The sequence below is a fragment of the Phycodurus eques genome, chromosome 20 (genome assembly GCF_024500275.1).
Source record: "Phycodurus eques isolate BA_2022a chromosome 20, UOR_Pequ_1.1, whole genome shotgun sequence".
Taxonomy (NCBI): Eukaryota; Metazoa; Chordata; class Actinopteri; order Syngnathiformes; family Syngnathidae; genus Phycodurus; species Phycodurus eques.
The window spans coordinates 6,356,196-6,428,284 of NC_084544.1; the positions used below are offsets into that span (position 1 = coordinate 6,356,196).

Genomic DNA, 72,089 nt, shown 5'->3' on the forward strand with positions numbered 1-72,089 from the left:
TGTACGTGTTCAAAAAAGTTAATTGAACTCTTAATTGTCCATTTGTATTAATGGGAGTGTGAATTGTTGTTTGTCTATGAGCCCTGCAATTGATTGGTGTCCAGTCGCGGGTATACCTCGCCTGTCGACCAAAGCATAGCGTGCATGTGTGTGTGTGTGCGTGTATGGTACTGTATAATTAAAGCCAAGTGACGGTCTGATGGCAGGCTGAGACTGTGATGTAACATCACTGCTGGTCTGTTTAGCCTCATTTGAAAAAGCGCTTTAAAAGCGTCTCACACCTACGTGGCCACGCGAATTAGCGTCAGTCATCTGCTCGTCTCATTGCATAAACACTCGTTGAAAGATCAGCCACAGCAGGCCGTTTAATGACTTTTGAATGCCACTCTCTCTCTCTCTGTGTGCCGCGGGATAATTCATTAGGCTTGAGTGAGGTTTGGCAGCCGTTTGGCTCGGTTAGAAGAGAGAAATGTGTGCGTGTGGCCGAGAAGTCTCCACCAACAACCAATGGCCCTGATACTCTGCTGGGCTACACCAAGTGAAATCAATTCATTAGCATATCGAGGCACCCTTCTATCACGTGGCACAGATTTGTTTTTGGGAGGAAAATCTCCATCTAGGGTGTGATTGGCTGAATTGCAATGACAGCCTGCCAAATCCCACTCGCCTCCGTTGATGGATGCTTTTCAGTGCGGTACGGCAGTCATGAATACATAAGTACAGTGCTCAGCATAAATGAGTAGAGCAGCCCTTGGAAAGGCTTTCGATCATTCATTCTTGTGTAGTGGTTAGACAGATAAACGGGCGGACAGGCGGATGGACGGAAAGACGGATAGATGTGTTGCACTGCGTGGGGCAAATGACACACCAGACAAACACTTAAAACAGTTAAACAGCACATTTTAGAGTAGCCTTTTATTGTGGCCAGCCAAACACACAGCTGTGCAATAAGCATGCCGTCTAGTCAGCATCTTGAAATGCCTTTGAGTGGGTCGAATTATCTCGGCAAAGCAGAAGTGCTCACTAACACCGATTCAGACAGATTTGGGAACAATATTTGACACAAATAGACATTTTGCGTACGTAGAAGTAGTCTTAGATCTTTGGATTCAGCTTTTGAAAAGTGGGAGCAAAAACAAACATTTATATTTTTGTTCAGTGCAGACAGACCAGCAGCCAGATAAAAACGTAGATACTTTATTTAGAATACATTCATATCACTGGCATCTGATGAAAACCTCCCACTTCCAAATGTATATTTGTCCACAAATCGATACTGTTGGTCAGTCACAATGTGGCTCTTATTTTTATAAATTACTGACGAATCTAAAATGTTGAAAATGTCTTTCTCTCTTCGACGATGCCGTGTTAACGGCTCAACAAATTACTTTTTTTTGGGTTTGTTTTCCTGAAGCAGCGGTTTTTAGAGATGCAAGGAATCCGCCCGATGACGGCGAAGAAGACTGTCACAACTGCTCAGTAAGCTCCAGTAATAAGTTAGTTATTGGATGGATGGAAGGTATTTTTCTTTGTCCATGTATTGCTAAGCTAGCAGGTTCACGGAGACTGACCTAAAATGGATTGGACTCTACCGTCGTAATTGAACCGTTCCCCCACCCATTACGACTTTGGATTTATTGTGATTGGCAAAACAAAATGCAACGGGTGCATCCTCTTCGAATGTGCCAATTAGTTTTGGTGCAATCATGCTCATGAATAAATGGACAATCAGAAACCGATCGAATGGACCTCGCCTTCAAACAAGCAAATAGCTTGGTTGGAAAAGTAAACGAGCCTGTCAGGGATGACAGAAAGGTTATCCACGCTGCTGTGACAACCACACACACACTCACACACATTCAGGATGTGCGCTCTGCCTGTGTGTGTGTCAGAATTCTGATGAAAATGTTTTATTTGTGTCTGGCTAAGCAGATGGAGCCTGTGGAGTGTGTGTGTGTGTGTGTGTGTCTCCCGAGCACCTGTTCCCATATTAAAAGTCTTTAAGGACGTCTGGTCTGTCTCGCTCTCAAATTCTAAATCTTCCAAAATGCGGAATGCACAAGTCTGATTAGTTTTGTCCGCGGTGACATCAGCTGTGCAACGGCGTCCCGCTACGGTTATATCTTCTAAATAAGACTCATGCTACAGGATTCAAAGGAATGACGCACTTTGTCCGCTATTTGACGAGCAAATGATGATTATTGCTACTATTTTCTCCAGTCATGCTTTTGCTACTCCAACCTGGTAAGTGGTATGAGAAGGAGAATCAAAACACAGGAGATGACGTCAAGAGGAGAACCAAAAATAGGCAAGAATGCATGGAGACAACACAATTATGTACACATGCACAATCTAATGACATACAAGTGTTGCATCAAAGGCTCTGTTTTTACAAAGATTATTATTAATAATTATTCCTTTTCTAACTTCCAGAATGTGGCAACTTTACCTTTTTTTTGGTTAATATTTATTACCATTGCATGTTATGTACAGCAAGAATGGTGAAAGCTTGATCAATGATAAACTATATTATTTATTACTTTGTTGCTGACACAACTAGCATTGATGTATTTTTAATATACAGTACAGCATTAGACCGCAACTAGGTTTGTTGCTTTAATGAGATTTTTCACACGGCAGCCATTTTGACATATACCGTTTGTAGGATTTATACCCCAAAATATAAAGACATGCTCCACAAAGCTGCGTAGACAGGTGGTCATTAATGTATCCACTTTTTGTGAAATGTTTGTTTGTTGGTGTGCCGTGCGATTTTTCAATTGCAAAATATGTGCCTTCGCTCCATAAAGGTTAGAAATATTTGTATATTATTCTACATTTCCTCTATTTATTACTACCATCCGGGTTTTTATGTTGTTTCTAAACAATGTCCCTCAGAATGGGGGAAAACTGAATAAATTATCTTTATAGTTGCCACCATGCACTTTTTTAAAAAACTGTTCTGTTTATTACTTCTGCCTGGGTTTAAATGAGTATTCACACGTAATGTACTTTAGAATGGGTAGAATGTGTTTATCATTGTGCTGCTGACACCATGGGCAGTCTATATTTAAATGCCAAGTTTATGTTGTGTTGCTGTCATAATGCAATTTATTGGGGCTATATTCTTAATTGCATGTGTATCGGATGAGAGGAAAATGGTCAAATTAGGCCCGATGATCAGTATGTGAGAGTACCACAATCATGTTGTGCACAGAGGTGATGAATTCACGATTAGTTCTGTGAGGGACTTCACGGGGCCCATTTGAAGCTGCGAGTAATCATTCCGCCACACTTGCATTGCTGAGAACTCGCTGTAGAAAAATACACTGTCGAGTATGTTACTCGAATCTGAACCCAACATCAAGCGTGTCGCCTTTGTCTGAAAATTCTTCAAGTAAAATATTCATCATGATCATGATAACGGAGGTCTTGCTGCCACTCACTCTCTATTTACGGCGGCCTCGGGACGTCTCTCTGGTCTTCATTATGCATTTTATTCCCGACGTATTTCAACAGAGGCGCAGATGAAGACGCTGGGAAGAAAGGGAGAGGAAATGAAGGGAAACCAGAGAGACACGTCAGGAATGAGAGCAGATGTTATTACTTCTGCACACTGCGCAGGCCTGATGGTGTTTTCGGAGCGCAGATATTGGATGCGGGAAACACGCACGGCGGGTACACGGAGTGATGTGAAACGTCTTGAACGGGTATCAACGCGCCGCCGTTTGGGATGCCGAAGTAGCCGCCGGAGACATTAATGCTGTTCGAATGAGTTGAGAAGCAACAGCGAACATTAAGTGTCAAGCGCCTTCCGTCTAGCCTCCTTCGAGACCGTCAGTCACCAGAAGGATCAGACGACAGCGGACCACTGTCGGCTTTTGTGCGTTTCGAACGCGGGCCGCCTCAATATTTGATGGCCCCTCACACCAGAACTTGGAGGGGGCTATCACGGAGTCAGTCGTGGACATTTTCCACATTTTCATTGGTGCTGCCACTAGGCATCCGTATACAGTGAACCCACGTTTATCGCGGGGATACGATCCAGACCTGCCCGCAATATAGAGACCATATAATGTACATAGTTTTACCACTCCCAAAAGCTTTAAACACATTTAAACATAATAAAACACACTAAAAGGTATCAAAACATTTTAAAGAGTGGTACCTCGACTTGCGGGTTTTTCGATACAAACTGTTGCACTGACAATTGCTTTTGTTGAGACGCAGGCAACATTTTAAAACAACAACTTTTTTTTCTTAGGAATCTCAGCCATCTTAATGCTAACACACAATACAAAACACAATAGATGTGCTAACAAAACTAACATCAGAGTCATAGTGTTATAAGCCCTTAAGCAACAGATATCTGAACACAACAATGCAGCACCACATAGGGAGACATAATACTCTCAGGCATATATTCGTTATCCTCTGTAAAAAAAATAATTAAAAAAACTATGACTGCACCTTATTGAGCAGTTGTGAACGCCATCTTTGAGTATATACGTATGTATGCATGTAATATACTGCTCCCTAGTGATCAAGACGCCCACACCACAAGGAGCTGCACAATGAAAACTTGATGCAGAAGCTGTTGAAATCTTGACATTTTATTTAATTGCTGCATGTTTTTATAAAAAGGTACAATACTGTAGAGTGCTTTTTATTTTAAAAACAATAATAATAATAATTTTGTTGGCATTTTATGAGTGGCTGGACTGGATTAATGGCATTTCCAATCCTTTCAATTATGAAAGAAACTATGTAATTTCGCTACCTTAATGCCAATATATACAATTAGGAAACACCATAGACAGACTCAAGGAAATAAGTAACACATCATTATTGACATTTTATTAGTTTGTTTGATACTTGATTTTGGTAGATTTGAAGTTCTATACACCTAACCAGACGACAGATGACATTGAATGCATACATATCAAATATGGACATCCATTCATTAAAATGACTGCTGTTTTCTCCACCTGACTGACTAACACATGGGTTTCACTTGGAATGACTAAGCGGCCGCTTGTCACTTAAATCGATGAATGATCTTTAAGGCCAACGGCGCCTGTTTGCTGTATTTAATTGATATTGAAGGAATCATTATCCCAGCGGGACAAGCGGGCTTTATCTCATTATTAGACCGCGTTTTAAATGTTGTGCACACACACGGCTCGACAATCATTGACAGCGGCGCTCCATGCCAGCATGCCAGGAAAACATAATGATGGCTCACAAATTAACAAAAGGATTATTTGTAACGAAAGCAAATGTTAAGGTGATTTATATTCAAAGTAGATTAAAGTGGTTCGGACCTGCTTTTTGAAGGTGGTTATTCCCCTTCGTCTCCTCCTGGGTAGCTAAAATGCATACTCTATTGGTTTTAAGACTGGAGATTGGCTTGACCAGAAAATTTTGCTTCTTGCCCTTGAAGAGCTCCTCCAAGATAGGAGCCATCTTTTTTTTTTTTTTGATGGTTTGTTTTTTTGCTTGAATTTGAAAAAAAAAAAATTTTTTTTACTATGACAGCTAACTCAACTTTTTCACAACAAGCAGAAGTTTGGTAGATACAACAGAAGTTCTGACACTCACAGTGGGAGTTTTCTCTCAAACTAAGCATAAAAAAAAATTCTTGCTGACAGGTATCCAATCATATATTAACCCATTTTCAGTCTGCGGGGGGGGAGAAAGAAGGAATTGGCCTCACTGTCCCAATACTTTTGAAGGGGAATGTGCTGTATGCGTCTTGATAACTTGGACTAATGGATGGGACTCAATGAAGCTGTAGGAACAAGTGAATGTATCTTTGGGGTCTCATTGAGTGACACCTGAGAAATGAGAAAATAGCAGCGTATACTCTGCTGTCGTCACATGTTTGTTCAAACACAAAATTATATCGTGAGTGGGCGGTAAAAGCTGCTAGGAACACAAGAAGTAATCTTTTATTTGTTTGTGCGCTGACCTTTTTCCACATTGCAACCATATGGGAAATATGTTAAGAAGAGTCCGAGTCCCTCTCGCCGTTTCCATTGGAGACGAACAGACATGAGCAAATTATCATATCGACAGCGTGGTGACTTTTTCAACACGGCAACTGAGAGGGAGATGCGGAATGACAAATTGGCTGTATAAATTATAAAAAAAAAGACAACATGCAGAAAAAAAATTATATCTCCGGGGGTTTGCAACTATTGTTGTAAGAAAACAAATAGCACTAAATGTAAATCTAGTCATCAATTTGTTTTATAGCGCTTGTGCTCATTAGGGTCACCGGTGAGCTTGAGACTATCCCCAGCTGACTGTGGGCGGGAGGCGGGGCACACGTTTGACTAGTCGCCAGCCAATCACAGTGCACATGTAGACAAAAAAAAAACACTCCCAGCTATGGACAATTTAGAATCCCCAATTATCTTACTACGGAGGTTTTTGGAATGTTGGAGGAAGCCAGGGAAAACCCACGCAAGCACGGGAAGAACACGTAAACTCAAACACAAAACCTCGAGACTTTTTTTTTTTTTTTTAAAGTAAAAATGTTGAAATTTTTAGTTAGATTAGCTTGATTGTTGTGATTAAATTGTGCCTTCGTTTTAAAATTATTTTATTAATTTAGTTTTGCTTCCGGCGGCCGACTGGTTAGAGCGTCTGCCTCACAGTTCCGAGGACCGGGGTTCAATCCCCGGCCTCGCCTGTGTGGAGTTTTCATGTTCTCCCCATGCCTGCGTGGGTTTTCTCCGGTTTCCTCCCACATCCCAATAACATGCATGGTAGGTTAATTGACAACTCTAAATTGCCCGTAGGTGTGAATGTGAGTGCGAATGGCCGTTTGTTTATGTGTGCCCTGCGATTGGCTGGCAACCAGTTCAGGGTGTACCCCGCCTCCTGCCCGATGATAGCTGGGATAGGCTCCAGCACGCCTGCGACCCTAGTGAGGAGAAGCGGCTCAGAAAATGGATGGATGGATGAATAGTTTTGCTTCCTTGGGATGTTTAAAATTGTACTTGTGTTTGGGCCTCAAAGGTTGTCTTCATAGCCTTTTTTTGTGTTACTAAAAAAGTATGAATTTTGATGCGACTGAAATGACTGAAAAGCTAGTCGAATGAACACTACTAGTATTCGTGGGGATAGGGACCGTACCCTGCCGCGAATAGTGAAAAACTGAGTAATTGACAACCCCTAAAAAGGCTTGTAATGCCCTATCGATGCCACAAGATGGCAGCAGGACTACTTACAATGAAGCTCCTCAATTCACTTCATATAGTTTCCTTGGCACCAAGATGCCACCAGAAGGTGCGAAAAGAGAAGAATAGCCTCCTCCTCAAAGAAAATCACAAAGGGATTTTTGCAAATGCCTAAACGCAAATATGCGGGGGTTCACTGTATTGGAAGTGACAAAAAAAAAAATAATTTCTTCGATTTCACCGCCAAACTTTTTTTCACCCCGTACTTCCTGTTTGTGTCTTTGCCACGCATGAATGCACAAAAGATCCGTTTAGTGAATTTTGTGTAGGTCGTCTTCCACTGCCGGGTGGACGCTCAGAACGCACGGACGGCCAATTTGCGAGAGCAGAGCAGAGGTCAACGAGCACCTACGTAGGTCCCATCCTACCCATCATGCATCTGTCGCTTTTAATCAATCCACTGCCGGGTTACACGGGTTCGCGAGTTGAACTACAGTACGCGTATGCCCATCGAACAGACTGATGCGTCGTGATGAGGTGGAGCTGCCGGTCAGCCGAGACGACGCTGGAGGTTAACGGGCCACTGTGAAGATACGAGAGATGTTATTGGTGAAGCCATCTCCCTCCTACACAGCGCGGTTGCCATGACACCCCCTGAATAGAAGAGCCATCTGAGGATCCAACTCATCTGTGGAGTTATAATGTGATAGCATCTTGACACGCGTCCACCCCTTTGGCCCCCCACACACTTCCGCTATATCGTGCAAACTCTCGTCACAACTTATAGCCATGATGAGGAGCGCCTGTCTCGGTGTAAAAAAGCATGACCCAGCAAGTCTACAGACACATCGTTAGTTGTCAATGTCTGAATCTCGACACTAGTTGTATTTTGCCACTCTCATTTGGTTAAGCCACACCTAGTATGCAACTAGTCTCTCACCCTGCCTCACCACCTAACATCTGGATTTTGGCCTGTTTTGTTGCCACTTCTCCTCTCTTCGAAACTCTTTTGTAATTAAGGGCTATATAAATAAACAAGAATTAGGGGTGGGGGGGGGGGCGGAGGCTGGTGGGGTATAGCTTTTATGTTTAATTGTGCAGGTGTAGCTAACATTGTGGTGGCCAGTGACGCAACAGTAACCAATCAAGAGGCTTTTCTTCAGCCACCAAATAAGCGTTGAAGAAAGAAAAGCACACAGTACACTAGTATTGATGTCACGGATGCAAACTTGGGAGGGTAAATGCGACTCCAAATTAGTCAATGTCTACTTGAAAAGTCTTTAAAGAGTTTGAAATTCAAGACGGAAGCAATCAATGTTCCTCTCCATTTCTGCCTCACCTAAGAGGAATGACTATCCGCCGGCAACAGGGAAGGGATCACGTTCTCCCAACTAAGAGGCCAATATGCCAAAATCACACCCACACACAAAACAAATAAAATAAATCCAGACCAGAGAATTCGGGTATAAGGAAGGCATCTTTACGTGGTGGCATTCACCTCTGAGATCAGAACTTCCTGTTGTGGTCTGAGCAAAACAATTAAGTGGAGGAGGCGTACAAAAATGCAATCCCGCTCCCCTCAGCACCTTTTGCAGCCAGTGTGCGCCTGCTAATTAGTTCCTCTGAGAGCTGTGTACACTTACACACATCCATTTAGTGTACAAACACACACACACACAATCTGCTTGCCACCTCTGCTGGATGGAGTGTTGGACCACACATTTTGCTACGATGGTGTCAAGACATTTAGTTCCATTGTCAATGTGGTAATGCTGACATCCAGCTGTGGTTGCGGGGAAGTACAGTACAATTTTCTTTTTTTCTTTGGGGGGAGGGGGGGGTAATTGAGATAACTGACAGGCAGTGATGTCAAGAACACAAGCAGTCAGAGGTGACCAAAATTACTCATACTCTGAATTTAAGTAGTACAGATACTAATCTAAGACTGGTAAAATTATTGCTTTTTTACAGCACTGTCCTTAAAAGAAAAAAGGCACTCACTCTGAAATGCACCTAAACACAAAAGTAGTTTCTATTACCCATTTTGATCACCTGGGATGATGGACCTACATAGTGCTTATACTGAGAATTATTTAAAAAAAAAAAAAAAAAAAAATTAATGCCACACTGTGTTGTGAACTGAGGCGCAAAAATGGGGAAATTAACATGAACGCACTTGTTGTTTTTTTTGTTTTTTTTAGATTAGACAATCATTCTCGGAGACGACATCATCATAAAATTCTCTTAAGGCCACAGTTAGGGAAGTACAGATATCTGGTTTCAAATGAAGGGAATACAAGTAAAATGTCATCAGCAAAATACTGATACCTGAAAAATCTACTTCAGTACAGTAACAAAGTATTTGTACTCTGTTACTTCTCACAACTGCAAGCAGTTAATACATCACCATCTATATCGAAGTGATTAAAAAAAAATCACAATCGATTAAACCAATTGGGAACATTCATTTATGTTTAATTATGGCATCAATTCGCACGATTATTACGATTATAGGATAACGATAGGCCACTGTTCTGTTGCAGATTCACCATTTGCGCCATAAAACGAAATCATGTACAGCACATACAAGAGCTGTCTTCAACACACACAATCTCAGTGAGTTTCAATTGAATACACTCTGTAGTGTTATCATGTTCTTTCCGTCCTTGTGTGGCTTTTCTCTGGGTACTCTGACTTCCTCCCACACCCCAAAAACCTGCAATGTTAGGTTCAATGAAGACTCGTCATCCTTAGTGCAAATGTGTGTAAATGGTTTTGTGTATGTGCTCTGCGAATGACCGGAAAACAGTACTATGTAAGTCAGTAATCTAGAAAAAGGGACGGAAAGATGGATGTTTATGTAATTAAAGTGAAAAAGGCCAAAATTTAAGTCAGTTATTACAGTAAGTCTGAGTCAATTCTGCTGGCAAACACCATTTACATCATTACACTTCTCCACATGTATTGAGAACATGCAGACAAGTTAATTCACGTAAGCTGATACAATTTATAGAGTTTAATCAAAATGTTCTTATGTTTCAATCTCTATGTTAGGATCACTAATACCCGATCTAATAAAATCGCCCCCCCCCCCCCCCACACACCTATTTGTGGGCCATCCCTTTTGGAGGAGTGCATCTTATTCTTTGCATACTAATTTTTGCTTCGACTTCATAAAATAAATACGCACTTCAATGGAAAATCTACTTTTTTTGTTTCAAAGGCACCTTACGGTGATATTGACAAGAACTTACAGTAAATCTATCAGTGCCACAGATTGTTTTGGAGGTTCCACTGGTCCAGGATGTGAAATAACAGCAATCACGCATGTTGAAGTCAAAGAAACAACTTTATTTAAGAGTAAACAAAAAACCAACAACAAAGAACTGCATAGGAAACGTTTAAAGTCCAAAGAGTACAGCGCGAGCAGCAGGTGCCCAAAAATATTATAGTCTCCTTTGGCTTATTTAGACTGAAGACCTGACATCTGCACTTCCACTCAGCACAATGTGTGTTGAACAGGGACAGGCAAACACACACAAACAAACACACAAAGGCCCTGAGGAGGAAGCGCCAGCAGCACTCATCTAAACTCAGCAGGCCACGTCTACTCGCGCTGCCTCCTGGACTGTGAGGGTTACATTCAGTGGAGGTCTGCTTTGACAACAGATGCACAAACTACAACAGCCACTCCTTCCACGCTGCTGGACCAACACCGATTGGATGAAAGAAGGGCACGCCACCCCAGCCCCATCCGCACAGATGTTGACACTGGCTTACGCCACACGATGCTAGAAATATTGCTGATGTGGGTGCGTGGTGGCGAGAAATGTGGACTTGTGCGGGGGTCCAGCAGCGAGTTGTAGGGAGCGAGCATCGACCGGACGCCATTGAACCCTTTTCTTCACAAAATACATTCTAAAAGGGCTAATGGGCATGGGTGGTGTGTGGTATTTGTATTTTTGTTGTTGTAAAAGAAACAAAAATTAATCAGGGGAAGTTAATCAAAAGCCATTTTTTAGATTGAGATTTTTGTTTTAATATTTAAATGGACACACAAAAGAATCAGACTAGCACTAAGGTCCAAAACAGGGGAAAAGGGAAAAAGAAGGGGCATGGGTTATCTACTTTATTTCTACGGGACACATTTCAATGAGACACCAGCAGGACAGGACTGCTGAGAACTACCTGAGATATATATTTTTTTTTCCTTTCTAAATGTTCACCAACCATATTTTTTGTCTTTATGTTCGAGCATACAATCACTTAAAAAGGAGGTCTATGACCTCGCACACATCACCCGGTGCAGCTTTACTTTTTTTCCTCTCACTTGAAAACCACGAGAGGCCATAAATTAGACGGCGGGACACGCATGCAAGTGTGCAGTCAACCAGTCACATGATCGGCAGCCATCACATCACTTCCTGGATTGTCAAATAGAGGAAGTCGACTGCTGGACAGTGACAGAGGGGACCCCGAAAGGCTGCCCCGGTGTGGGCGAATCAATCAATGCAGTGTGGAAAGTTTTAAGAACTTCCGCAAGTAAAGCGATGGAGGCACGCAAAAGAAGTCCTCGAGAGGCCTCAAGTTGCTATTTGCCTCTAATGTTGGTTAGGAATTGAGGCATGGCTGACTGAACAGGTTGTGCTCTGCGGAGCCTCTCAAGAGAACACCAAATACAATCGCAAAGGTCAATCCTATTCTAGCGCACTCGCACGTCTTTGGGAAAATTTCTTGGTAAACGATCCATCTCCCAAAAAGTCAGCTCCCTGCCTGTTTTTTCCCCAACGCCCATCCAAAAAAAATAAGACTTCAGTATGGTAAGGATTTTTTTAAAGCATGCAACAAAATGAAAAACTAAATAAAAGGTTTAAAATACGTTTTTTTTCCCTCTTAAAGAGTGAAGACCAAAAGATCTTAAAGATAGAACTCGGCAATCTTTGTTTCCAAAAAAAAGGATGCAGACGTGGTGGATGAACATACTAATACTGAAAACGCAAAAACAAACTGACTGTTGGTGTTGTTCCTCCCTGTGCTAATTAAGAAACCTTTCCTTTAATGATGTTAATAATCGTTAGCACCAAAATCAAGACAAGTCCTGACGTGTGCATAAACATTGGTAAGTTGTGCTGAAAGTTGAGGTAATTCTTGTGCGACGAGTGAAGTTTTTAAACGCTTGCTCCCTCCCTCACCCCTTCCTTGCACGCGATAACAAAAGTACAAGCGGAAATCTGCGAGTTCATCGTCGTGAGGTAAAAGAGAATCAGGGCCCAGCCCTCTTAAGTGCATCCCATCAGAGAGCCGCAGGATTTAGCCTCGGCTTCCCCGGGTCAACATTTATATCTCCGATATCGTGGTCCAGTGACGTTTTGTCATCAACAACAGCGTGGTCCTTGGCACAGAACTTAACAGAGATCCTTTTGGCACTATGCTATCGACGGAAATTTTTGGTTTGGTTGGTGATTCTTTATATATTTATATAAAAAAAATAATAATAATAAAAAAAAAAAGGCAACTAATACTACAGCAAAGTCAACCAAGCGAAAAAAACTGCTCGAAGTTGCGCGATGGAGACACATGACCACAACACGAGTTTAACAGTGCCACGATCTTTGGTCCTAGAGCTATGAGACGTGCACTGTACTGCAACACACCAGTCAAAACATGAGGTATATTAGCGATGTATACGCATCTGATGAGGTATGCTAACAAATAAAAACATTAAACGTAAAAATGAGGTATTCAAATGGAAACCATACATTTGAGGTATATGAACGTGAGCAGTAGCTACAAACTGAGTTGAGGTGTTGCGGTCCACGAGGTAAACAAACACTGAGGTTGAAAGAAAATATCCCATAGGGGATGTGGGTCCGGATCATGTGCGGACAGGTCCTCTCCTCAGAGAAGAGAGCCTGTCAGTGAATCTTTCCACGGCTTTCGCTAGAACAAGGAAGCCACTAACAGAACATGAATTGTCGAGTGCGTTCAAGTGGGGCACAGATTGAAATAAGGGCAAGGATCCAACACCCCACGATGTTTTCACCGCAAAGATTTCATGGATTTGCTTACAAGGGTATATTTGGGGCGCTACAGTTTGTTCTACATTGGATAACTGGAGTTAAAAAGGGGAAGGAAGGATTCTCTTTGGTTTTCTATGTGGCTAGATATAGGATTCACACAGGATGTCAAAGTACTCGTGCAGTGTCAGCGGGCAGTGCTACCAAACTCCACGAGTTATGCCAGTAACTTTTGCCAGCAACAATGATTATTGAAGAACGTAACTTTTTAAATCTTTTTAAAATGCCAGTTTTTTAATTGGCCACTGTACAGATATTCTAACTTTGGTTGACTCTATAAGTTGGTCTATAGACCTCCATCTTTAGAGGATTGGTCTACTAGCTCTTAGGTCTGGAGAAGCCTCCTCAGACCGAGCGTTAACAAATCGGAGCAATCTTTTGTGGTCACGCCCTTCTGTTGGATTGGAAGAGGGTGGTTTTTGACCATAGCTCGCATCCAAAGGATTGTACAGTGAACCCCCGCATATTCACGGTCGGCATTCGCAAGGTGCCAAGGAATGCAAATGGTGCGGATGCTGACTGCAAAATATGTTGAAGTGAGTTTAGGAGCTTTAGACAAGACTAGTGCTTTGCCACCATCTTGGCATTTATAGGCAATTACAAACCCTTTTAGGAGGATGTCACACACTTTTGACAATTTTTTGCTATTCGCAGCAGAGCCCCTGTGACTCGTGGGGGTTCACTGTATTAATAAGTCTTCAGTCTATTTGATATTTTCATCGTCTGGACTGTGTCTAGTTATGAGGCTTTTGTCACACACTGCCTCAGGGGAAAAAGGTATCATTCAACTACGTTAAGATCACTAATAGATCCTGATCTTGGAAAATTTCTCCACCCACACATCTTTGTGGGTCCTCCCTTTTGGAGGAGAGCAAGTGATCCTTCCATACTAATCTTTGCATCCTAGTTGGTCATACAGCTGACTGGATCTTTATAGGATACACAAATCCAGTCTAACATGGTATCGTATTTTGGGGCCTCACGGAAAAGGACAAAACACATTTTACAATATCATTACAGGCCCGATCTGTTATACTGAACATGGGTAAGAGTGATGCTAAAAGGAAGCCTGAAAAGTACTGATCATTCCAAATCAGCCGAACTATTACCTGAGCTATGTATTATATTGTGGCATTTTCTCTCCACATTCTAGTTGGGCCATAATGATTAGACAAATTCAAGCATAGTTATGAGGGGTCAATGCCTTAGCAAATAAAATAAAAATAAGATAAAGGAAATTATGAAGACACTACTGTACTCAAAATTCCTTTTCTTGCACTGCATTCTAGTGAGAATGAATCATGCAGCCTCTACAGCGGTCTGAGTATTGTCTCAGCAACAACATTCAGGAGGTTCACTTAACTCATTTTTTTTTTAAAAATGCACAGCACAAATTCTATTACTCCTGTGCAAATAAATCGACTGAAGAGTCTATTCTCTCTTTTTGTTTTGTCTCTTAAATAAAAGTATAGAGGTAGGCGCTTTTCTTCTTTGTAAAACTTCACGGACTAATAAACCTCTGCTCAGTGACAATGAGTACATTCATAAAGAGCTAAATGAGGTAGGTGTGGAGCAGACAGTACGAGGTTTCAAGAAAAGTGAGAAATTCCCTGAGATGGATACTCGAGAAGAGCTTCCAGAAAGAATAGAGCAGCTGACTATGAGGAAGGGAAAAATTTCTCTTTTTTTTTTGCTACTGATTATCTATTTGTAGAGGTCCTTTTTGAAATACATACCGCATTTATTGGATTGAAAATGTGTAAGTGGGAAAAAATATATTTAGGTTTGTGTTCCCTTCTCATCAACGTGCTCCCAATCCTCTGAGCTCTCCTCCCATTGTGTCAGTTTTCTGATTCATTCTCTCGCCTCCATTTCTTTTGTTGGAAAAAACAAACAAACAAAAAAACATAAAATGCCAAATGGAAGGAGAGAATGCTGTTTCTAGAATTTGAGGATACGATTATTCCCGAAGTCGACGACGACAATGACTCCGTCCGGCGTCACGGCCACCCCAGAGGGGCGATCCATCTGTCCAAAGCCACTCCCCTGGGTTCCAAATTTGCATAAGAAGTTTCCGTTGGGCTCAAACACTTGCACGCGGTGGTTGCGGGAGTCTGCCACGATAATGCGGTTCTCCTGGTCCACGGCCACACCTTGGGGCCTCAGGAACTGACCGTTACCGATGCCCTCGGAGCCCAGGAACCGGGCAGACTGGCAGTCGGGCCGGATGACCAGGAGACGGTGGTTGTTGAAGTCGGTCACCACTAGGTGGTCCTCGTGGTTGAAGGCCACACCTCTGGGGGAGTCAAAGTGTTTCCACAGAGCCCCCTCAAAGCCGTACTTGTTGAGGAAGGAGCCGTCAGGGGAAAATAGCTGCACACGGTGGTTCCTGGTGTCAGAAACCAAGATCTTACCCTCAGAGTTGACAGCCACATCCCAGGGATAGTTAAACTGCCCATTCTTGGTCCCCTTTTCCCCAAACTTCAGTAGGAACTGGCCCTCAAAAGTAAACACCTGTCAAGCAAAGTAAATGTGTCAGGGCACGACCTGTTTATTTGGAGAGGAGCGAACAGCATGAGGAGCTTTGTTTTTACATGTGTGAGAGTGAGTTTAGCGACATGCTTCTGAACTTGTGACCACTAATATTTGCACATTCGTCAGCGTGTGTGTTTGGAATGTCGCAGAGGTTCTTTCGAGCAGAATTTGGTACCTGCACACGGTGATTGTCCTTATCGGCCACAATGATTCGCCTCTGACTGTCGCAGGCAACCCCGGCCGGGCGATCAAACTGACCGGGCCGAGACCCCAAAGAGCCAAACTTGCTGTGGAATACGCCACAGGGCTTGAATATCTGGAGATATCAAGGAAAGCGTGTCACAAAATTGAGTGATTACACATTTTTCATCAAGTAGAACTATTTTCAACAGTATACACTTGTTCTACATGGTGAAAGCTCAAATGATCAAGTTCAGTGTTACCACAATAATCAAGAGACTGTCCAAAAATTGTTGGCTGTAATATGTGGGAGGGCACACTTCAACAAAACGTCTATAAGAGAGACTAATTGCTACATACACTCGCTTGAAGCTATTTTTATCCCTCTCAGTGAACACAAGAACAATTTTAATGATTTTGATTAGACATTCATTATTACACTAACATTTGGTTCTTGGGAATTGAAATTCAATTTAACATTTAGCTTTGCTAGATTTTCACTGGTGTGGCCTCATTTTTGCAACAACTTAATTTCCTAAGAAAAATGGATTTTGTGTGTGTACTGACAACTTGCATTTGAAATTAATGGGAGTATTTTGCAGAAAGCCATAGAAAATATTGATTCTGACAGGAAACCACTCATGTACTTGAAAACTGGTGGAAGAACCCTGCACACTCCACGACAGTTCAGTCCTGTTCGCCCGCATTGCTCTGTGTGCGGCTGCTCTAAGTGCGTATTTTCACCTTTTTTCAGGTTCAGGTTATTCGAAAGACCACAGAGAATGATTAAAATAAAGAATGTAGGATTTAAAATATTTCTGTACTCAACCAGGATTCTTTCTCTCGGCTCATCACTTCACTCCTGATGTTTTTTTTGACCAAATGTAGAATGTTAAGATGGAACTGTGCATGTAGGCTATAATGTGTTCACAAATGCAGCAAGTAAAGGCTTTTTACCTGTATGCGGTTGTTGCTGCGGTCCGCCACCACCACAAATCCCTCCTTGTCCACGCTGATCCCCCAGGGGCGACACAGCTGACCATCGCCCTCGCCTTCGCCGCCGAACGACGACACTTGGGAACCCAGGGAGCCGTAGCTGCGGCCTGATTTCACAAACACCTTGAAGGGGCTGCCCTGGATGTGCTGGTTGCACACCAACACTGACACCAGGTGCTCCCCCTCACATTTGGCCACATAGCCGACTGTGTACGAGCCATTCTGGTGGTCGGTCACTTCCGCGGCAGACAGATTGGCGTCAGCGACAGACATGACAATTGCGGTTACCATGTCCCCGCCGGATAGACGGGGCTCGCCGTCATGGTCGTATCCAATCACAGTAAATGCTGCATGCTTGCCACGAAGCGCACTGTTAAGACCATCACCATGCGCTTTGGTGACTGGGGCAAAAGCTCCACTACTGATCAGGCCCATGGACTGGATGGCTATGTATAGAGCCTGTGAGAACAAACCAAAAAATAGATTGTAAATCTAAGCATTTGCATACCCGTCAGGTATGTATAATAATATGGTAAGCTGTTACAAGAAGGAGCCAAAGCACCGGTTAGTGAGAAAGCAGCAATTGGTGTCAAGGGGGTACGGTTTAGTTAATCCGTGCCATGACCAAGCTTGTAACTCATTTTACTCATAAAATAAATTTTCCTCATTAAAATGATTTGAAATGCCCTGAACCCGCTTCCCAAAAAAATAAATAAAAAATTGTCGTTTGGGTTGTCGTTCATGTCACACTACACTACATACACGCCCCCCAAAAAAACAAAGAAATACTAGATGTTTAATTTTTGCGTCATAGGGCCAAATCAATCTTCGTGGATTATGTCACACTATAAATTTCTTCGTTCCAGACAAAATATGGAGGGTCAATATCGGGGCTAAAATCCTGCAGTCTTATCCTGGCATGAGATGTTTGTATGTCAGGGAGGAGCTACTAAGGTTTAACCTGGGTTGTGAGCAGAAGTTACAAGTCTTCACCATGTGTATGTTGTTGCTCTGCTGAGTGGCTAATAAAACAATGCAAGCTAAAAAACAACAGTCAACAGTTATTGCTTGACAATTGCTATTTTTACAGGTTGCAAAGGTGATATACATGCCAGCGTCCTTGCACTTCCATTGTATGTTTCCCCTACTCAAATAATCTGTAAGCCATCTATTTTTATGTGTAATGTTGAAAGAAGAATTTTAAATTATTTTAAGGGTTTTGTCATCCTATTTGATGGTATATTTACAGTTTAAACAATTCATGAAGGCAATTATAAAAACGTTTTGGAGGGTGCGTCAGTTACTCCAGTTTTTTTTGGGACAGGGCTCAAGTCCCTATCCCCACAAATAGCAGGGGCTTACTGTATGCGATCGTACCTGGTCTGGAGGAGTGAACATGAAACGGTCATCCTCCTGTGGTTGCATCAGGCTCCTGAGTGCTTTGAGTTCATGGAGTTGGGTGAACATTCGCTCACGCGCCAGCAGCACATCAATGTGGCGGCCTTCGTCCAGCACCTGGCTGACGGCAGCGATGGTGCTGTCCAACTTGGTCAGACTCTGGTGCAGTTTCTCTACCTGCAGGTACAGCGACTTGGCCTTCACCTGTCGGATCTTCTCCAACTGCAAGGGGTTAAGAGGAGGGGGATTGTTTAAGTGAACAGAGAGTACACTTTGTGAAGAGAAGGTTGGTCATCAAGTAGTATCAAGAGGAGTTTCATAGTTAAAATATATGCTTTGGGCAGTTTGCTTTTATAAAATGTATTCTATGTTAATCATAACCTCATACAGTATACCGGTAATCCTTTGTTTTAGTGCAAGGATAAGAAAGTAGACCTTGTTCCTCTCTGATATTGTATTATCACTTTGTTGTGAGACAAATCAAGATTTCTGTGCAAATTGCATGAGGCAGACGATAACTGCCTGTTAATGTGTATACATGACTCGCCCAAGGAGAAAGAGAGAGACATAGCAGACAGGTTGTATTTGAACGGTCTCCTTGCATGCAAGTGTTTAAATTGTATGTCATTATTCTCAAAGTGCTTGCCCTGTCTCTTGTCTAATAAAGGGTTAACATTTTTCCCTTGGCAGGGATATTTAGATTAAATGTTCATATTTTATCAAACAGCAAAATGTGTGTTCAACTAAAGAGGCCAAAAATTCATACAGATTAAATTATATAATTTTAGTGACATTTCTTTGGTCGTGTCCCATGAGATTTTTCTAATTTACAATATGTGCCTTGGTGTAAAAAAGGTTGGGAAACACCGCTTCATGCATCCACTGGATGGCAGCAATGTGCAGAATTGGTTTTAACAGCATGAATGGTCCAAAAGCCTTTTGGACTTTCATTAAATGTCAACAACTTTCAAGTGAAATTGAGACATTAACATTTTTGTGATTAATTGTGATGCACTTTTTGCATGATGGGGTGCCACAGTGAGCTTGTATGGCAACAAAAAGGTTGCTTGGCTAGCAAGCAGCATTCCTACCGTGCTGTGAATGAAAGATTCAATGTTACAGGGAGACAACAATACCAGTTCTAGTAGTCAGCAAGAAAAAAAATGGGCAAAGTGTTGAAGGTGGTGAGGCAGGGATCGGTCTCTGATTTAGCATCACCCAACAAACAGAGTTGAACACAATAGGATGACCGCCTTGAATAGTAAGTGAGTCTTTCCAGTCCCTACCTACTCAAGCTGCAAAAGAAAGTTCTTTGTTGAATCTTGCCTTGAGTAAAGTGCAATTTACACATGTGAGAGTAGATTTACACTTTATAATCCATGAAGACAAAGCCTCTTGTTGGCCTTGCTGATGGATACCCTGAAGAGCAGCATCCACACATCCACCAAGTCCAGTAGATGCATAGATAAGAAAAGGACCTTGATGATGATTCTTAGTGGGAAAAAAACCTGCATGCAAGCACAACTCCCGGCTGTCACTCTCACATAATATGCATCACCAGTCACATTGGTGATGAGTCTTACAGCTCTGCAGTGAGGAAACACAATGCCAATTAACTATACCATTTTCCTGGATTAGTTTCCCGGACAATGCCGGCCATCATCATACTAGCAGGAAGCCCCCGCTGAGCCAACATGCTCATTTTGAGTGATTCATGCTCATCTTGTGAGCTTTTGTACTGGCAGGGAGACTATGAGGTCAGAAAGCATGCTGATGAAGCAGACAAAAATCAGTATTACTTGGTTAGCCATTTTTATCAATGAATCACTAATAGGTAAATTGACCATAAAAACAAGCTGGCATTGATTAACACAGCCAATTCTTAAACGTCCTATGCCATCATATATATATATATATATATTTTTTTTTTTTTTTTAATTTAATTTTATTTTATTTATTTTTTTTGATGATCTTTGCTCGGGTTTGCAAGATAATTTGGGTTGAAAATGCCCACAAAGTCCTTTTTCGAGCTATTCTAGTCTTTTTATGCCTGGCAGTTGAGATGGCCAGATTTCTCATTCATATGAGAGATGTAAATAAGATTTGCGCTGCTCATCTTCCCCAATTGAAATATAGAAAACAGCCTTGCACTGATTCACATTGATGTCAAACTTAAACCAGGTCACAGACAATTGTTGACCTATGTTATGCATGGAGCAGGAGAAAAAAATTGATTCTGATGGCATGTGACCAATAAAGGGAGGAAAGGAGCTTATGTTGTGTAGGGCTCTTGTTCTGATTTGCAGTTTGAAGTCAAAAATCAAACATCCCATTTTGGTCTTTCTTAGAGTGGACATTCAATAATACAAAAAGCAAAAGCTCTCATCTTGAAAAGATCAGCAGAGTTCTCCTGCAGACTTCTCAGGTTTCAAGCGCATACTACGCTCTATGGCATTCCTCCGAGTCGACACTCCTAGTAGAAAATTTGAGAATTTACCGCAGCACAGCACAGCCTGACATCTTTCTCATGGCAAAAGGATTCAATTGAATTAAAGTGACATTTACAGCCACATTGAAAACCATAAATACATCCATGTGCTCTAACTGGGATCCAAATCTGCACCAGCACTGCGGTAGACAACCTTAATCGGTCTAAATTGACAGAATGCATAAGAATAAGGATTGGATTATTATTTTTATTATGAGCTGGTCTTCTTAGAACAATATTTTCAGGCTAATTTGACACCACCACACATCAATAGATGGACAGATAAAGAGAAATCCAAATCAATTAGTAATTGCATTAAACATTTAAGAATGGCAATATATGTAAGTATGGTATGTTTTACATTACTAAATTGTATTATGAAATGAAGCAACTCAAAACCAGAAATCATATGTTGTATGACACCCATCTATACCCTCCTACTTTCCACGCAGCCTTCGTCTGGCCCGACTGGTATTACGGCCGCTCTCACCGGCATTCCTCAATGTTTCGTAAGCAGACAGAGAAAGGACAGGGCATCACAAATCTTACTGACAACTGCTCTCATAAACAACGGTTACAAGAGGCTATAGAAATCTACGATGCATCTCAAGTAGTCAGTCAGACTGTAGATTCACTATTGTTGAGAAGGAAAAAGAGTGAAAGAAAAGGTGCTACAAGGGTTATTATTGTTCTTGTCTAATGACTTTGTCTGGCAGGCTGTAAGTTGTGTAGGGAAGATTGAATAGGGACTGACCCACAAATGCTGTGGAGTAGGCTGTAAGCAGGTGAGGCACGGGTCATTTTTACAATACTTGCAATATCGAGCCTATGTCCACAAGTATATTGGAGTAAAAGAAGAATTCCCATACCGTATATGCATTTCATATATTTTATTCCTGGTCACTGCAAGGCCTGGACCCTCTTCCACCTGACCAGAACAATTGTGAAGAGAGTTGAACAGATTCCCATGTCAGTTTTTTGAACCACTACACTAGCAATGGCTCAGTTTTCCACAGTAACCAAACTCTCTGCACCAATAGTCTTTCCACAACGTTTCTGTCCACAACAAGCTAAATCCAAAGGTGTCACTTCAAACCCCAACTTTAAAGCCAACCACGAACCTAAAGGAAGTACATACCAGAAAAGGCAACAACAACAAAAGTAAATTGGGGGAATAACCCGTGACCCAAGTGAAGATAAGCGGTTCAGAAAATGAATGGATGGATGTTCTTATTTACTTAAGACCACACAAACACATATGAAGCAAATACTCCCAGTACATTTACACACATGGCAACTCATTGACAAGTTTTGCAAAGAAAAAAATATATTTTTTAAAATACCAGTGTTTATGACGACGTGGACAACTGACAGAACGGTGGCCATAACTTTACCTTGTAGAGCCAGGGATGAAAAATCATATTTATTAAGGTACTGGGGGTGTATAGAATATATTGACTGATAAATAATGATAGTGAGAGTGGGCGCTTCTTTCCATTAACCTTTTTTTCTCACTTCCCTAAAAAATAAATAAATTCAATTAAAATTAAGTTAAAAAAGACAAGAAGCTTGACATGGCTGTAGCTATATTTTTACAATTGAGTATTCTAATAATTATCCCATTGATTAATCGGATAAAAATTAATTTAGCCTTATTGAACAACTATACCAAAACATAATACAATACATGTACATGTGAGGTGCTGGAGTTTTAGTCCATTTGGGGTTGCCATATTCATATTCTACACAGTAGTATCTGTGATTTTGAGAGTGTGTGGCAGGGCCTGGCCTGGTGAGTGACGAGGGAGAAGGCGAGCGAGAGTGGAAAGTTGGCCGTTTTTAGCTTCGGTTAGCAACTCGCTGTTAACTGGCGAACCGTTAGCCACTATGTGTTGAGTGACTGGGCATCAGTTGTGGCCACAAAAACTCGTGTCTGAATGTTACTTCTTTTGTTACCGTTTGTTCAATAAAGCAATTGATACTGTACCGTCAGCTGTGTCTTTCCTTCACCACTTGCGGGGGCATGTTCTTACTAGCAGTGGTATCCTATATTAAATTAGCTAACATTGATTCGGCAATTCAAAAATAATACTAATAATAATAACAGGAAGAGGTTTACCTTCCACAGTAGTTCACACTCTCTCTCCTCCAGCGCTTTCTTGTGTCTGAGGACCAGGGCCTTCACTTCGGTCTGCACCACCTTAGCCTTAATCTCCACCTGCTCCGCCATGGCCTGGACCTTCTCCATGCTCAGCTGGAGGGGAAAACAACACACTGTGATGTGACCGAACTTATATAAGAAGGAATAAAACCTGCATGCCTTGGATGTGCTGAAACAAAAGTAACATTGATAAGTTGTGACTCCACAGCAGGAGGTTTGCCTGGTCTGTGTTATTGCTCACACTGGCTAAAGATGACCCCTGCAAACAGGAGGCAGGGAATAAGGAAGTTTTAAAAGAAAGGACTCTTGGTGAATGAATGTACAAATATCTGCCCGAATACTTTTCACAATTGGCAAACACGGGCCAAAAATAGAAAATTATTGCTAACCCCCGCCCCCACCAAAAAAAAACTTTGATTTCCAATTTTAATTGCTTTTTTCCCCTTCTCTTATAGAATTATGACTTAAAACAGCTTTTGCTATGTTTTTTTTTTCCTTCTGGGATCCGCTTTATTTCTCCTGATTCCAAAAAGCTTGAAAACATTTTGTTGCTCCTAAGCATTAACTTGCATCAACTTCCACCGAATCTAACTGAATATTTTTTTCTTTAAAGATTATGTAAAAATGGGTATTTCTTGCAAAAATAAAATAAAATATCTTGTCAAAACAGGCATCTAAACACAATCCTTAGTAAAATATTTTATTTAATAAATGGAACAAACATTTTAACAATAAAATGAGAGTACAAGATGAAGAGTTACACCGCACCCCCTCAAGCTCTCTCAGGATCCTTTCTCATGTAGAGAGTAAAGGTGAGGCAGGTCAACTCGGCAAACTATTTGCGGCTTGGAAGCACATTCCTCAGATCAAAGGTTTATAACGTTGATAAATCACTGCTTTTTGCCATGTATAAATGGGCACCATGTCTTTGGCAACATTCGGCGCGATTGACTGTGCTTGCCTTCCGCCAAGCTCCTTTCAGGTTATAAAACAACAACGTGAAAATGACTCTGCTCATGGTAAATTTCTTAGCAGGAATTTAAGTTGCTGGACGGGTTTTTGAAAAGTAGTTGTTCGAGGGGTCAAAAAAAGTGCTTAAGATAGCGACAAAGTCACCAGTTTGGCACCACTGACAGCACTTTTGAAAACTAGCACCGCTCTGTTCACAGCCATGTTGTTAGTGCAAGCATTGCATGTCAGTGAGGAAGCGCTTTGAAATACAGAAGATTATAAAAAGATTTTAAAAATGCAGGCTGATAAATGAAGTTGAATTAACTGAAAAACGATTACTCGATTAATTGTTAGCCCTTCAACACAGATTAACGCCCTCTTGCTATGAAGATCGTCGCTTAAATAAGATAATCATTTAAAATAATTAAAATGACTTTCCAGTTAAAAATAAGAGCCGCAATGCCATTATTGCAGCTTTGGAGAAGGCGTAAAGGAGAAAGTGTCCAACTATTAGAAGCATATAAGGAGAAACTTGATAATGCTCATATTTCTTTCAAATTCACAACACACAATTTGGGCCAATATTTATCTGCCTGCTCCTTTGGCGTTTTGTGGGAGGTCAGAGGGTGAGGCAGACCTCACAGGGACAAAGGGGGGGTAGGATAAGGCTGCCTTTGTGATATCGGCCGCAGGGCTCAAAGGTCAGCTAAACCTTACAGGTCATCATCTACCAACCCTGTCTTAGGACACATACCACACTCCCCTTCACACTGCAAGCCCTGCTGGAACAAAGACCAGCAGTGGGGTCTTTTTGTCTTCTTTGCTGGGCCATTTGAGGTGGCCATCTAAAGGGACAACTAAATTAGTCTTCCTGAAGGGGCAACAGAAAGGGAGAAATCCAGCGATAGCCACTATTGTCATTTGTGCCACATTCCCATTTTCCAGTTATGCAGGCGGGGTAAATACAAACATTGACAATCAGGCCAAATTTGATCATATTCCCTGAATGGTCTGTTCAATATTTACTTAGTCAGTCTAGCACAGGGGTGGGCAAACGACAGCCCGCGGGCCACATCCGGCCCGTTGATCATTTCAATCCGGACCGCCAAAGATTGGTACAGAATCGCCCAAATCATATCAAAATCATTCATTTGACTTTGTCCTGTAATGCCGAGTAGTTCCACCAGGTTGTCCTGTAATGCCCTGTGGTTCCACTAAGTAGCGCACTAGGTACAGTGATACATTGAATTGACTTTGGCTGTTCTTTTTTTTTTTTACTCTGCTGTCGCTCTGAATCCTTCTTCAACCATGAGTGGGCCACAGAAAAGTCGACAGCGAGTGTTTAATATAGAATGGACTACTAAATAGCTTTTTGCTGAAGTCCGGTCAAAGGCTATATGTCTAATTTTTTAAGAAACCATTTCGGCTTTTAGGGACACCTGCAAAATGTTATGTACGACTATGAAAATGGAATATATATTATGGGGGAAAAAAAAGGTATAAAATAAAGGACACACATTTTTAGAGACTTATTTTGTGTGTGCAAATGTTTGGTCGCGTATAATAAGACCTCAGTTTATTTTGCTACATTCTCATGGGGACTGTGATTCTGATGAGGACGCCAAAGGCACTTTATAGTGATATTGACCCAAACACTATAAAGAGCAGTGATCAGACGCATGCCAATTCTTTTTCTGCCATGTATGCAGTCAATCACATATTTTTAAAAATGGTTAAGATGTTAAAAAGTGGTATGTCTGTACAACACCTTAAGTATTTTTCTCAAACGCAAAACTATATTTTTTCTATTTTGTCTACTTTTAGGTGCCCTGGCTTCCCATCTTTATGGGCTCTTTTTCACTCCTTTCCACATATCCCCAGCAGAGCACAGCTTGCTATACAAAGAGGGTCAACGTGACCAATCAGAACGCAGAGGGACAGAGCTTAGACGAACTGGGCGAGTCACAAGACCAGGGTCAGGGGTCAGGGAAGATAATGGGGGTGGAGTGGGCGGAAATTTCCTACCTCAGGGGAGAAGTGTGTATGTGTGTGTGTGTGTGTTTACATATTATCTGGCGTCAGCATTTACTCCTGTGGTGACCTTCGACGGAATGGACATGCAAACACTAAGTAACCACACAGCAACATATTGCCAGATGGTCGGCTAGCTTTTCTTGAAACTCAGCTGCTAGCTTGAGACCTTGGGACTCTTAGAGGGGAAAGAAAAAAAAAAAAACCTCCCACTGGTCAAGTGTGGGCTCGGTGAGACCTGGTTTCACTTTCAAAGACTGCTCCACGTGGCGAGCAATCTGACGTTTGACGAACAGACGATCTGCGTTGTGCTGAGGTTTTGGAATTGATTTCGTGAACCCGTAGCCGTGCATGCATGAGCAAGTCACACAGATGTAGGTCACACTGAGATAGGGAGAGGTGGGGCACGGGGTTTGCAGAGGAAATAGTGTGTGCTTGCTTGTAACATGACCTTAGATAGCATTTCATGTTTCCACCATGTCCTACCAAGGTCATAAGTATGTGTTCTAAGAGGACCGACTGATAAGGAAGTTGACTTAAAGAGCACTTTTATCTGTTGGAATGCTGAAATTTTTTACGGATCACCTTTTGCATCCTTTAAAATGACAGACAGAGACAATAAAAATATTTTCGTTTAAAAGATGTCTCCATGTCCTGAACAACATTGTCTAAAGAGGTCAGTTGGAAAACAAAGTATTTAATATGGGTGCATTTCAATAAATAATGTCATGTAAGCTATTTCAGTACTAATTCAATTCAAAAAGTCAAACTCATTATATAGATTTACTAGACAGTGTGAAATATTTTTATTTTTTTTTTTAAATATGTAACTAGTCTACAGCCAACAACAGTCCAAAATTCACCATCTCAGAAAATTGCAATTATAAGACAATCAAAATGGTTTTTAAAACAGAAATTGGTTAAGAATTGATCTCATGGAAAGTCTTTTCCTGTTTAATCAATCTCTATAATACGAGATCCACTTTTTTTAAATGACCTACTGAAATGTACTGAGATGTAACTGTATACAATATAAATATTGAAAGAATGACATCATTTAGTGCTTACTCGCTGGATGTGAATTTTATGATTTTAGGACTTTCCAAAACTTGAATCAACAGAAAGTTGCCTAATCGAGGTTTCAAAACTGAGAAGGTAGCATTTATAAAGTAAGAGAGTAACAGCCTCATAATGCTTTTTATTACCCCTGCCAAGGAGGTTATGTTCTCTCACTGGCGCTTGTTTATTTATTAGGATTTCACGAAATGATTTTTTTCATGACATTGTTATATGGTGGATACATTTTATGACAGCTTTCCTGAATTTCTCAGTAGCAATGAATACACATTAAGAACACAATTAAGACGTTAAAGAGGTGAGTATCAAAGAGGGTCTGATCCAAATTAGGATTGATCAAGAGTTCACAAAGGTCTGTTGTCAGTGAAGTATTATTCTTCTCTCATTTGGAATGTATAATGCATGACACACCTTATATACTGACTGAGAATAGTCGTGGCATCAAAATAGATTAAATCAGCTCATTTGCAACATTTGAATATGTTTCTGCGCCAGTATATTTCTCTAAGAGTAATGTGGAGAAAGGGCAGCCCTACCCCCTCAATTCCATAATTAGCTAAATGAAGAGAGGCACTAAGTGTCTGTGAGGCGTGAGTGTTAAGTATAGGGGTGCACTAGGGGGCATGTGAACAAGAGGTGGGCGAAGTGCTGCACTTCTTTCAAAGAGGACGGGATTTTCCCTCTCTCTCAAATCCTTTAAATACCTCACCTCCCCTCCCCCATTCTCCTCTCTACGCCCCCTCCCCCTTTGACCTTCATCCCTGCCCCCGCCGGACCTCAGCCCGTGTGACCGCCCCCTTTCAGAACCAGCTGGACAGCTCGAACCGGAGCGGAAAAAATCCAGGGAACTGGTCACTATAGGGTTTCCCCACCTTTGAGCCAAGGCATAAACATTTTCTTAAGAATATACTTATAATAATGATGGATACACAGGTTAATTGTACCTTCTTGCCATTTCGTGGAATAGCATTTAACTGCTATGCTTGTCACTATACATCACTGGCACAGATATATGAACAAAGATACATTATTTGAAGCAAATGGTTTTCGGCCCAGTTAATTGAAATTGGACACTCGATCTCTCACGACACACTAATGTCCCAACTGCATAGCAGTTGGGAATCATAGTTCAAATGGATGTTCTACACGCTCTTTGCAAGAGATGAATGAGTTTGGATTTTGGTGGTTTGACAATTTTGTCGAATGTCATTTATGTCGTTTCATTTAGTGCCGGCAGAAGAGGTTAACACAGCGGCTTAAATGAGTTTGAAAAGACAATTCTCCCTTGACGCCTTGTCCGTTATCTCCTTATTGGGCAGAGATCCATATTTGGTAAGATAGGTGTTCAAATTCAAAATAGACCCTGCATGCCTTACTATGGAAGCCCCTTTTAAACTGCCTGTATAAGCGTCCTTTTCTGTGTTACTGGTGTGTGTAAATAGCACCGGCACAGAATAGGGGTGGTGGCCAAAGTTGACCCGGCCATTTTCTGGCTTCTGAACTAGTTTTAGAACTGTAACAGCATGTAAGAGGATTCTGCAACACCTGTGTTGAATTTAACACTCACTTTTCCTTCTCTGTTGTGTTGAAAGCAGCCAGGCAAGTATTGACCACATCACACCAGAAAGTGGAGCAGACATTGTCAACATATAATCATCTGATTGAAGGATATCGTGTCACTGTGTGAAAGCTCATAGTTGAGGCGATATTGATCCATGTATCATTTGATCTTTTGCATTTTAAAATGGCAATTGAAAAACAAAAGTGACACTTTTTTTTGTCATCTAACAAAAACATTTTCATTTTTACATTTTTAGCTTAGACTAAAAACACGCAAGTTTTCTGTGCTTTTATCTATTGAGTGTGACTGCTCAGTAAGCCATCATAGGGCACAAGAAAGTTCTTTGATAAAGACGACGAGAAACACCATAGAATTCAAGCACGAACGTAGCAAGGTATGAAAATGGTAGATTACCCTCCCAAACAATAACCTCTCCTCCTCTCTCTGCCCTACTTGCCGTCTTTCAGACACTATCAAATAACATACTTGGCCAATAAAGCTGATTCTGATTGTGAAGAGTGTTCAATAAAGGTAAGTGACCTTTAAAGTTAATTGTGTTCTATTTTGTTAGTTAAGACAGTTTGGAACGAATTAAGGCTTCTTTATACTCGCGCGGCCGGCGACCACACTGACGTCACTGCGGCTGTCCCACGCGTAGTTTGCCTTTATACTCGAGCGCAACCCACGCGCGCTGTTTTGAAAGTGTGCTGCAGTTCTCCTCCAAGTCGGGGGTGTCGCTATGGCTGGTATGGGATAGGACACCACAGGGTGGAGTTTCCTCTGCATTTTTTTTTTGCCATTTCCGCTAGCCGTTTTTGCTTTCCTTTCAGTAACAAGGAACAATGCAACAACAACGGTGACCGCGACAGAACAAATGGACCTAGATGATACGTTGAATTATGCTGCAAAATCGATCGAGAAGGTGGCGACGTAGATGGTATGTCGAATCAATGGGCATGCTGGTACGTCATCACAGCATGTGACTAAAACGGACCAATCACAAGAGATGATCTCTGCAGTGTTCGACGCGCAGCAACTATTTTTGTCGGGTGCGCGGCAAGCTACGCAGACGTGCTGCGCGGGGCAATTCGTCGGTCACGTGATGCAATGAGGGCATTGTCGACCGCGGGAGTATAAAGACGCCTTTAATCACGGAACACGAGGTTCCACTATATTGTTCATCATGCGGGCACCATTATTTACCGGTGTCCATCTCACCTGTACGGCCTGTCGTCCCTTCTGTGCATCAGCCAGCAGCTGGATGGTGACGGACCTGCAGTCCTGCACTGCATCTTGGAGGTAAACAAAAGTGTGGCCCACATGACGGCTCATGCTGCACTCCCTGCAGATGGGCACAGAGCAGCTCTCGCAGAAGAATAGGAAAACCTGTGAAAACAAGCATGTGTGGATTGTAACATTTTCTTTGTGTGTCCGGAAATGTACAAAGTCAAGTCAACATTGGTGTTATGAAAATAGCTACATCCCAAGGACGCCATGTTTGTTTAAACATCTTTTTTAGCCATTGCTTATTGCTTGCACTCCATTGTATCTTTAATCCAGTTTTTGCTTTTCATGAGTGTGAATGGTTGTTTAACTCCATGTGCCCCTCACAACCAGTTTAGGGTGTACCCAGTCTCTCAACCCAAAGTCAGATAGGATATGCTCCAGCTCACCCACAACCTGAATGGGGGCAAGCACTACAGAAAATGCACGGATGGAGACCGGATGTTATACTCAATGATATTGGAGGATTCTAAACAATTTCCTTTTGGTGGCAGTAAATAAATAACAGCTTGTAGATACTCAATATAATACAATGTGCTTAATTTCCTCATAGAATTCATGCACACAAATACAGCTGCTTGAGTGTAACATCCCCCCCTCCCGCCAAAACACCTGATCAATGAGAAAAGATTAGATGACAAAAAAAGTCATCCATATGCATGAGTGACCTACGAGGCTCAAAAATCATTCCGTAAAACACAAAAACAGATGGACTAAAGGCAATCAAAACTTGAACAATAACCATTCTTAAGATGTAGGTTGCTCATATTGTTTTCCAGCGTAGAAGCCAATGTAGCACAAGTCACGTTTGACAGAAAAGTGTCCAGGTCCCATGAGAGAAGGACGTTTAACCTTTGTTGCCAAAAGCTAAGCTGTGTTTCAAACGTCACCTCTGAGCGCTGATTGGTTGTAATGAAAGACTAATTAAGTATGCGCTGACCATCATATCCCAAAGAGATGCAAGATCAATGGGCTCCAATAGCAGGAGCACCGAGTGGATGGGGAGGGGCCTGGAATCAATCCATCAATAACAACCATTCTCCCCAGGGGGCGGCATAATCTAATGAGACGCACGCTCGCTCATACGCACACACACCTTTATCCGACTTCCTTCTCCTTTCTATCTTTTCTTGGTCGTTTCTTTCTACTGAAGCCCAGTTTATGCCCTGCTCCATCACACAAGAAGCTCCTCTTCCCTAGTCTCTCTTTTCCACACTTCGCCATTGACATCTCCTCAATTCAAAGGGGACATGCATAGAGGAATGCAGGATGTGGTTCAAAACAGAGGCTGCATGATGGCGGACTGTGAGAACTGAGTATTGGTGCTTCAACGGCACAGGCATGTTTGGCAGTACGCTTCTTACGGGGAGAAATAGAAATGCTTACGTTGCAGTGCTTTTTAGGCATTAAAAAAAATAATAATAATTTGAGAAAATATAAAAAATGCTTTTCATGATTACTCTTGTAAACTATTTTATATGTATTCTTCCAATGATGTTTCCATGTAATTTTGGTGACGATGCACACATTAATGACTTCATAAAATATATGCGTTACACAAAATTCCTTATGTTCCATTATGTATAATCCCCGTTACAAGGAATGAGAACAATGCCAATTTAGATGAAACATGGAAAAATCCAATTAAACATGACAAATGCTTATATCTTAGTCCATTTTAGTTATATCTAATTTAATCTGGTTGCAATATCTCATGCTTATATAAGCGGAGAACCTAAGGCCTCTTTGGGGGCACATAAAGCCCACTATTCAAATATAAAAACAGATAAAACCTCAGAACTGTTCTCGAAGCGGCGGCACGGTGGCCGACTGGTTAGAGCATCAGCCTAACAGTTCTGAGGACCCGGGTTCAATCCCCGGCCGCGACTGTGTGGATTTTGCATGTTCTCCCCGTGCCTGTGTGGGTTTTCTCCGGGCACTCCGGTTTCCTCCCACATCCCAAAAACATGCATAAATTGGAGACTCTAAATTGCCCGTAGGTGTGCATGTGAGTGCGAATGGTTGTCTGTTTGTATGTGCCCTGAGATTGGCTGGCAACCAGTTCAGGGTGTACCCCCCCCTCCTGCCCGATGACAGCTGGGATAGGCTCCAGCACGCCCGCGACCCTAGTGAGGTGAAGCGGCTCAGAAAATGGATGGATGGATGGATGTTCTCGAAGCCTACAGACGTTTGTCCGACAAATGCTAAAATAAATAAATTAATTTTTTTTTTTTAAAAAGAAAATTTATTTTTAAGGCTCTTGTTACATTTTTAGTCCCTTCGAGTCAGAGGAATACATATATCTGGATGAAATTCCTCTGTCATCAAAGTAGATCTCTAATCACTTTTACAGTGCTAAATGTTGACAGAGGTCTCAGAACGCTATTGTTTGGATGTCAGTAGATTGGAAACGCTTAACATATGCATATTGGGTGGGAAAAAATACTCTACAAGTTGCGCGCAAAAGCCTAACAAGATTTTTTTCTTCAGTTTTCAGATTACATAACACTCCGGACCTCTTGGAAGTCCGCTCAATATTATTGACACATGGTGCCTATTCCCGCAAGTCGTCACGAGAGTCTTTGTCATTATCTGCTGCTTTTCGAACATTCATTAATAACAACTGGTAAATTTTCTCCTAAGGTTTAATTTAATAATCACAGGATAAATCTGTTGGACCCAACATGCCACCACCACACGCTATTTCCCTCTCGGCACCACCAGGCCTCAGCCACGGGGTTGGGGGGTTCTCGGTCGTGAGTTATAGGATTTCATTAGTCCGGATGTTACGCTCGCTCCCTCTTTACCCATTAATCTCTCACGTTACCAATTTACACTAAGAAACGCCCATCTTGTTGACCGCTGTTTGTCGTAAACCTCTGAAAAAGGGTAGGCGAGAGTTCAATAATGTATTACCTTTTTCTTCATACTGGCTAAGCCTCCATTAAAAAAAAAAAAAAAAAAAAAAAAATTTCCTGATTGTCCAATTTAAAGGTGTTATTAGGTTAGTATCAATACAGTATAAGCTAAATTGGACCATTTGAATGAACAATTTTCCTCTCAATTCGCAAATGTGTGACACCAAATACATTTTTTGTCTTGCAAATATTTTTGTTGCAATCATCAAATCAATTCTTTTAATTCTAAATAACGCTGCTTAATAGCCAGATAGTACTTTTTTTGATTGCTGGTGTAAGGCTGGAAAAACCAGAGCCATTGTCCAAGTGTATACAATGTATAGTCTACATATTTTCCAATGTGATGTATGGTACTATATTGAATCATGGCGCCTCGCTCCCTCCCTCCCTGCAGGCATTGGGAACTAGGGAAGAGGGCATGAATTCAAGCAGCCAGTAAAATCCCTCCAAGACAAATGGGGGAGGGGACGCAGGCCTAGTAATGTCATACTGCGCTGCCAGAAAAAAACTGGGCCTGCGCAACAAGAAATGCACCAAAAGGTTATTTGATGCCTTTCCAAAGCTGGAAATGTGATCTAGAAGTTTGGAGGGATTCTTTTTCGTAGCATGTAAAATGAAAACAATTGAAAATATACTAAAAAAACGAATTGTTACTTTAGAGTTGCAAAAAACTCATTATAAATGACCTATTGTCACTGTCCAATAAATGGATATCAACATTTTGTCAATAAAATCCAAAGCACAAAGAAAACATTTTTAGTTTTTTGGGTACAAATTTGGGAGATTTAATTCAAAGATAAACATTTATTTAGATCAAATTAAACTACACATTTAATCTCAAAAGTCATTCAGAATTATTTAAACCAACACTTCTTGAACTAAAAGAAGTATTTGCATATCCATTTTATCTTTCAACTGGAGTGTTTTACTATTTTATTTTTTTCCACATGCCAGAGGGATTGATGTGTCAAAAGGGACATGACAAGAAAATTTAGGTATGGGCACACAAGTTACATTCCTACAGGCTCATCACATCAAATGCATTTGGCAGCTCGAGACAAACGCAATTAAGAGCTTCCTGTTCTAAACTGAACCTGCAGACACCATGTCTGGCTTTAGCAAGAAAAGGGAAAAAAAACAGGTAACGGTAGATAACTACTTCCTGATTGGTTGACATTAAGTTTTAATTTGTGGATGAATAATTACTTTAAATGTGTACACTGTTTGTGTACCCTTTTTTCTTAATGTATTGCCAAGGTATTGGATTGGGACTCAGTATTGGCAATTTGGCAGACACTCAAAATCAAGTGACTCGGATTTGGGTGCAAGTAAATGTGATCGGGACAGCCACAATATTTGTACATTATTTAGAACACTGAAGGCCAAGAATGAGAACAGGAAAAAAAAAAAAAAAAAATGTAATCTTCAAACTCGACCTACCAAGGTCATTCTGGTGAGGGCGATTTTCGATTAGCAGCTATCAACTTATAATGGTTGTAATCTTTAGTGTCTTTTTTTTTGTGTGTAGGATCAATTTGTTTGTGTCCATTGTGAGGGTACAATATGAAGTCTATGACCTAACATAGTGAAGTATACAATGTACTATCTAATAAAGTTGAAACGAGCTGCGCCCCACTCAGTCCCCCCCAACAGTTTTCCCTTCCTTCTTTCTCTTTCCTATCCCCTTCCCTCCCCGGCTGGGCCCGCCGCCCTCTCGTGGCAACCTCCTGTTGGCCGTCTGCCATCAACGCAACGCACATTCAGACACGCCTGTCGATGTTTTGAAACTCTGCCAGATACGAGACGCGTGAGTATGGCGGTGTTGTGGGCGGTGGTTCCGATTCGGCGATCCGATTGGATGGGCCTCTGAGCAGAGAAGGAAAACAAACCGCCGTCAGCTGGCCTCCTTATCGTGTGAACACGCGACTGAGCGCAATGTACTACAGTATGTACAGTGGAGAGAGAGAAAAAACGTGATAGGAAATGGACAGGGACGTGGGAGAGGATGGTGTTGGCTTTGTGACTATAGAGGAGGGAAAAGAGCCTGTGGTGGATTCGGGGAAAAAGGGATGGAAAGGAGAAAGGTGAAAGGATATGCAGTCAAAGCAGCTACATTATGAACACATGGACATAACAGGTGCAGGTCAGCTTGTCAGACTAAAAAGGTCAAGTGACAGCAGCAGAAAATACCTTTACATCAAGCAGTCATGTATCAGAATCATCTTTATTTGCCAAGTATGTCCAAAAAACACACAAGGAATTTGTCTCCGGTAATTGGAGCCGCTCTAGTACGACTACAGACAGTCAATTGACAGAGAACACTTTTGAGACAAAGACCTTGACAAAAAAAACAATCACTGAGCAATAAAGGGTTGCTAGTTATCTGGTAATGCCGGTACATTGTTTTTATTGGGACAATTGTGCAAAAAGATGCAGTCCTCTAGCACTTAGAGCAGCTGTAAGAACGTAACGTAGCTGAGCATTAGCACTCAACGTTTTTAAGCAATTTTGGAGGTGGACTGATGTCAGATAATTCCTGTGACTACAGTGAACCGCCGTTTATAATAGGGAATACATTCCAGATCCGCCTGCAAGTGGGGGAAAAAAAAAAAAAAAAAAAAGGAATATGAAATAAATATGTAATGTTCACACAACCAACCATATTTTTAACAGAAGCATATAATTTTGTCTAACAAAAGTGTGTTAGCTTAATGCAAACCTATTACGCGAAATGCTATAGATGGGTTAACTGAAATTAGCTAGATGATACCCAATTATAAATCTTCAAACAACTTTTATTGTAAATACACACAGAGGAGCAACATATACAATCAGAGCATGCAACAATATTTACAGGCATATATTCTGTTTGCTTTGTGGGAACAGCGACTAACTGTGACCGGAGCTTAGTAGGGAACCTTCTGTGACTCTTTATGCTCTTAATTACGCTGCAGCTCTACCACTAGATCTCAGTGCTGCCCCGCATGTTGTGACGTAACATGGTACTACACTGAACGGGCGCAATCCTAATTTGCATGTCTGTACTTCGATCCCTCAGGCGGTACTGCATCAAAAACTGACATCAATGTGTAAAGGATATCACCACATGGGCTCAGGAACACTTCAGAAAACCAATGTCAGTAAATATAGTTCAGCGCTACATCCGTTCAGCGCTACATTCTGCATGTTACAACAGTGTGGCTTTGTAGTAAAAGTTTGCGGGTACTAGACTGGCCTGCCTGCAGTCCAGACCTGTCTCCCATTGAAAATGTGTGGCGCATTATGAAGCGTAGAATACAACAACGGAGACCCCGGACTGTTGAACAGCTGAAGCTGTACATCAAGCAAGAATGGGAAGGAATTCCACCTACAAAGCTTCAACAATTAGTGTCCTCAGTTCCCAAACGTTTATTGAATGTTGTTAAAAGAAAGGTGATGTAACACAGTGGTAAACATGACCCTGTCCCAGCTTTTTTGGAATGTGTTGCAGCCATAAAATTCTAAGTTAATGATTATTTGCTAAAAACAATAAAGTTTATCAGTTTGAACATTAAATATCTTGTATTTGTAGTGTATTTTCAATTAAATATAGGTTGAACATGATTTGCAAATCATTGTATTCTTTTTTTTTTTTTTTTATATTTAACACAACGTCCCAACTTCATTGGAATTGGGGTTCTAGTTTACCTTTCGTGTGGGTGAAAATGAAGATATCCAAATTTTGTAAGGATCTCAATCAAAAGTTACCTCCACCTTTGTAAGTGCTCCAACTTATTTTTAATACACTTGGACAAGAATGTGTCATGTCACCTAAACACAATCTCAATCAAATGAGGGCCCGTCATTTACAGTTGTATGTCCAAACTGAGAGAACTGGACGTTCAGCTACCAGGATCGTGATAAAGGCCCCGCCCTGTCTGTCTATTACATTTATAAGGGCCAAAGTGCTCAGGTGGACATCAAAAGCCAGGACACACACGCTCACGTCGCACAGGAAACAGGGCAATGCTGTCTATTACAGGGCACATGTTCCCTGTTAGAAGCCTGGAAGTCAGAACTTCATAATCCAACTCTGCTAACTATTTGTGCACTCCCACCAAAGTCCTATTCACAGGATAACTACGTGCAGATGGCAAAGGTTATTGGAAAAGAAAGAGTCACCGCCACACACCCGCATGGCCACTTCTAGGAGTGATGAAACTAAATAGCGACAGCTGACTAAAGGGGGCTTGCCTGCCTCCATAACTACCATTGTCTCGCAACACAAAAGGCGGGATAGCACTGACAAAATACAAACTACAAGGCCTTCCGTTTGCTTTGACTCAAATGCATTTGTAGGCTCAAGTTTCCTGAAACAATTTCAGTTACACAGGAGCATTTAACCGATTAATTTAACCTGACTTATTACTCAATAGAATACAGTCACAGCTACCTAATAAGACTATTTAGTGAGTTTGTGGGAGGTAATTCACAAGCACAGCCAGGCCCTTTGTCGCGGTGACGACCGTTTAATCTATAGCAAAGACTGACAGAGGATTATCATATCATTAGCCGCTCCTACGACCGAACGCCGCGTGGATTTGGGTGTCGGAGGGCGACGTCGCAGCAAGCCCAGGGCGCTCCTTCGATGTAATCCCATTTTCCATTTCATCTTCCACACACAAGCAAGGACTCGCTTGTGCCGTTGATGCAGTGGATGAGACGTGGCCCATCTTTATTTCAATCTCGCGGTAACACTTGATTAGACAAGACAACCATAGTTAACCCTTCAGTTCTATATTGGTTTTAATCAATAAGTAGAATCACAAAAATACCAGTTTTTTTAGACCGAGTACAAGTACTAATGTGTGTCAATAAACAATTTGAAGCACAATGACTCTTTGAAAAACTGTTCGCTATCTTCCAAACTGCACTTCACATGCTCAGGAAAGAACAGTATAATATATGAACGGTTGGTAAAGGGTGTCGTAGTTACAGAATGCTTTTATGAGTCAGAGTACAGACGTACGGTATTGCCATCAATACAGATATTGGTGTATCCCAAACAAAAATGACAGAACTGTAGACCTTTAGCATTTGAGGCTAGTGAAATATATGGACCCTATATGGTGGAATTATTTGTTGAAAACTTGAAAAGGTGCACATATTCCCAAGCTTACACTCCTCTTATTTGTTGAAAACTTGAAAAGGTGCACATATTCCCAAGCTTACACTCCTCTTGGTACGGGGTCAACCGCACAAATAATCACATAAATGTTGTGTCAACCAAGACTGGTCCTTGAATAAGTAGCTGTACTACAGCCAATTGCACAGTGGACATGCAGATGCAGAGGGTAAGGCTTTTTAGTCTGTTATAGTCCATAAAACAACCAAAACAGCCATAACGAGAAATTATTCTGCTTCGGTATTTCTACGCACACATCAAAGAAGGAGTTTCCCCACAAAGAGACCCGTGTTCATCACCACTTAAATGTGTCGTGGGCTAACTTGCGAAGCAAACCAAAGCAAATTTATTTATATACCACATTTCATACACAAGGTAACTCAATATGCTTTACTTTACTGTTGGCAACTTATTCCATTTGTGTACAGCATAATAGCTGAATGCTGCTTCACCATGTTTGCTTTGGACTCTGTGCTCCACTATTTCACCTGAGTCTGTCGATCTCAGAGCCCTACTGGGTTTGTATCCCATTAGCATTTCTTTCATGTATACAGGACCTAAACCGTTTAGTGATTTATAGACCAGTAGCAGAGCTTAAAAATCTATTCTAAAGCTGACAGGAAACCAGTGTAAAGACTTCAGAATTGGAGTTATATGCTCTGACCTCTTTGTTCTGTTCAGAACCCGAGCTGCAGCATTTTGAATGAGCTGCAGCTGTTTAGTGCTCATTTTGGGGACTCCAGTCAGAAGACCATTACAATAGTCAAGTCTACTTGCGATAAAACCATGGGTGAGCTTCTCCTGGTCTGCTTGACACATGTAAGCCTTCACTCTGAAAATATGTTCTTCAGATTGTAGAAGGCAGTTTTAGTAATTGATTTGATGACTGTTGAAAGTCAGGTCGGAATCTATCAGAACACCAAGGTTTCGGACTTGGTCTTTGGTTTTTAAAAGAGAGTGACTCTAGGTAATTTACTAACAGCAATCCTCTTTTCTTTATTGCCTAAAACAATTATCTCAGTTTGTTGTGGTTTAATTGAAGACATTTTTGGTTCATCCAGTTATTTATCTGTTTTAGACAGTAACACAACACCTCAATTGAACTGTAGTCATCTGGAGACACTGCTAGATATGACCGTGTCTCATCTGCATAGCTATGAAAGTTCTCAAGAATTTGACCCAAGGGTAACATGTACAGGCTGAACAGGAGGAAGCTAGTGAAATGTATGGACGGAATGTATGGTGGAATGATTTGTAGAAAACATGACAAGGTGCACATGTTCCAAAGGTTCCAGAATGGCGTGAACTGTGTTAGATGATGCGGAGCCCTTGATGTGACACACCCACAATGCTACTCGGCTCACAGGTAGAGAAAAGACCGACCTTCTCGTGTCATTCCCTCCCCCAGGGACCACAGCGAGTGAGGGGGGCTTTACTGGGAAAAGAAGCTCTTACTGGAAAACCGAGACAAGCTATTTACTGGCAATGCAGGGGGAGGGTCGCTGCGGATTTAAATTGGTCTCCGTAATGCCCTGAAAACTGCGGATTATGCTAATTGACTTCACCGATTACAATGAAACTGAGCTTGGTTGTTTCCTCACTATTGTCAAGAAAGTCAGATGAAGGACATATACGCATTCTGTTCATATTGCTAGCAAAGGTATGGAAAATTTCCAGTAAATTTCCATGGGAAATGGAAATATTTCAAATAGGAAACTTTCATGGAAATGCATGGGAATTGAGGGTAATTTCATAGGGAGACATCATATTCTATCATAAATATGAACAATGTTTTGTCATGAGCAACCATCCATGCAAAATAGATAGCACTGCTTAATCCCCACCACACACTGCACGATGCACTTTAACCCGATTGGACGGGACCATCGCAAAAAAATGACAGCTGGCGAATCACACCCACACATTGAGATACTGGCTATACAGAGCCCTGAACAGCGAGCCTGTATAGGCATTTCATGCTGCACATACAATATATAGTGCTTTATCACATTTATTAAACCATGAAAAAAATAAAGCTAGCGGTAAAAGTCCACTTCCATCAAATTTATTTTATTTGTATAATCTTTGATGTCCTTTGATCATGTTTGCAAGATAATTTGGATTGGAAACCCCCAAATGTCCTTTTAAACTATTCAAATTGGCCTTTTCCATCTGGCATTTGAGACGACACATGACACGTAAAATAAACTGCTATGATTGGATAGCTAATCCTCCCCAATTTAAATATGGAAAACAACTTGGCTCCGATTGGTCCATATCATGGCGTCTGCTAGCTTCTCAAGGTTTTGGACGGCCAAGCAGTCAATATAGCAACATTGTGTCATTCGATGTCTATCTATTATGGTGAAGCACAATTCATCAAGCGCTGTTTGTTGGCCCACTAATAAGGAACGTGATCTGAAAGGGGACGTGGTTGAACATTAAAAAGGGGGGGGAAACTTGAGTTTATGCTCGTCATCCACTCCCATTCATTTGAATTGAACCAGCCGTGACGATCAACAATGACTGCAAGTTCCACTAGTTCATCCACTGTTACATCATAAATATGGTATTGTTGTAACACTGTTTGATCCGTTATATACTATTTATATGGCTTGGGGGTGGCACGACGGCAATTCTGTATCTCTCACTCGCTTAAAACCCGGAAATATATTTTTAGCGTGAGTGAAAGCTAATGTGCATTTTGATAATTTTGTCATTTTTAGGGAAATTGTATGTTTTTGAGTATATCTGTATGTGCTGAACAATTTTTTTTGTATTATTTTATCGTTATGATAGCCCAGGTCCGTTTTAAACAATAAAAAATACCCGTTGTTGTGCATTTTAATTTTGAAAAAATATATATATTTGGCAGATACTGTACAGCATACATTTGTATGTTTTTGAATCAAGGGATAAATAAAAAAACATTTTTAATCCAATTTATCGATTGACTGAAAAAGTAATCGACAGATAATCTGAATATTTAAATAATCATTAGTTGCAGCCCTACACTCTATGCCCACGTACAAACGCATTGCAGTACTTTAATTTCTCTTTTTTTAACCACTTAATTCGGGTGGTGGCATATCCAAAGCTTACCTGCACCTCAAATTTTGGCTCGCAAAAAAAAAAAAAAAAAAAAAAAAAAAAAAATTAACAAATAAGACTGATCAGGCGACGGCTCGTAACTGGAAAAACCTGTCGGGGCACTCATAAATCAAGGTACTATTGTATTTGCATAAAATCTGGTTCTTTTACTCAAATTTATGCTAAAATATATTTTCCAACTAGATTTAAGTTCCCTATTAAGAGTCAACCTTCAATTTAGTAAATTCCTGGTTTATTCCCAGGGAAAGTTTGAAACTTTGAACAATTTGGAAAATTCCCAACATTTTGCAGCCCTACTAATGGCTAGTCAGAAAACAAGATGGCTGCCTTCTATCTGTAGCACACAGATTACATTCAGGAAGAAATTTCTTCTCCACACAAACCAGAGCTTAGACAAAAATACACCCTCTCCCGTCATACGTTATTCATTCAGACCATATGGCGCAACCAAGATAGTTTACTTTGCAGCCAACTTTATCCAGATCACATGATCAAACAAATAACTTTAGCATGGGTTGTTACTTCGGGGGGCCAGCCCTCTGCCCTGAATGCCTGGTGTGGTACACATTAGGCAGTCACTGCATGTATTTATGCATGTGTGTGTAAATGCAGCCATTTTGTCAGTGAGGAACTAGGCAAAGAGCCACTCAGTTCCCTTTGAATTTATTGCCATATGGTCCTCTGCCATATTGTATTATTTACTACAGTGATTTCCAACCACTGAGCCATGAGAGATCATCAGGTGTATCGCGGGAAATTATCTAATTTCCCTGTACTGGTCCAAAAATCTTTTACTCAAAATAACATATAGTGTACATGTTCATCTATGTCAGCGAAGCAGAGTGACCAGTAAAACTATCAAATGCTCTTCCACTAAATGTCAGAAGATACATAATTGACCTGTGTGGGCACTTTTTATGACATTTGTTTGTTAGTGTAGATTTTTGTAATGTAAAGGATGTGCTTCGAACTGAGGTTGGGAAACACTGCTACTACCAATGCTACAGATGTTGCATATTTTTATAATCTGGCAGTCTCCCATTTATCCCACTGATTGAGTAATACAATAAAAATAGATTTTGTATTATCAATAACACACGAGTTGCATTGACTGAAGTATCTGTGACTATGCATGTGTGTCGCTTTAAAAGGCAATGCCTGGCTTGGTAAGTGACATGGATGTCAGCAAATGAGATTGTAGAGTTGGGTGGCTTTAGACTGGTTAACCCATTAGCCAGTCTACATGTTGAATGACTCAGCGTGAGTTGCGGCCATCGGCAGCTCACGTATGAATGTGCTTATTGCGCGTTTGTTTTCTCACGGTTGTTCACTAAAGTGATTAAGAGTGCATCGACGGGTGTGTCTATACATGACCAAGTCAGAGTGGAAAAATGAACCTGTCGAAGCACCGTGGCAGAGATTTTGCTTCAACCTTTTTTTGTAAGCAAATTATTAAAGTTACTCGATTAATGGTGATTTTTGTTTACCTCATTCTCGTGATGTTGGCAGAAGCTCATGCGGTCCTGGAAGAGGGATAGCAGCGCAAAGTTGTTCTGCAGGGACTGGGCGAGAGACACCGACATGCCTGGTTGGCCCGGGTTGCTGTTGACTCGGCCCAGGTGAAGGTTCTCCCCAAGCCGCTCGATGAAGTGGTCCTTGGTGAGCCTCACCCGTTGATGTGCACGCACGCAGTTGTCACACAGATACTCTTGGCAGTCGAGGCAGTGGGACGTGGCCAGGTTCTCCTCGTCGCAGGAGTTGCACTGAGGCTCTCTCGTGAGATGGGGGTGCAGAATGCCTCCGTGGGCGTTATGGAAACCAGAGGAGCCCAAGCCTCCTCGATGGGGGTGGTGGTGGCCATTCTTGTTCTGGATCTGCTCGTCGGTGCTCACCACCACATCCAACAAGTTGCTAAAGAGGAAGTTGGAGGAAGGAAGGGAGTCCACGCCGGCCTCAGAGATGGACACCTTCTGGTCGCAAGTGGGGCAGCGTAATTTGAGTGGGTCTCCGGGGCTGCGCTGGCCCTCCAGGCACTGCCTGCAGAAGGCATGTAGGCAGGGCAGGACGTGCAGTCTCCTGCTGGTCTGGCTGGAGGATGAAGAGGTGTGAGAGGAGGAGGAGGAGGTGGACGAGCTGGAGGAAATGGGGGCTGAGGAGCCGCACAGCTCCTTGCAGAGCGGGCACGTCTGCAGGTCCGAGTCTGGAAACGAAGCCATCTGTGGCGTCACCACAAACACAAGGCTCAGTTTACAGTTGAGGTATACATTTGCGGACACGTCAAGCTGATGTGTCGAATTGCAAAATTGTAGTTGCTTGAGGTAGATTCATGAGGCATTAAAGTCACTTCACCGGGGAGAAGGGTGTTCATCTGAGAACATATATGTCTCTACTACATAACTTGGATGTGATGGAGAGGGAAAAAAATAAAAATCAAAGAGGTAGTCGTAGTCTAAATTGAGCTATCAGGTGGCAGTAAGGCGTTATCAATCAATCCCTGAAACGTGACAACGTCGAACGTTATTGATTCTGTGTGGAGCCAAGTGGTGATATATTGAGGCTCATAAAAAAAAAAAAAAAAAAAAAAAGAAAGAAAGAAAGAAAAAGAACGAATCTGGAGTGACTCTGGATCGGCGTCTAGGTGGAGAGTGCTCGGGTTCTCCTCCCCCACCGGTTAGGCAACATGACCACGGAGCTTGGCGTTCGGGAGAAAAACAGCTGTTTAGTTCAGTTCTTGTGTTTTCGCCCCCGACGGATCAGCATCGGTGGGGATTCAGTTTGGAGTCGAACCTCGAAACTAACGGTGGTCGACAGTTCAGCAAAGCGACAACCACAAAGCGTACATTGCGTGGCGAGGACGTTAAAAACAACATGTAGTCTCTTACAGATAACCCTTGTAGCAGAAATTGGTCCACCTCCTAGCTACCCTTCCTTCCCCACTCGGTGAGCTGGCTCTCGGCGTGGAGGAATTTCACGCAGGCTTTTCCTCAGACTGCATGGGCAAAGGGGAGGGGGCGAAGACTCGGTCCAAGCCTCCACTCGGTCCTCCTCACTTTTTTTTTTTTGCTTCCTCTCCGGGAAAGAACCAACGACACGGGTTGAAGAGCTCCCACGGGCGCCTGTTGCCCTAACTGTGGCTCCGAGAGCTGCTCCGCTTCGACTGAGGAGGGGGAAAAAAAATGGACCCACTTCCGCTGCAGGGACTGGGAGGAAGGGGAGGGGCGGTCGGAAGGGTGAGGGGGGTACATCGCACTCGTACCCTAGTCAGCGGACGTGTGCGCGCGACCCTCTTTCGCGTTTTGACGAATAAATAAAAAATAAAACAAATTTAAAAAATATTATTGAAAAAATAAAGAAATACACATCTCTTGGCGCTATTACTGCACAGGTAAACCTGAGTAAAACGACACCCGACTATAGCTAGAGTCGTTCATTAGATTTGATTTACAGTCCCCCAGGAAGTAACCGTATCCCGGCGGCGCATCGAGCTAACATGATTGACGCTAATATTGTTGTACCGGCCCATTAAGTTGTTAGTTTTAAGCAGAAATTGTTTCACTGTATTGAATATAAATGTTTACCCTATGAAATAGTACTCACAAATCACAGTGTGGAGCCTACACGTAGGAAGTTAAGTCATACAACGTATAAATCAATCATGAATGTAACGTATTAACCACGCCGATTTCTCTACCTACTCTCTTCGTTCCTGGTTAGGATATTGTTAACCAATACTTTGCTAGACCTAAAATTTGAATTGAAAGATTGAAAAAGTAACTTAATTGTCATTAATTGGGGAAAATATTACTTAAAACAATCTTGGAGCAAATAATTTAAGTTTACTTGCCGAGGTGCTGCATTTTTTAAATTTTATTTTGTATCTGGTATTTTTTAATGTTTATTTTTAGGCTTTTACTCATTTTCACTGTGTGGACTTTATTTCACAGAAAATATATGTAGAGCAAATGATTTAGTGTGCAGTACTTGCTAAAGTGCCACTTTCAAAAAATATATATTTTCTATCTTATATTTTTACCTAATCTCGTTTTTTTTCTTTTAATTGTAGAAAATATGTAAAAAACAAAAACTCTTCAACTGACATATAGGTCGTATACTGTCACACAGCAGCAGCTTAGGCCCAAAGGCCCAGAGGATGACAAAACTCTTACAAAAATGAAAAATAGTTGTCAACTCTTCTTCATCAATAGTTGTGGAGGAAGTAACTTTTTTTCCCCCCCAAAGTATCATCTGACCATTGACAATGTTAACGTGAAATAACATCAGACATGCATGATGAAGGTCTGTGTTGACTTGCCCTGAGGTAATTCCCAAAGATTTAAAAAAAAAAAAAAAAAAAGAAATGTGTGCTTTACATGACACTAAATTTGACTAATCCTCAATCCATAATTGAATGTTATGGGTCCATATAGTTGCTGACTGATGCATGAGTAACATTATCCTTTTACAAATATCTTTAGAGCAAACTGTTGTGGACCCCAAATCACACACACAAAAAAGCCTTTTCTGACAAATCATGATTAGAGGTTATTACACACAGTACTTATGACAAACTTACCATATACAATTTCCTATTTTCTTTCACAAAGATAATTGGCAAAAAGCAAGTCCTTCAGCAAGAATCTATTTTTGTCCATTTGCTGTGTATTCACTTTATGGCTCATAATGGTTGATCCATAAACTAAGTAGGCTAATTGTACATTAGACAGCCACTATAAAGTGGCTGTGTCATGCTTGGGCTCCCCCCTCTTCACAAATAATAGTTCAGAGAATTCTGACAGTGAGAGCATTTGATCAGGACTTGTCATGCAATTCTAAAAACAAAAACTTGAGAAAATGTATTGTTTTAAAAAAAAAAAAAAAAAAAAAAAAAAAAAAAAAGCGCCACATTTGTTTGACTGTTGCAGCATAGTTTTGTTGTTGTGAATTTAACAGGTTCCATGGAGGCCTTAATAAAAAAAGAAAATAAAAAAATGAACTGCACCCCCCCTCCCCCAAAACGTTGCAAGCATTACGAAGTTAAATTAAAAAAAAAAAAAAAAATGTCAATAGAATTTAGCATACGCCACGAAACAGTTATTTTGGTCTCCATGACTCCAAAATGTTATTCGCAAATATTCAATTATTCGTCATATTCAAACATTTTTAGTGGAGTAATTTAAGACTACTAATACACATTGTGTAACAGAACATTTAAAGCAGAACATTTAAAAACACTATAAACAAAAATATACAGGCACAGTATTTAAACTGGCAACTACAATTTGTCATCACTCATACAATAATCAAGTCACATTTTCAAAAATGTAACATTTGCATTTAATTGGATCCACTTTTTTTTTTTTTTTTTTAATACATCTTATTTTATAAATTTATGTATTCCACAACTCGTTCGCCCAGATTAGATTGCTCCGCAGCCAGCATCGGGCCGAGACGATGCTGAGCGTGAAGACTTGTTCCTGTGAGGAGTTCACAGTCGTGTAGTGGACCACCAGTTTGGGCTGAGGGATGAGCGCCGCGGAGAGCAGGCGGCTACCAGCCGAGAGGTACTCCCTCTCGCTCTCCTGACTCCTGTAGGAGGAGGGGAACAGTCACATGCAGGTAACAGTAACAGTGCATTCACATGTAGATGAGGTATTACCTTTTTAGGGTGATGCTGACGGAGGAGGTTGTCGTTTCAGAAAGGGGGAGAATGTGTGACGCATTGACAGTGATTAACATCTCAAATGTGAGCGCTAGTTCCACCTCCCCCAGTCGACTGGGGACAATCAGTGCCATGAACCCAGCGGGGGCCGATACGGCTGGGTAATAGCCGGCAGTTAGAGAGTCTTATGGATACACAAATACGTGGGAGTCAGGGAATGCAGACAGACTGGCAAAAACACTGCAACTGTGTGTACTCATTAAGCAAAGAAAGGGATAGGACCTTTGTCCTCCACTTACGTCTGAAGACTTCTCGTGCACGAAGCCAGTGGTTCTGTTTCCCCAGCCGGTGTAAAAGCGTCTGCAGCACAGCGCCTTCTACTGGCAGCTTTCTAGAGAGCATGAAGTCCACCGTGTTTGAGGCTACAGGAAGCATCATTCTGTCCACGCACACTTGGAGGTGAGCATTAAACAGCGGGATGTACTTAGTGAGGTCAACCTGGTCTGGGGTAATAGAGAAAGACATCTCATCCATCCATTTTCTAGGCTGCTTATAGAGCGAGCCTATCCCAGGTGACTGCGCGCGAGGGCGAAGTACACACCGAACTGGTCGCAAGTCAATTACAGGGCAACACAGAAAGTAGTAGTAGGCTAAACATCCAATTTAGGAAACATTCAACACTTGTAAACTGGAAACCAGATAAGAAATTTTAGGACGGACGCTTTATTTTGCCTCATGACTCGGCCTCATTTGCATATATCAGTATTACTACACTACTGGGTCCTTTGTTGCTTAATGATGCTCTGTACTTTTGTGTTTACATCCTAAATGTATGTTTTGTTATAGTGGCTTATTTGCTGTAGAGCAGCCCCAACCACCTGAGACAAATTCCTTCTTTTTTAACATACTTGGCCAATAGAGATGATTCTGATACTCACCATTTGGGGAAAAAAAATCCAGTATTTAAAAAATTCTCCAATTTTTATTAAATATTTTGTGATATCAATGGAAATAAAAATACATTCTTCTGATTGTGAACAGTTTTTTTTCCTCTTTTGGATATGGATGAAACCTGTCACATACAGTACCAGTGATTGGTCAAAAGATGATTTCGTCATCTGACAAAAGTGAAGCAGTGAAACTCTGACCTGATTGGACAGCGTTTTCACATTGTGTGACAACACATAAGCTGTCTGCTGGGTTAAATACATTTGTGATGTCACAAGAAGCTTCTACACATTTGTACACACACTGACAGAGACAAGTCACAGAGAGATACATTTCTCTATGCTTTTGCTGTTATTTTAACGCTGGCCAATGTCTTTTGGGCTGTGCAGCAGTCACACTTGAGCTAAAGTGAAGCTAATCACATCAGAGCTCACTAGAAAACAGGCCTAGAATACCAATCAAGCGGCTTCATTCTCAAACGTTCGATTTAAAACTTGACAAGTGTGAAAAAAGCCTTAACATTACCTGTAATTGAATAGAAGAAAGGAACTTAAAACTATGCATGTTCTCTCACCATTGGGCTCTTGTATTCCTGGGAGATTACACAGGACCTCCAATGCATCTCTGTGTGAGGCTTTTGCAGCCAGATGCATGAGCACACGGCTTCTACTCTCCAGGTCAGAATGCTGACTCGGCCACGCGCTTGAACTCACGAACCATTTGTTCTCTACAGTCAAAAAGTTTGCCACAAGATCATTATTAAAACAAGTCTCGGGGACGCTCATCAATTCAAAGTGGAGAATACCTTGGAGAGTTTTGAGAGCTCCTTCCAGGCTGCCGCTGAAGAGGAAGTGCTCTGCTGCCACGGTGATCAGGTGGCAGCGTGACCCTCTGTCCTCATTCCCGAACAAACCTTTCAGCATCGAGTAGTTGACCTTCGATTGGGACAGCACCTCAACCACCCTCCGACCCTAACACAGATACAAAGCCAGTTATTAAATGTATGTGATTATATTTAATTTCGTATGCTTTTCCAATAGTTGACAGAAGGTACAATTAACTTGTGGATCCAACTGTTGCCATTCACTCAACTGAATAATAGCTTTGTGTTGAAATAAACTGTTCACACAGAGTACAAGTATATTTATGAGTAAATTAAGACGAGATCACTATTTCAGTACATCTACACACACACACACACACTGATTTTTTTTTTTTGGGTGGTGTGCCATGGCATTATAAAATGTGCCTTGGCTCAGTAAAAGTTGGGAAAGACTCCTGTAAGGTGCAGTGACAGAAACAGATTTATTCCAAAAATCCAATTCCAAATGTTTTTTTAGCTGGATGTGTTTACCTTGGCCCACTGTTGAGTTTTATGGTATCTCAGCATGAGTGAGAGTCCAATTCTCCCAAAGAAACTAATCAACAGCGAGTTTGGGTCCTCATTGTGACAAACTGTAAGGGAGAGCGAAAACCAAAAATGCTGTTGTTAAAATGAACAAAAAGAGTTTCAGAAGAAATGCCGGTAAACACTTTTTTAATTCATTGTGCTTACTTGTCTGAGCGAATGGCGCAAACGGCACAGAAAGCGTATCTTTGCTCTCGGATAGAAGAGCAACAGCAATGTGCCCGCTGAGGCGCTCCAGTTGGCCCGGATGTTGGCTCGGTGTGCAAATAGAGCGAAATGCCTCGCCCATGAGGCGCCAGTCCTCTTGCTTTGCACAAAGCTGGCAAGCACAACAATGTTGGCAAGTCAGAGTAACGCAACACATTCCAAACTGCTCTTTCGTGTGGACGAGTTGATTGGAAAAAAAAAAAAAAAAAGTGACCAACCTCCATCTCCACAATGACATGAGCCAAGTACAAGGAGTCTGAAATGGGCAGACTGGTGGAAACAAATCTTTGATATCAAAAGAGACAGACATTCAAGACAAGAGCATCAACAAAATCAGATCACGAATTGGGAATAGAACAAGATCATATAGTGTTCCCCCTGCTATTCGCAAGGGAGCGGGAATGACCCCCCCACTCCCCAAAAAAAAGTGGTTTATAATTGCCTTTGTGGCCAATATGGCGGCAAAGCACTACTTTTCTGTTCGACAGGGTTATCCCTGCTCTAAGTGAACCTCCTCTCCTTTAACACAGTTCCTTGGCACCCAGATGCTACAGGATGGCACCAAAGCAGTACGTTATTGGACAGGGCTTTGGTTTGAGCACCAAAACAGCGACTCGTTCCAAAAGTAAAAAAAATAGATAAAATTCTGTGGAATTTGTGAATTTTGGAAAACAGGTGAATTTTTGAGTAGCGAACTACAAATTAACTGGGGAACACGAATTAATAAAATCTACTCACCTTTGTTTAGCAGGCATATTTGCATGCATTATCTTCTGGAATTCAGGAGTGTTTTTAACACAGTCAAAGCAACCCACGCTCAGCATTAAATTTTCATTGGCCATCTGTCAGGAAATGAAAACCTAATAACGCACACGCAAACATACACAAAATAGGTGAAATGCAGGTGTTCATTTACCTTGTAAGTGAGCTGAATAAGGCAAGGTACAACACTAATGAAGCCTTTCACTCTTACAAAGGTGAAAAGGGCAAGCATGAACTCATGAGTCGGCTGGTAAGAGGGAGAGAAAAAGCAGTTCTGAGACTGTATTGAGCAGAGGTGTCAAACGTACAGCCCGCAGGCTACAGCCGGCCTTGTAAAGGGTTCAAATCTGGTATGTAGGGTTAGAGAACACATGAACTACTATTTTTCAAAATATCCATCCATTTTCCATACCGCTTTATCCTCACAAGGGTGGCGGGCGTACTGGAGCCTATCCCAGCTATCTTCGGGCGAGAGGCGGGGTACACCCTGAACTGGTCGCCAGCCAATCGCAGGGCACATGTAAACAAACCATTCACACACACATTCACACCTAAAGCCAATTTAATTGTTGCTAATCTTGTCAGCTGGTGGTCCAACTGGCGACCACTTAAATGACATTCTGAAATTGGCTGCTACTCAGGGATTTGACTTCAAGTATTGATGCATTTGTGAATGCTAAAAGATGCCAAGTTTCTGATGTAAGCATATATATATGCATGCTTACATCAAAAATAATATATAAAATGCAGCGCAACCGTTGCACTGTGAAGACAGTTCTTTTATAATGAATATCTACAGTAGACATATTTTGAGATACTGAAAATTGCAAAATGTCAATTAACAGCTTCAGTTCAAAGGTTTGGTGTAATCCTTTAGTTTTTTTATGCAGTCACAACTTGTATTTTCATACATTTACAGTAGGCTGATAACTGCACCCTCTTTCACTTGAGTTTGATGGATGTGGAATTTGATTTAAATGGTTTTATAAACTGTACATATATACTGTTGATCCACAAGTTGTACATGTGTAAATGAAAAAAAAAACCGATTCATAATACTATTGAAATAAAAAATTTTTTTAAGAAATATCAGATTACTCTGATTTGCAACAAGATAAATGGAAATACGGACTTGCAATTATTTGCATCATAACAATTGGAATATTTTGGAAGAGTCTTATTAAGCCACAAATATATTGTTCTGGACCACTTGAGATCAAATTGTAGTGAACGTGGCTTATGAACTAAATGAACTGGCTCTTTGGGCCAGTGTTTTCTACAGTATTATTGCGGCACAGAACTCTCCCAAAAATCAACATTCTGCCACATGCTCGTCTACAAAACACATTACAGAATAGCTCATTGAAACTCAAACTGACCACTATCTTGTGAGCCAAGCTGACTCCGAGTACTGACAAGACATCATACATGATGCCTGCTTTGAGCAGAGCCCAGAGGAGTGACAGAAACACTGGCATGGAGAAAAACGTTCCCGGGGGGTTGTTTTGGTAGTAGCTTGTGAACAAAGCTCCTGAAAAGAACAAGTACAAGACAAAAGTGAAGACAGGGGCATGCAGATTGAGAGATGATTTGATGCATTGGATCACATTAGACGGTTACGGTGTGCTTAATGGAGTTTATACAGCTCATTTTTAGGGTACAGGATAAATTTCTAGTTGTACCTGCTTTCTGGAGGCACATTGGATTTTTGGTGAAGCATGCCACAGTGTTGACACAGAACTGGAAAAAAAATAAAACAATCCAGATTCAGTCAAGCTTTTCATTTGAAATATAGCAGGGGGTGTTGTAGACTATACAATAACTACAGTATCTCGCCACTTGATAGTCACCAGCATGAACACTTCTAATCTCAGTAGAACTACGCTCCTGCAGTTGCACAGAGTGGCGGTGCACTGCTGTTGACCCCCCAATTATTTCCATGGGACAAGGTTTTCAAAATCTGAACAAATAAATCGTGAGTTCGTCCAGGAACACTGTTTTACCTCAGAGGTTCCACTGTATATTCAAAGGTTCTGGTTGCTGCTCATAGCCAAGAGTTTACCTTCTCGTCACCCTCCATCGGCACATGCAGGTAGCGGCACTTCTTGTAGCCACAGGACTGCGATTCACTGAAGAACAGCCTGCAGTACTGAATGTGCAACAGGGTAAGAGGAGTTCTCACACTACTGAAATGGCTCTCGAAAATTGCAAATGCCTCACAAGACAATTAGGATGAGAAATAGTAATCTGCTATATTAAAATGTTTTTGAAGAATATACAAGTCCTTTTATTAAATTTGGTCAGTAGTATTTGCCAAATCCCAGTGACATTTAAATACATCCACACATTTGTTCGACCGGAAGATAGTAACCTTTCCTTATTGATGCAATACTTACAGAATTAAGTTTCTGACACCTAGGTTCAGTGTTGTTTGCAGGGTTTGGCATCGATGGACCTGTATGAAGAGTTGCCAAAGCAACAGTTATAAACAACCATTCAAAAGTACTTTCTACAAAAACCCCAACACTGTTGTGCTGCTTTCATTTCCACTTACCATCTCTCACTGTCCAAGGTGAAGGGACAGAGTTATGCAGTTCATTCACTACCTGAATGTGCACGTGCCTGTTTTAAAAGGACAATCAATGCAAAACTAAGAACCCTTTGCATTGAAATGTTTGAAAACATACCTTTCCAGAAAGCCTCTGCTTGTATTGCTGCTGGCATTATATTTACCCTGTTCAATAACACAACATTAAAACACGCTACTAATGTTCATTAGTAGCAACCCATTACTACTGGTTTGGTTTGGTATTCTACCATAAATATGTTGCTCTGGCTTTTGGGAGAGCTACTGCCTTTCTTAGGTCTCCAGGGCCTGCTTGAGTTCTCCTCTGTAAAATTCGAAAGTGTGTAACTATCATTAGATACCTTGAGATCCTTTCAAAAAAAGACATCACTCATGTATTAGTTTTGGTTAACCATGCTTAGAGATTGCCTGTGGTCTGCCAACTACAAAAGGAAATAAATGTTTTTTGCTGTGTGGCACGTCATAACTTTGAGCAAGATCCTTAAATTGGCCATACCGTCATCTGGACTGGTGCATTGAAGATTTATATTAACTGGGGTCAAACTGAAACACAAGTAATATAGTGCAGTATGTTGTCATAATAGGCACCCGGGAGATGTAGTCAAATATGAAGATTTACCTCGGTTTTAAAGTCTGTGACACTCCATATGTCACCAAAGTCTTTGGGTCTTCATGAACTCTGTTGGGACCCAGTTTCAGCAGACTCTCCTGCGGTAGGTTGCCAAAGAGCTCTGAGTCATCGTGGTTTACATTAACAAGTAGGATATCACGTTGATATGCCGTGAACTCATCCAAAATGCACAACTGAGCGTCTCCACCTGCCCCACTTTCACTTGGACATCCACCATCATCATTATCGTCATCTGCTAGCTCGGATGAACTTGAGCCTGGTTCACTAGCAGAAGATGGCTGACCCTCACAATTGCATGCTTCACCATCATCATCTAAAGTGCTGGGGGAAGAGGTGGCTTTGGAGAGATCTGCCGAACCGTCCAGGCTCGTCGTCTGCTCCAGCTGTTGATCCGATTTAACTTGTACCTCATTGACTTCTTCATCAGTTCCTTCCAAACGCCCACCATCATAGCTATCATTTAGATCACCGCTTCTGCCAAAAGAGGATGAATGTTCAACTGATGCGAGAGGAGCAGATGACATTACATCTGTTTGTGCAAGATCATTTGTGTAGTTTTCCAGGTTTATCAATCCATTCACAATTTGCCACTTGCTGTGCCAGGTTATGTATGTGCGTGCACAGGAATCTTTTTTTTCTTTAAAATGGACCCTGACCCTCTGGCAGGAGAATGACGCTGGGTCATCATCGAACAATCCTGAGGTCTCCTCCGGAGTTTCGCAAGATTCCTCAGGGACACAATTATCTTTCACTTTGACACTGAAAGTGTTGCATGTCCAAACTTTCAGCTCTGCAAGCGACTGACTATGATTGTTCAAAGTCCTGCAACTTTTTTCCTCCTCATTTAAAAATCTGTTGTGTTTCATGGTTTTCAGGTCTGGAGTGAGTTTCAGAGTGTCATTCTTAATATAATCAACGTTATTTATTTTGTCCACATGCATCTCCTTTAATGTGGCGTCACATTCCTTTCGAGGGTCGGACTCAACGCCATGCTCTCCTGTAGGGTTTCCAGTCAACGTGGAAGCCGACCAGGTTGCAGAGACATCATCATTCTTCCACCCCTTGAAGAACGGACGAGTGGTAGGGTTAATTAAGTTAGCTCTGTCTTCGTATAATTGCAATCTTGGACCCGAAATAACATTTTGGTCCTCCTCGCTTCCATTTTTGTGGTGCCCTGAACAACAGGGCCTGAGCTGAAATCCAGCAGCTATCATGTCCTGTTTGAAGCAATGCACAGTCTCAGTCTTGAGAACATTTGGTAGCACAAAGCCACAATCATGGCAACTTGCATCAGCGTTTAAGACAACATCACAGAGGTTGACTTTTGGGTAGAGGTCTTCCTTAAGTGCTTGAGTGGCTTTGTGCTGTTCTGGGCAAGGATCAATGTTTTTTTCCACTTGCTTGGCCAGTGTCCTCCTCTGAGGAGAAATAAACTTACAGTCACTACAGAAACCACAGCCAGAGGTTTGAACAATTCTTCTCAAAGAGCCTTCTGAACCAGTGAGGGATGTAGAGATTGGATTCACATTTCCATCAAAATCTGCAAGTGAAAGAAGAACTGTCAAGCAACACAAACATTCAAGTAAAATAAGCTAAATGAAGCACCACTGAGTGTATTTTTTGGCATTGGTTATTACCCTTGTTTGGGATTGCTTTTTCACAAAGCAAGATCAGTCTCAATATGCTTGTATTGAAAAATAAATTGTAATTGCAGAAGGCCCTCAAATGGTAGTCCATGTTTTAATGGTAGTGTGCTCAAACTATTCTGTGGAACACAGGTCGGCAATTTCAGAGGTACAGTGGGGCAAAAACATATTTAGTCAGCCAACAATTGTGCAAGTTCTCCCACTTAAAAAGCTGAGCTTGGTAAAAAAAAAAAAAAAAACTGTTTGGAGGAGAGAATGCTGAGCTGCATCCAAATAACATCTTACCTACTGTGAAGCACGGGGGTGGAAACATCATGCTTTGGGGCTGTTTTTCTGCAAAGGGACCAGGACGGGTGATCCGTGTAAAGGAAAGAATGAATGGGCCCATGTATCGTGAGATTCTGAATGAAAACCACCTCCTATCAGCAAGGGCGTTGAAGATGAAACGTGGCTGGGTCTTTCAGCATGACAATGATCCCAAACACACTGCCCGGGCAACGAAGGAGTGGCTTCGTAAGAAACATTTCAAGGTCCTGGTGTGGCCTAGCCAGTCTCCAGATCTCAACCCCATAGAAAATCTATGGAGTGAGTTAAACGTCTGTGTTGCCCAGCGACAGCCCCAAAACATCACCGCTCTAGGGGAGATCTACATGGAGGAATGGGCCAAAAAAACAGCAACAGTGTGTGAAAACCTTGTGAAGACTTACAGAAAACATTTGACCTCTGTCATTGGCAACAAACGGTATACAACAAAGTATTGAGGAAATTTTGTTATTGACCAAATACTTATTTTCCACCATAATTTGCTAGTAAATTCTGTAAAAATCAGACTACGATTTTCTGGATTTTTTTTTCTCATTTTGTCTCTCATCAGTGAGTTATATCCATGATAAACATTACAGGCCTCTCATCTTTTTAAGTGTGTGAACTTGCACAATTGGTGGCTGACTAAATACATTTTGGCCCACTGTACATTGTCAGCCAACTTCAAATTTGACATGGGACTTTTTTTTTTTTTTTTTTGACATGATACATAAAATAGTGGTCTCCACAGTGACAGGAGGGTAAAACTAAAATGTCTCATCTGTTCAGTATTGATTCAGTTTGACAGTAACATCTGTTTGCAAATGCCATTTATCACACAAAGAAGTAGTGGAGCAATGCTCATCACAAAGAGGTTTAGTAGTAAAGTTTCTCAATCTATCTATCTATCTGTGATGGTGTGACAGGAAGAGGAGTGGATGTGGATATGTTGACGCTCGGCAGAAAACACATACAGCAAATTTTATCCCACACTAAAATCCTATAGAATACTTGTGGAACACACTAACACAGATTTACAAATTTCGTTTTTATTAAAACAAAACATGATTGCCAGTGTTGAAAAGATAGACTAACATTTTTGTGATGAGGCCTAAATGATTTGTGCTATTCTATGGAGATTTTCAGCAAGGAAGGGACAATATAAAACATTTTACATATCAGTCATATTTAGAATGAGAGCAGTAATAGTTTGAATGCAACCAATACACCAAAAGTCACTGATGCCTCATTTACCATCTAATAATACCAGAATATTTGAAAGTACACATTAAAGAGGCATTAGGGAGGTCCATCCACCCATTTTTCTTTTAAAGGGCTTGTCCTTGTTAGGGTCAGGCGAGAGTGGGGGACACCCTGGACGGGTTGCCAGCCAATCGCAGAACACAGAAACAACCATTCAAAATCACATTCACACCTATGGGGGATTTGCGCCCCCTTGTGGAATTTCTCTCTGTAGCGGAGATGCAGTGTTGGGTGGGGAATCAATCCATCCGTTTTCGGTACCGCTTATCCTGAACATAAAATAAAGCAAGCGTGCTGGGAAACAGTCAAAATTGTTGAAATAAGGTCCCTCTTAGTGTTTTTTTTTCTTCATTTGTGCAATGCAAGATGTGTTTTTTTTATTGTGCGTTTCCTTAATTATAATTATTTCGGTTGGAAATTGCAACAAATGTTAATTGTAATGTATTGTTGAGAAAAGTAAAGTAGTTTTCAGTGTGTATGCGTGCGTTGGCCCCTAGATTATGCCCCCAAAATTATTATTTTTTAGTTTGTTTGTTTGATTTTAACAATTTTAAGGATGCTCACCTTAATGAAATAATTGGGTCGATTTCCTAGTCATAAATATTAAATCATTTAACATTTGGGTCGGGGGTCCAAAGTTAGAGTACAATGGAAAATAATTGTCCAGTTGGCCACAAAAAGTACTACATATTAAACGCTTAGCGTGTTAGCTTAGCATGGCCCCATTTCATGCAATTAGCTTGAAACTAATAAGAGTAAATCTCCACCGTTGTTATTTCATGCCAAACAAGATTTGAGAGACTTTTAAGGTGAATTTAAATCTAAACTCCAGCAAATAACAAAACTAAAAGCACCTTGCGTTTCCCGAGGTCGTGCTGGTTTAGGATCACGGCGAGGCGACTTGGCTCTTCGCGAATTTCGCCGCGTTCCGAAGCTTCTGCGGCCTCACTCGCGTTAAGCTTCACGCAAGACTGAAAATCCCGGGTGTGTCGAGCGTGCTCAGGACATACTCGCCTGTCATAAACACACGCCGCCGCCGCCTGGGGATCAAGGACACCGACATCCCTTGGCAAGCACCGGGGTCACCGCTGCTCCTACCGTTGACCCAAAGGCCTCGGGCACTGCTGGCCGTGGCGTCCGCCTTCTCCCGGCCGGTGCTCGGCTCCATTATCAAGGTCCTGTCGCGTTCATATTCTGACAGGAATTGGGGAAAGTTTTGTTCGGGTTGCACTCTCCGCCGGGGCACAAGGTTGAGGCAGGTGACGTCCTTCACCCTGGTTCGGTTGAGTTTGACCCTGTTCGAGGACATCATTAAGCGGCCTCTCCTTGGTACTCCTCACTTGGGCTAAAACGGTAAGCGCCTGTAAGGGGTGCGTGTTGATTAACGACGGCCGGCCATTAACGGTTGAGTCTATCCAAGGTGTGGTGGCCACGCAGCGCATGCGCAATGGGTTGCCATGCACCATTTAGGTACTCTTTGGTTACCAACCACGCACCAATTAGGTACTTTATGGTTACCAAACATCTTCAAAACACCAGATGCGGCACAATGTGGTCACTTTGTATTTAAAGTAGTACATATAACTGTTTAAAAGAAAATGGTAAATGTCTTAAGTACTGATTCAACTCATGTATTTGAAATCCAAATTACAGAGTCAGACATTTTCACTGTCAGTTACATACGATCCCTTGTTTTGATAACTTGGGACGACAGGGAAAAAAACAGCGCAGCCAACAGTTTCCCTCTTTTATTAATTTCCATAGTTCCTCCTACTGAGAAGAAACAATCATATATCATATATTGCTTGAGGGCAAGTGTTGGCTTGAATTCAATCAAAACTGTTCCCATAGCTTTGCTAACCTTGTGGACTGACAAAGGTGCTTAAATATAATAACTTACATATATAATAACTGAAAAAATACACCTTGTTTTTTTAGGTTGGACAGAGATTTTTTTTTGTTAACACCAAAAGCTGGTGGTGTTTAGGCAACACATTCGACAAGAATCATTGTTATAGGAGACAACATCGAACAATTGTAAATAAGGCCAAGGGGGAGCCATCATCATTAATGCTCTCTGCTTTACATTCCTCCATTTCACTGCTGTACCTGTTTTTGCCCCCACTTCATAAGACCCCAAAATCTCAAATCAATCAAAATCTCAATCTTGTTTTGACACTATTCAGATCTTCATATCATACGTGGAGGTTGGAAAAGGTTGAAAAAAGGAACAAGTAAGAAGTAGAAAGTAAAGCTATGTTTTCAAATGTGTGATGATGTGGGTAATCTGTAATAAACATTTGAAGTTTCAAGTTGTTGCATGCATGAGTTTAGTTTAACATTTTACTAAGGGAAATAATAATAAGCTATAATAATAATAATTTTTTTTTTTAATTTCTGTTTATATTTGCTGATGCCTGATATGTTATCTATCCATTTTCTATAGCGCCTGTTCGCATTAGTGTTCCAGGTGAGGTGGAGTCTATCCCAGCTAACTTTGGGTTAGAGGTGGGTTCACACTAGACTGGTCGCCATAAAGGACATAATTAGACAAACAACCAGAGAAAACCCACGCAAGCATGGGGACAAAATGCAAACTCCACAGAGAAAGTCCGGAGCCAAGATTCAAACCTAGAACCTCAGGACTGTCAGGCACCTTTTGTTTTAGCTCCATTAATTATTTAGTGTTTTATGTGAGTCGCACATTGATCAGTCAAATCATCTCTAATTTTGTTGCATATTCACTTTTACATTGTCAATGAAGTCTTCTCTATCCAATTAGAGGAAACTTATAGCTGCATTGGCAGAATCGCTAGAGTGCAAAAACAGAGCCCTGTTGGATGCCATGTGTAGATTACAAAATTTCTTTGGGAAGGGTAATCAGGGCAGCATGGTCCATACAGATTGTATAAATGCATACAACCATATGAAGTATATATATTTTTTTTTGTGGGGAGTTTTTTTTCACAGGTAATCCTGCATCCTCCAACATTCCAAAACTATGCATGATGGAAGACTGTGGATTGTTCACAGGTGTGAACGGTTGCTTGCCTATATCTGCCCTCTGATTGACAGGTGACCAGTCCAGGGTGGGATAGGCTCCAGCTCATCCATGACTCTAATGAGGACAAGGACCACAGAAAATGAATGGATGGATAATTTAATCACAATGGATGAGATAACATTTATGAGCATCCTCTTATCAAAATCCAGAAACTGTCCATCAATCATCCGTCATGTGTTGGAGCACAGTTGAAGTGAGGCGTGGGAGTGGTATCGGAGAGACCCTGGTGTTGGGAAGTAGCCGTTCCCTGGAATGTGGCGGCCTGATTCACAACACCAGCTGTCCCGCCCCACCGAGCCAGCAGATGGTGCTCAAATGGTGGAGAGATGCTCTTCCCATTAGGGAGAAGAGGGACGGTTACAACTCATTGCTTCTCCTTTGGGGGGCCGCAGTCTACTCTTCCCGCTTTCCCCTGGTTTCCACTCCTCGAATGACAGCTGTGAGAAGAGAACATGCAAATTAGAAGATGAGGTGGAAAAACAGACACTCGAGGGAACTTTCTTTGAGTTGGATTTTTGTCATAAATTGGATGTCTTTGCTCAACTTCTCTGCACCTGACAGGCCACTTGCAAACCTCTCTGCACTTGCAAACATCCTCTATGCAAATTTTATAATCACGCCAATGAGCGGTGTGAGTGTGCGAGTGTGAGAGAGATATAAGCTTTTACTTAGCATATGAAATGAGCTGGGATTAGAATGGGATAAAGAGCAGGGGAGTGTTACGAGAGGTCACTGTTCATTTTGATTCTGTGAAGCACTTTCATCTCCACCGCCTGCTCTCACAGGCATTGGACCTGCTTACACTTTCCTACACTTACAATCTCATTTAAATGTTGAATGGCGGCGGCGGTAAAAAGGGGAATAAAAAGAAGGAATTAGCCGCTAGTCCAGGGCAGTGATGAAATGTGATGTTAGGCATTTAGCTGATGTGGATGTTCACAACACACTAGGGTGCACTTTGTATTCTCACACCTATCAATAGGTTGAATAGGGTTTATTATTGTGTGTGAGGTTTAAAGTCGCACAATATTTAAAATCACCAAAGTGATTAAAGCATGTTTGATGCTGACTGAATTAGCTGTAAATTCCCATAATATGTACAAGTGCCGTGTTTTGTTTTCCTGACTTCTTTTTATTCCAGGTTCATAATCATTTATATTTATACAATATTGTTCAAAAGACACCACATAAGCCATTGTATGAACATGTGAAATATTATGACAAAAGTAAAGCAAAAACTAGTGAGATCATGTTTTAATGTAGGCAGAATGTGAAAAAAAATAAAACGTTTTTGCTTCCATTTGAAAAATAACATTTTCTGAAATAATTTAAAGGTATTAAAATAGAGCCCCGTGCTGATTTTTAAGGTGAAAAAAAAAAGTGCTTAAAATAAACTCACATTTCAGGCGTGTGTGTTTGTGTGTGTGTGTTTGCAGAGACACTGACAGCGTGTTCACATTGTTGATTAAGGGCCCTGTAAAATAAATCTGATTAATTTAATTGGCACTACAGGGGAAAGAGATTTTGCTTGGAGGATAAATAGGGAGGAATGGTGTAGCTCCAAAAAACAAAACAAAAACAAAAAAATCATGATACCTCTCGATTGGTGGGGCTAAATAAACCTGACCGATCCTATAACTCATTTGCTATATGATAAGGAAATAGATAAAGATTTTTAACACACATTCAACTGGATTTCTTTGTCTTACATTGGGCCGTGTGCGTGTGTGTGTGTATGTGTGTGTGAAGCTTGACAGCAATGCAAGCAGCAGCTGAATTCCTTTAAATATCCCTGCCTGCCTCATCATATGGTTGCTATGGCAGCCGGCCCCTGCTTTCCAGATAACGTCCACATGCGGCGAGACACCTCCTCTACCTGAGTGCTCAGGATCCCATTGGGGGGGGGAAAACGTGCATACTACACATACGAATGCGCTTCCGAGAGTAAAATACGAGGGCTACATGAAGTAAAACGGAGAACAATACCATGGTTAATTTGATGTTTGGAGGGAAAAGATCAAATGTGGTGCAGATGGGGAAACAGTTGGTCGAAGAAATAGCTGATACAGGAACAAAATGAGGGGTGAAAAAGAGGATGTTCTGTGATCTTTGGCAATTTCTACAGAACAAAGACAAATGAAAGGCAGATCCAGACAGACTCCCGGAGGTGAGAATAACAGGTGCCGTCTTTTCAAAAGGCACCTATTTCTTTTCTTAAGAACTCCTTTCTTCCCCATCCTGTTCTGTCATTTCTGCCATTCCCAGCCCCCCATCCTTTCCTTTGTCTGCCTTCCTGCCGCTGGTCTCGTACTCCCTTCTCTTCCATTTTTCACTCAACCTCATTTAGTCGTATGTATAGCAGAGGGTCAACTATAGTCACATTAACGGTGGCACGTTGTTGGACGTGTGTATATGCAGCCTTGTACTTTATTTCTACTTGAAGCACACATAATAACGTGTGAAAAATGCCATTTAATCTGAATGTATTGACTACAATATTATATATTCTGTGAAATTAAAAAACATTTGCACACTTTACACTGTCACATCAATGTGACTCAAATTTTCCCCAATGTGACAAGATAGTTAAGGCATCCTTGCAATTCCTGTTAATATTTTGAAGAGAATTCCTTCATCAAGATTATTTAGGTTGCCCTCTTAATATCAAAGCCATTTTTCTGTGTGCTTCATTATTAAAAATGTTGCTGAGGGTCTGAATAAAATTTCAAGAGGTGCTTTAAGATACTATTTGCTTATACATGATATATTGACATAAGCCACAGAGACCTAAAATTAATATCAGATTCAGAACAAAACTGTGTCAAACAGGAGTGGGGAATCTAAGGCCGGTGGGCCATATAAACAGAACAGCGAGAGCATTTAATGGCATGCAATCGAAAAAACATTTAAAGTTCTCAGAGGAATGGTTATAAAAATTCTAAAACATTTAACCCACAAATATTGGTTATATAATTTAAGAAAAAAAATAGAATAAACAGGTTCCCCATCTCTACTTGAAATGCATTCGTATATGTTCATTGAACTCACCTTGGTCAGTCTATAAAGGGGAATCTTTAAAAGATGACTGTCGACATCCATCTTTGCCTTTTTAATCCGGCCTAAAAGGGAGACAAGCGAGTAAAGAGCAGTCATTAAAGAGTCTGTAAGCAGCCATGTACGTTGTGTTGGCGGAAAAAGCAAGCCTACATGAGGGCAAAGTGGGGAAGAAAGTCGATAACGACGGCACCCTCAATTTCCTCTTAAAGCACAAAGGAGGCCTGATTGCATTTGAGAGATATGGGTGCGCCTCAGCCTCTCCTAATGCATTTGTAAATTGAGTTGGAAAATGACGACGTCTGTTCTCTGCGCTCGGGATGGAAGCCAGGAGGCTAGGCGAGCATCCTCCCCGCCCTGGAAGCTGCAGACCTCCCACACCCACTCAAGAAACATTTTCTCCTGTATTTTGTGCAAACCGAAGCATCTTCAAATGGCGGGAAATTACAGTAATACACAAAATCCGGATTACGACCCGTTTTTATGTCCTGCGCTTGCTACAATAGTAGGAAAACGCTCGAAGGTTGTTCAGTGTCAACGAGCACATAAATAGCTATGACCGCGTTTTGTGTCCGTTTATTACGGATCTGTGCCAGTCGGCGTGGGTTCATTTCCTCATTAACTCGGGGCTAAATGGCAGGTACACAATGACACACACGCATTTAGACACACGGGTTGTTGTCCTTATATTCCCTAGACTAAAAGTGAGAATATCAACAAAATCAAGACGATGCCTTTCTCCTTTAAGTGTTATTTTTAACTCGCTGGGAAAAAAGGGCCTCTTTTGAAAGGAGCCAAACACTTGGGTAGTGTGGAGGTAATTTAACAAAACTATTTGTACTCTAAATTGTATTTTTTTCTGTGTTTTCAATTTTCATAGAAAACCCACTAAACAACTGCTCATGAAAGACTGGCAAACGCAAAAAAAGTGCTGATGTAATGCACAAATGCTCACTCAATTCAAATATGCCTCCTGTCATCCAGTGGCCTCTCCAATGTACACTCCCTCTGACTGAACACACTTTTAGGCTGACAGATGCATTAGAGGTAAGGGCAGAGATTTGAATGCGCGAGCCCGTTGGTGGTCCATGCACGCTTTCCACGTGCACGCGCACACGCCCACACGGTCCCGATAAGACAGACAGTCATTTAGTTGGAGCTTAGTCTCTTTTTTTCCCCCGCAGTGTCTCCCCAATGAACTGCGCAAAATGCTCAAACTTGCTGTATAGGAATTAAAAGCAAAATAGCTCATCAGGCCATGTGTGTCATTTGTGCGTGTGCACACTGATAATAATGGAAGAAAACGTACATATTTAAATGAGAGAAGGCCGTTTATCTTGTGTAGTGTGTGGTTAAACAGATGATATCGTCCCTATGAAGAGTAATTTCTGTCATAGTGTCATAAATAAAAAAAAAGAAAGAAAAACGCTTACTACCTCCTTCAGTGACTGATGTGTTTTAAAACTAATGCACCCCACCCTTCTTTCTGTTATGCAAGATGGATTGTTTGGCCTCGTGTTTGAGTGCACATCTATACATTTACAAGTTCTTGCCTTGCTGATTCCGATAGCGAGGTGTGCCAGCCGAGCACTAACCCTGATGACTCCTGCAGGATGCCAGCTGTTGGGCAGGGCAGGGCAGACAAGGCCCGGCTGGGCAGATGCATGGGCTGGTCGGTCTGTCGAGGCAGAAAACTGTAAAAAAAAAAACAGCAACAAGATCAGCTTTTTAAGGAGCGGGTCACACACAAAGATGTAAATCTGTGCTTTAGCTCCACTGCTAAATGTGTCTTTTAATGGTTTCTATGAGAAACAATCGACAATTGTTCCGCCATAATGACTCAGGCTACAGTCTCGGTGGTGTACGTTGAGGTTGGTAATTATGGATTAGCGGATACTGCCCACGACACAAAAAAGCAAAAATCAGGATTACGCTTGCTACAAATCTACACGCAGCAACAACATATGCACACGCACTACCCTCAGACCTACACGCTCGTCGGCCATCACAGGCAGCGTGTCGGCTCGGCAGCCATTTTGCACGGCAGCTCTGGAATGTTCACTTAATGGAATTGACGTTTCTGCAACCACGCGCGACAATTTTGGCAAAATGACGCTTGCCACCCCGGACGTCGAAAACCGCAGTTGTCTTGTCTTTTTTCCCCTGATGGTATAAAAGGAGCACATGTACGGCCGGCGTGCAGCCATGCCTGAACTCCACTTGGCAAGATATGTATATATGCAACATGGAGAGGAGGGGGGTGAGAGGGAAAGAAGGTAGGGGGGCACGCCCTACAGCTTGACAGCACTCACATATGGAAGGAGAGAGAGGGGGTGAGGAGAGAGGAAATGGGAGTAATACGCACAAGGAGAAATTAACAGCTTGTTCTTATATGACCACCATTTTTTAACACAAAGAGCCTGCACTTTGCTGCTGCTGTGTGCGTGTGAGTGTGTTTGAGGTGGACTTAGACTGTAAATGACCCTTGTATGTATTGTAAATCTCACACACACACTATGGGAGTAATAAACGTCCATTTCAATCAATATGTAGCAATGGAGACGCCATTTCAGGTGGTTGACACCCTTGGTCTTTGTTCAAATTTACGATGTCGGCTACATTGATTATGGAAAGACGCTTAATATTATCTTATTCCCCCCCCCCCAAAAAAAAGGTCCTTCTGACCCTCACTTTCCACTGAAACCCCTTGAAGAGGTCTACTGATATCCTCCATCACATGGACAGGACTTGATAAAGGCCACTTATGGATAACATCACATCTCATCCAGTGGTTGATACACAGACGGGGGGGGTAATGTAATATAATATGACGAGGGAGGTTAAGGCGAAGGATCAATGAGGTGTCGCGTGACGAAGAGGAGCGGGTCTACAATGAAGACGGCGAGCCATCGAACACCGCAGGTTGAATAAGGGCGTCGGGTAAAGCGAGAGTGAGTGGGGGTGGTGGAGGTGGGGGGGGACAGCGGTGCAATGCGCACATGGCATCTTTCCGAGCTCAGACGTGAGGATCGCATGTTGTGTGTGTGCGCGCATGAGATGCGCTCCATACATGCGGCCATTCATCATACATCCCCTCTTCCCCCTCCCTCACCTATATACTGGCGGCGTATACGCCATGAGACCGCACATATGATTGCCGCCCTTTGTCTGGGTCAGCGATGGCCGTCGGTTCAGCCTAACACGCTGCCATTCTTTCTTTTCCTGGTTGCAGTCACTCACACACAGTCATGTGCGTGGCATAAGACCCCCCCCCCCCCCTTTCTTGGACCCATGTATTTAACCTCATTCTCTCTGGTATGTCTATCAAACATGACAGTACTCCTGTCATGACCGACAAACCAACCCGCGTGTCCTCAGAGTGCACTCAACCCCCCAACCCCCACCGATACCTACACCACCAGTTCATCATCCTCATCATCTCCTGTGACCGTATCCTCCTATCACCATGACTCAGGAGTGTTGGGCGGCAATTAAGGTGGGGTGGGGGTGGGGGGTTACGTGGTGAAGAAGAGACCCTATTACCCCCCCCCCCCCCCCCCCCCCCCCCCCCCCCCTTCTGTTCTCATAACTGGTGGTTGGTGAGAGGGGGAACTTTCCCACCCAGCGGCGGCTGCGGGCACAGCGTCAAACTGAGGGGACCCTTTGTCTCCCACCACCATACTGGGAGGGATGGTGCGCATACAGACACGCACATATACAGTATATATTCTGTACACTCTGTCATGGACACATGCATGGGTGACACCAATCGTACACTCATGCGCACACTTTGGAGGTGGCAATCATGATATCCTGGAGCCCACTGGCACCTGCACACCTGTGTAATGTACATGTGTTTATTTCATTACAATACCATGTGGTTATAAACACTGCGTGCTGTAAAGGCATGTATCAAAGTGGTGTGTTCAGACTCACCTGGCCTTGACGGGGCGGTGGTGGCGGCAGCACGGCTGTCGTGGTTCTGCAGCCTCGAGTCGGGTGTCGGAGGGGTGACACCTGACGTGGCTCCTCTGCCTCCCTGCTCTCTCTGCTGTGGTGTATAGGATCAGCAGCTACACCCTAGCACTGACAGGAGAGGGGGAGACAGAGAGGAGGGGTTCTTATGAAGACTGTCGGATCGTACCACCCGCATAGAGGGGATGCGGGGGAGCAAACCGGGCCGGCAAAGCCCTTGTGACGCTCGCTCGGCTGCCCCGGCATCGTCCCTGCTGTCTGCGTGGAGATGGTCTCTCCCGCCTCCCGCTGCTCTGATTGGATGACGCGCTTCCTCCTTCATCAAAATGTAAAATTCCAAGACAGAGAGTAGTGCAGGGTTGTGCTTATATGTGTATATGTGCGTTTGTGTGTGAGAAAGGCAGACAATGCAAGTGAAAAAATGTGAGGAGCCTTTTGTACACATTACAGAAATACACGTCAGTCACGCTCGTATGACTGATTGCGTTTACAACTGTGTGCGCGTGCATGCAAATGTGTGTTTTTGCGCCTTTGTGTGTCAGGCAGACGATATACAGGATGCCATTGTCTGTGTGGGCGTGTGATAGAGGAAGAGGTAGTCGAGGGAGAGACACAAGACAAAGAGCGCAAGAGATAGGAAGACATAGTGTGTAGAGAAAAGGCGAGTTATTTGTGCGGCCTACTAGCTGTTACCATTAGTCTTTGTGTAACACATTGTGTTGAACTGCAAAGCGTTTTCAGTCAGTCACTTTCTGTCACAAGACGTCAAATTGGACACACACGGACACATACTCCCAGAGGAGATGATGTCAAGATGGTGGCCGACTTGCCCCTCCCTCGAACAACAACCTCTCACCCCCAGCTCTTCTGTCTCCTGGCGGGTCCTACCATCCGTCCGTATAGTTGGCGTCACTGGGTCCCTTAAGAGCGAGTGGGGAAAAGGGCAGGTAGACGAGGGCGAGCGACGAGCGCGTCACAGGGAGGATGACAGCCACAGCTTTCACATGCTCAAGTCTCCTCAGGATGAACTGGTGAAATACTGCTGACTCACGATGCCTGCAATGTAGCACATACACACACACACACAAAAAACACTGAAAATAATCTACACTACAGACATTGGCTGAAAATGACACCAAAATCAAATGCACTCAGAACCCCCGAACAAGGCTTCGATTAATCTAGGGTCTTCAGTTTAACCTGGATATTTTTTTCTAATCCAAGGCATCAAATTGTAACCAGCCAGACCTTTGCCAAGGCCTAAGTCATTGCCCCACGTAGGCCCCAATGCAAGCAGAATGAAAAACCAAAAAGTCAACAGGAGTTTGCAACCATCCACCCATACATTTTCTATAGCGCTTGTTCTCATTCGGGTCACGGAAGAGCTGGAGTTTATAACAGCTGACTTTGGGCAAGAATACTGATAAACCCTGGAGTGGTCGCTAGCCAATCACAGAGCATATATATATATATATATATATATATATATATTTTTTTTTCAATGCCAGCCAATATATATATATATTGGCTGGCAACCAGTTCAGGGTGCACCCCGCCTCCTGCCCGATGACAGCTGGGATAGGCTCCAGCGCGCCCGCGACCCTAGTGAGGATAAGCGGCTCAGAAAATGGATGGATGGATGGATGGATATATATATATATATATATATATATATATATAGAGAGAGAGAGAGAGAGAGAGAGAGAGAGAGAGAGAGAGGGAGAGAGAGAGAGAGAGAGAGACAAGCAAACATTAACACTCATATTCACACCTTCAATTTAGCAAACATGCAAATTCCACACAAGAAGGCCAGAACTGAGATTCAAATCTATAACCTTGGAAGTGCAAAGCAGATGTAACCATTAAACCACCGTGCTGCAAGTTTTTTTAAACAACTACAACTACTTCTTTTTGACATTTTGAACTTAATGTGTATTGGTTGGCAATGTATGTGAGAGAAAATTTGAATACAAATATTTGTTAAAAAAAAATAAAAAAATAAATACAAAAAGAATGTCCATGTCAATAAACCAAGCAGCACGGTGGACGACTGGTTAGAGCGTCAGTCTCACAGTTCTGAGGACCCGGGTTCAATCCCCGGTCCCGCCTGTGTGGAGTTTGCATGTTCTCCCCGTGCCTGCGTGGGTTTTCTCCGGGCACTCCGGTTTCCTCCCACATCCCAAAAACATGCATTAATTGGAGACTCTAAATTGCCCGTAGGTGTGACTGTGAGTGTGAATGGTTGTTTGTTTGTATGTGCCCTGCGATTGGCTGGCAACCAGTTCAGGGTGTACCCCGCCTCCTGCCCGTTGACAGCTGGGATAGGCTCCAGCACGCCCGCGACCCTAGTGAGGAGAAGTGACTCAGAAAATGGATGGATGGATCTCAATAAACCGTACAGCAAAAATTTAAGACAGCAAGTTGAACACAAACAAATACAGCCACAGTGATAAAACATAACCAATTTGATGGCTATATAACTATTAATTTGGTCAATTATGTAAAAAAAAAAAATATATATATATATATATATTTTTTTTTTTTTTTTTTTTAAATCGAGATAATGACATTTGTATGAAGTGGTTATTAAATACATGGATTCACCGAAACTTGAGGGTAATTTTGGGGTAATTTAAAGGGAACATCTATGGCAGAACAGCTACTCACGATTAAAGTCTATGTTGACATACCAAAAAAAACTGATGAAAACATCCATCCATCCATCCATTTTCTGAGCCGCTCCTCCTCACAAGGACCGCGGGCATGCCCATCCCAGCTATCATCGGGCAGGAGGCGGGGTACACCCAGAACTGGTTGCCAGCCAATTGCAGGGCACATACGAACAAACGACCCTTCGCACTCACATTCACGGGCAATTCAGAGTTGTCAATTAACCTACCACGCATGTTTTTGGGATGTGGGAGGAAAACCAGAGTAACCGGAGAAAACCCACGCAGGCACGGGGAGAACATGCAAACTCCACAAAACTCCCAGGTGGGGGCTGGGGATTGTTCTTTGATCACTAATCCATTGCTCGAGTTGGTCCTCCAACTCGGGCCACCTCTTTGTCTTCTTGACTTGGCGAAGCTTGTTTTCCTGCTTCTTCCACTTGCAAACCATGTATTCGTTGATCTTGAATTATCTTGCGGCTGCTCGATTCCCATGTTCCTCCGCGTAACTCATAGCTTGCAGTTTAAACTGTGCTTCGTAAGAGTGTCTCTTCGTAAGTGCCATTTTCGGGGGTCCTTAGCACATACCGGAACTATATACCAACTGGGGGCGTGCCTTTAGTGTCCTCTGTCACGCGCACCCTTCTCCCTTTACGTCTGCATGCTGTCCTCAGCATTTATGCGGTTGCTGGCTTCCCCAAAAGTATCGACGCGATCAATTATTTTTCTGTAGTTTAGTAATATGCTTGTTTCTTCCACTAAGACGTCCAATTCCATCACTTCAAACTTTCAGCGCTACCTGAAGTGCAAAACACTCTCCACCACTTTTACATCTGTTGCCATCAGCACATGCAATCTGTTAGTCAGTGAACACGGAATTTTGCGCCCACTATTTGTCATCTTAGTAAAAGTCGCAAACCTAGTAAATCACACGCAACACGCCTAATAAAAACACATGCAGTCTGTTAGAGTGAACACATAACTTAGCGCCAGATATTAAGATCTCAGTAAATCAGGCCCCATGATAAAAACAGACGAGCCATATCAACATCGGTGACACTGGCTTATCCGTTTTCACTCCATCCTCCTTCGTGAAAACAGACCTTCCCTCTTTCGTGGCTTTTTTTCCATCTCTCCCACTGCCGATTTAATTACCTTCTATATTTATCGGCGCTCAAGACGCTATTTTGGTTTCCTGACTTCTGGCTGATATTGGTGGGCTACATTATTCAGTGTGGGAGCACAGAAGGCCGTCGCAGAGTCGATGAGCTGGATTGGTAGCCCTTACAGGAAGGAAGGAACTGAGGCTGGGTTACAATGTCTCTTTTGATATATGTCACATAGCGATATGCATGACTGTGTGCAATATGCATTTCAAGGGGGAGACAGTGTGGTCCGTATTTGCTCAGCATCAAAGCACCGAGATAAAGACTGCAGACTAAAAGATTCCTGCAAAAGACCCACAGGCTGCCGTATGGATCGGCGTCCTCCATATTTGCCTGTGATTTATGATTGTTCCTGAGCAGAGGCCACAGTCATCTGAGAGATGATGGCCATATTGATCTGATAAACAGTTTCATTTACTGCCAAAGCCTGCCATTCATACCCACGAGCGCACAAGCACGCACACACACCCAGCAGGAATAACCTAGCTTTCTGCTCCATCAATTCCCCACCTCCTCCTCCACGTCTGCCATGCTTCTCCCCCCACCCCACCTCAGCCTCTCGACACTCTTTAACCCATTCCACTTCTGCTTCTTCGCTAAGATTATCCCGCCGGAACCATGCGACAGCAAGGAGAGGAGACGTAAGTGTTTAACCTTACCCCCGCCCCCCAAGGAGATAGAGTATGTACATTTGTCACATAGTGCTTCCGCAAGGACATTCTCTTGACGATTCTTACATTTGGTTATGTTTAATAAAGTCCTTGAACAAGAAAACAGGACTGAACATAAGAACTACAGAATATAAGAAAGCATATAGTTCAACAATCGCCACAAAGTGAACAAAGGAAACATCAGAAAGGATACTTCCACTTTCATTAGTGGGCCAAGAGAAGGCCGTGACCATGCCGAACATGTACAACGATAATTTACACACAAGTATATATTACATTATATGTATATATGTGTGTGTGCGTAATTATTGAGTAATCAGAGTGTAATTAAGGCCAAATTTAACCTACTTATACTGTTCTTACTATTCTTCCATGGGACATTTTTTTGGTGTAGGGAGCTAGTGGTAATAATAATTTAGGGATAATTTCTGCTAATTACCACCTACTTCAAATGAATTAGCAGACCACTGAAATGAAGTGTTAGCCTGACGTCGTGACTTAATCTGCCATTAGGCGGACTTTGTACTCAGTAGATTCAGTACTGTGTAATTGATGTGATGGGTCACACTTCTTTAATTAGCCTGACAGCTAACTGACATCAGAAAGATTTATTGTGAGACTCAATCTTTTTAACACTTTTGAAATAATACAACTTGTTAATGTTTCACATTTATATTAATGTCTTGCCTTTATGTAGATAAGAGGTAGAATCATGGTAGCCTGGCAGGCTTGAGTGATGTGTGGCTCGCATGTCTTTCTATGAGTGTGCACAATTTTTGTGAGTAAACACTAAATGGCATCCACCAGGAAATGCATAACCTATTCATACACACACACGTACACACACAAGAAGGCTTTCACGTTCTAAATCAATCCCACATCCGCAGCTAATGCAGTGCTGGGCCCTCTTCAGGAAACATTAGGCCTATTAGTCAAAAGTGTATGCATTCCTGTATA

The 72,089-nt window shown here is 42.0% G+C and overlaps 1 protein-coding gene across 3 annotated transcripts; it reads right to left on the reverse strand.

Annotated features, from left to right (window-relative positions):
- Nucleotides 1-10,579: 10,579 nt before the first annotated feature.
- trim71 (tripartite motif containing 71, E3 ubiquitin protein ligase) lies at nt 10,580-44,261 on the reverse strand. Of its 3 annotated transcripts, none has more exons than XM_061665331.1 (8): nt 44,002-44,261; nt 42,607-43,335; nt 29,861-30,028; nt 22,981-23,115; nt 18,353-18,595; nt 16,937-17,434; nt 15,975-16,115; nt 10,580-15,778 (listed from the first exon to the last, which is right to left on the reverse strand). In XM_061665331.1, the coding sequence occupies exons 2-8, from the start codon at nt 43,333-43,335 to the stop codon at nt 15,206-15,208; spliced, it is 2,487 nt and encodes an 828-aa protein (XP_061521315.1). In that variant the 5' UTR covers nt 44,002-44,261; the 3' UTR covers nt 10,580-15,205. The 3 variants fall into 3 exon arrangements, with proteins under 3 accessions (XP_061521315.1, XP_061521314.1, XP_061521316.1); XM_061665332.1 differs by lacking the exon at nt 44,002-44,261 and having other exon boundaries at nt 15,526-15,604; nt 15,679-15,778; nt 42,607-43,668; XM_061665330.1 differs by lacking the exon at nt 44,002-44,261 and having other exon boundaries at nt 42,607-43,668.
- Between the last annotated feature and the right edge of the window lie 27,828 nt (nt 44,262-72,089).

What these genes read in the sequence shown, in the direction of transcription:
- trim71 (XM_061665331.1), bottom strand. Translation starts at nt 43,335, where the DNA reads ATGGCTTCGTTTCCAGACTCGGACCTGCAGACGTGCCCGCTCTGCAAG. An exon ending in AGGGACGACAGGCCGTACAG is followed by an intron (nt 23,116 to 29,860) that starts GTGAGATGGACA and finishes TTTCCCCTCCAG; the next exon opens with CTGAGCATGGAGAAGGTCCA. An exon ending in GCAGCAACAACCGCATACAG is followed by an intron (nt 16,116 to 16,936) that starts GTAAAAAGCCTT and finishes TGATATCTCCAG; the next exon opens with ATATTCAAGCCCTGTGGCGT.